At 46.7% G+C, this 72089-nt stretch overlaps 1 long non-coding RNA gene across 1 annotated transcript; it reads left to right on the top strand.

Moving 5' to 3' along the window:
* Positions 1 to 29144: 29144 nt before the first annotated feature.
* LOC141175996 (uncharacterized) lies at positions 29145 to 61893 on the top strand. The gene is made up of 3 exons (XR_012253085.1): positions 29145 to 29226; positions 31364 to 31459; positions 61799 to 61893. It is a non-coding gene; the product is annotated as an uncharacterized lncRNA (long non-coding RNA).
* Positions 61894 to 72089: the final 10196 nt, after the last annotated feature.

Genomic DNA, 72089 nt, shown 5'->3' with positions numbered 1-72089 from the left:
AGTTTGGCAGGTGTGTCCAATGAAAGGCAAGACTACTTAAGAAGGCTCTCTCACATTATTAAGCAGCCTACATTTTCTGCCAAAATGGGAAAGAAAAAGGATGTGTCGGCTGCTGAGAAGCAACAAATTGTGGAGTGTTTAGGTCAAGGCATGACTACAATCAACATTGTGCGATGATCAGGATGAAGTGTCTTGGCAATCAAGAAGTATGTAGCTGATTCACAGTACACACGTGTGCGTGCTGATAAGGGCAAATTGAGGACTCTTTCCTACAGGCAATTACGTCAGGTTGAAAGAGCAGCGGCAAAAAAGCCTTGTCATAGCAGCAGACAAGTTTTTGAAGCTGCTTGTGCCTCCAACGTCCCCCGAACAACAAGATGCAGGGTCCTTCAGAGGTTTGCAGCTGTGCATACGCCATCCTGTCGACCTCCTCTATCCACTTCACACAAGCAGAAACGGCTCCAGTGGGCCAAACATTACATGAAGACTGATTTCAAAACTGTTTTGTTCACGGATGAGTGCCGTGCAGCGCTCGATGGTCCAGATGAATGGAGTGGAGGATGGCTGGTTGATGGACACCCCACGCAAACACGGCTACAGCGCCAACAAGGAGGAGATGGAGTAATGTTTTGGGCTGGAATCATGGGGAGAGAGATTGTCGGCCCCTTTAGGATCCCTGAAGGCGCTAAAGATGAACTCCATAATGTATGTGGATTTTCTCAAACAGCACTTCCTGCCATGGTTCAAGAAGAAGAACCGTGTATTTCACAGCAAGATCATTTTTCTGCATGATAATGCACCATCTCATGCTGCACATAAAACATCTGCATCTCTGGCTGATATGGGCATAAAACGGGACAAACTTATGGTGTGACCCCCATGCTCCCCTGACCTCTACCCCATTCAGAACCTTTGGAGCATCATTAAAAGGAGTGTCTATGATGGCGGGAGGCAGTTCACATCTAAGCAACAGCTCTGGGAGGGTATTCTGTCCTCATGCAAAACAATTGAAGCAGAAACCATCCAAAACCTGACAAATTCAATGGACGAGAGAGTTCAGAAGCTCCTTTCGAACAAGGGGTCCTATGTGAAAATGTAACATCACCTAGAATAAAGTTTTGAGTTGAAAACTGTTTGATTTCAGTTTCTAACAACCTGCTAATGCTTATAATTTCAAAAATGACCATTTTTTTGGTCTTTATTAAAATGAAAAGGTTGATCGAAAAGTTTGGGGGATCTAAGAGTGTGGCAACCCAGTAGTCATGATTACTTCGAATTCTGACAATATGAGGGTCATGCTGCAGGTAGTGCAGCAAGAAGGCACTTATGTGTCTTGCGCATCTCGGAGCCCCAAAATTATTTTCCGGGCTAGATGCAGCTAAAAATTATTTTTAATTTTAAATCTGGTGGAGCTTATTATAGATGGCCTAATAGGATCAGTGCTGCACACTGCTACAAAGCCCAAATTATTTTCCAGTCAAGATACAGATAAACATGATTAGTAATTTGAAAGCTTAAAACGTTTGGTAGGGTGATTTTAACCAATCATCAAGCTTTTACTCTCCCCAGGATGACACAGGGGTAGAAAAGTCGTTTCGGATCCATGATTTGTTCATCTTTATGAACGTGAGTCTGTCTACATTATCAGTGGAGAGCCGCGTGCGCTTATCTGTCAGCACACCACCAGCAGCGCTGAACACACGTTCAGACAGAACGCTGGCTGCGGGGCATGACAAGATCTCCAAGGCGTAAGTGGCTAGCTCCGGCCATTTATCCAGATTGGAAGCCCAAAAAGAGCAAGGGTCCAGTGACACAGTCGTGGCTTCAATGTTTACTTGGAGATACTCCTGTACCATCGTCTCTAGGCGTTGACTATGTGTCAGACTTCTTGTCTCCTGTGGCCTTGCAAAGGATGGGCTAAAAAAGTGGTGAAATGATTCCGCAAAATTGATGTTACCAGCAGATACTGTGGTTCTGTTACGGTTTGAGTGCTGAACACTTGACGGTCCCACGGTTGGCAAGTTGGAACTGTGAGATTCACTACGTGCACCACTGGTATTTTGTGGAAAAGCACATGTAAGATTCTGCAACAGTCTCTGCTGATACTCCTGCATGCGTGCATCCCTTTCTATGGCAGGAATAATTTCTGCAAATTTACTTTTGTACCGGGGATCTAACAGTGTGGCAACCCAGTAGTCAGGATTATTTCTAATTCTCACAATTCGAGGGTCATGTTGCAGGTAGTGCAGCAAGAAGGCACTCATGTGTGTTGCGCATCCAGGAGCACCAAGTCCCTGTTGTGTTGGTGGCGAGGTAACAATCATGCTTCCTTCCTCTGTCCTCTCCCCCCAACCTCGCACAACAGAAATGTGATCAAGGTCTCCCTCATCTGATGAGTCTTCCATCAGTTCGTCCTCCACTTCTTCCTGGGCTCCTGCACCTTCCTCACTAGTTTGGCTGCTACCATGCGCACTGGTAAAATCATCTCCCCCACCCTCACATGCCTGCCGCCTTGGTGCTGCCGACCGTCTGGACCTTGCAGATGTTAGCCCTTCCGCATACAACTCCTCCTCCTCTACTTCCTCCACCTCCTCTTGTGCCACCACCTGACTCCGAATTCTGTTTAACATGTGCTCCAGCATGTAAATCACCGGAAGAGTCATGCTGATAATGGCATCGTCAGCACTAAACATCTTCGTCGCCATTTCAAAACTGTGCAGAAGGGTGCATAGGTCCCTGATCTGAGACCACTCCTCCAGCGTGATTTGCCCCACCTCTGAATCTCGTTGGCCCAGGCTATACGTCAGAACGTATTGCACCAGGGCTTGTCGGTGCTGCCACAGTCGCTGCAACATGTGCAGAGTTGAATTCCACCGGGTAGGCACATCGCATTTTAGCCGGTGAAGTGGCAGGCCCAACGACTTCTGTAGAGATGTAAGTCGCTGAGCTGCGGGATGCGAACGGCGGAAGTGAGCACACAGCGACCGTGCCCTCTGCAGAAGGCCATCTAGTCTGGGATAGTGGGCTAAAAATTGCTGGACAACCAGGTTCAACACGTGAGCCATACAAGGCACGTGTGTGACATTGCCCCGGCGAAGGGCCGCACCCAGGTTTGCAGCATTGTCGCACACGGCCTTCCCTGGTTTCAGGTCCAGTGGAGACAACCATTCATGAAATTGGTTCTCCAGAGCTGACCACAACTCCTCAGCTGTGTGACTCACATTTCCCAGACATTTCAATGTAAAAACCGCCTGATGACGTTGAGCCCTACTGCCAGCATAGTAAGGAGGTGTGCAGGATCCCTTCTGCGCAGTGAGAAAGCTTGTGGCATGACCAGACAGGCTTTGGGTGCAGGTGGAAGACCGAGAGGAGGTTGAGGAGGCAGAAGCAGTGGAGGAACTTTGACATAAAGAGGATTGACGCACAACTCGTGGGGACGGCAAGACTTGGACAGCAGCCCCTTGTCCTGCTGTCACCATAGTTACCCAGTGCCCAGTCAGCGACATGTAACGCCCCTGTCCATGCCTACTCGTCCAAGTGTCTGTGGTGAAATGCACCCTGTCACACACAGAGTTTCTCAAAGAAGCGGTGATGTTGTGTGCGACATGCTGGTGGAGCGCAGGCACACCTTTCTTTGAGAAGTAGTGCCGACTGGGCATCTGGTACTGGGGCACTGCGACGGACATAAGGTCTCGAAAATCCTCTGTGTCCACCAGGCGGAAAGGCAGCATTTCTGTAGCCAAGAGCTTGCAGATGGTGAAATTCAACCTCTTAGCTTTCTCATGGCTAGGAGGAAATGGTCTTTTACTTGTCCACATCTGAGGGACCGAGGGCTGGCTATTGTGCTTAGACGGGGTTGATAAGGGTGTCCCCGGCAAACTGCCGGTCTGTGAGGAAGATGCAGGTGGACATGTTAGGTTGCCTTGATCCAAAGGTGGTGCTATCGATGTCGGACAGCGCTCAAGACCAGCTGGTGTTACCACCTCCAAAGAAAATGATGACCTGCCAATCACGCTGGCTGTTGCGGGTAAAGAGGTGGCAGGTCTGCGCCCCAAAACAGGTGTGACTGCTGTCCCCCCAGTCACAGAGGATGAAGAGGCCGCGGATGCACAAGATATGGCAGACGGTGGTTGGCCCGGCCGGCTAGGCCGCATTGTAGCACACTGAGCTTCCCACTGCAACTTATGCTTCATGTCCATGTGCCGGTTCATGCATGAAGTACTCAAACTATGTATTTTTTGGCCTCTACTTAGCTTTTGCTGACAAATGTTACAGATAACACGAGTTGGGTCATCTTTATCGATCTGAAAAAATGCCCAGGCTATGCAAGGCTTAGCACCCATGCGACCTGAAGAGCCACCACGACTTGTGGTGAGAGGCAGAGTTGTGTTTGAGGATGCAGTTGTTGACGTGCTTCCAGTACTACGTCTCTGTCCAGGAAGGCGCAACCTGACCTCGTCGTCACTAGCATCTTCCTCCACCTCCTCTGCTGACCTCATCTCTTGGCTGACTGTGGGTTGACAGTAAGTGGGATCTCCGACCTCATCATCATCACCCTGTGCGTTATCACACCTGTCGTCCTCAGAGCCAACCTGTTCCTGCCCTGACAAAAAACTAAAGTTGTCGCTCCAATCAGGTATTTGAGTCTTATCATCGTCTTCCTCATTGTCTCCACCAACAGGAGTTACAGTTTGGGAATGAGGGTCTACATTATGGTCAGAACCTTCTGCGTCTGGTCCTGGATCCGACTCATAAAGATTCTGGGCATCAGTGCAGATCATTTCCTTGTCTGGATTCACAGAAGCGCTGGAGTCGACCTCTGATTCCCAGGCTATAGTATGAGTAAACAGCTCTGCAGACTCAACCATCTGTTCTACCTCATACTCAGACGGGCAGCTGGAGATTTGGGAGCTGTGAGGAAGCAAGTGCGATTTGGGTGACACCTTTGAGGACTGGAGTATTTGTGATGTTGAAGTTGATGTGGAGGAGAGCCCACTTAAAGGAGCACTTGATATCCGTTGAAGCACCTGCTGTTTTTGTGCCTCATCTGGAATTTGTAGCGATTGGCGTGGCCGTAAGAAAGGGATCTTATCACATTGTCCGCTAAAAGAAGTAGACATTTTAGTTTGGCTGGAAGATGGTCTTTCTTCTGCACCTACCCCACGGACACAACCTTTTTTCCCCTTCCCAACACGCCTATTCCCCTTTCCACCAGCAGCAGGCCTTTTTCCACTCATTTTGGTGGTTAACTAATTAACAACTCTGGAGTTGTTTGCACAAAAAAACAATGGATGGTAACCGAGCAGAGCTGAGTGGCCAAACTGTGGTATTAGGCCAAAACTATTGGCTGGGTTAGATGCAGAAAAAAATTATTTTTAATTTGCAACCTGATGGAGGTCAGTATAGATGGACTAATAGACCAAGTCCCACACACCGCTAGAAGCCCAAATATTTTTTCAGAGCTAGATGCAGAAAAAAATTATATTCAATTTGCAACCTGCTGGAGGTCAGTATAGAAGGACTAATAGAACAAGTCCCACACACTGCTAGAAGCCCAAATATTTTTTCAGAGCTAAATGAAGAAAAAAATTATTTTTAATTTGCAACCTGATGGAGGTCAGTATAGATGGACTAATAGACCAAGTCCCACACACTGCTAGAAGCCCAAATATTTTTTCAGAGCTAGATGCAGAAAAAAATTATTTTTAATTTGCAACCTGATGGAGGTCAGTATAGATGGACTAATAGACCAAGTCCCACACACCGCTAGAAGCCCAAATATTTTTTCAGAGCTAGATGCAGAAAAAAATTATATTCAATTTGCAACCTGCTGGAGGTCAGTATAGAAGGACTAATAGAACAAGTCCCACACACTGCTAGAAGCCCAAATATTTTTTCAGAGCTAAATGAAGAAAAAAAATATTTTTAATTTGCAACCTGATGGAGGTCAGTATAGATGGACTAATAGACCAAGTCCCACACACTGCTAGAAGCCCAAATATTTTTTCAGAGCTAGATGCAGAAATTTTTTTTATTCAATTTGCAACCTGATGGAGGTCAGTATAGATGGACTAATAGACCAAGTCCCACACACTGCTAGAAGCCCAAATATTTTTTCAGAGCTAGATGCAGAAAAAAATTATTTTTAATTTGCAACCTGATGGAGGTCAGTATAGATGGACTAATAGACCAAGTCCCACACACCGCTAGAAGCCCAAATATTTTTTCAGAGCTAGATGCAGAAAATTTTTTTATTCAATTTGCAACCTGATGGAGGTCAGTATAGATGGACTAATAGACCAAGTCCCACACACTGCTAGAAGCCCAAATATTTTTTCAGAGCTAGATGCAGAAAAAAATTATTTTTAATTTGCAACCTGATAGAGGTCAGTATAGATGGACTAATAGACCAAGTCCCACACACCGCTAGAAGCCCAAATATTTTTTCAGAGCTAGATGCAGAAAAAAATTATATTCAATTTGCAACCTGCTGGAGGTCAGTATAGAAGGACTAATAGAACAAGTCCCACACACTGCTAGAAGCCCAAATATTTTTTCAGAGCTAAATGAAGAAAAAAGTTATTTTTAATTTGCAACCTGATGGAGGTCAGTATAGATGGACTAATAGACCAAGTCCCACACACTGCTAGAAGCCCAAATATTTTTTCAGAGCTAGATGCAGAAAAAAATTATTTTTAATTTGCAACCTGATGGAGGTCAGTATAGATGGACTAATAGACCAAGTCCCACACACCGCTAGAAGCCCAAATATTTTTTCAGAGCTAGATGCAGAAAAAAATTATATTCAATTTGCAACCTGCTGGAGGTCAGTATAGAAGGACTAATAGAACAAGTCCCACACACTGCTAGAAGCCCAAATATTTTTTCAGAGCTAAATGAAGAAAAAAATTATTTTTAATTTGCAACCTGATGGAGGTCAGTATAGATGGACTAATAGAATGATGCTATGCCCAAAAGATTTTACTTCACTAGGTGCAGTAAAAAAATTGGTATTCTATACACAGGTGGTATATCTTGCAACACAGATAGGCTACTCCACTGACTAACACACTCTGCAATAGGCCAAAAAGGATTAGCTTTGCTAGATTCAGCCAAATGCTGTGAAAAAAACTTGCACAGCACTGGCACAGACCTGCCTGGCAAAAACTGATAGGAACTGATGTAACCTAGTCCTGAAAAGGACTCCAATTACAATTAGTCTTTACTCCCACAATCTATCTATTTAAGAGCACAGACCTGCTTGATAAAAGTCGTAGGAAATGCTGTAACCTAGTCCTTAAAAGGACTGCAATCACAACTATTCCCTACTCCCAAGCTATCTGTATATTTGTGCGAAAATTGGCTTGAAATTAACAAGGTATAGCGCACACAGCAACAGCGGTGCCGTCTAACACGCAGCTGCAGCAGTGAGAAAATGGTGGCGACGGGGAAAATGGCTTGGTCTTATAGGGCAAGGACATGTGACATACACTGCCAATCACACATGCCCTTGCTTGTGTGAAAAAAAGCACTTCGCTCCGTGTGTGCGCTGCTGATAGGCTGACAGATTGCACCTCCCCACTGCAAATGCGGGAAAGAGAAAAAAAAATGGAGATCTTCATTGTTCCTGCAGAAATCCATCCCCTGCCCCTCCCCCCGCCCCGCTGTACACTCAAACTGCGTATTAACATTAATTTTCATCATTACTGAGAAAAAATCCAGTTATGATTTTGGTGCACGAACAGTTATCGAACATAACCTCGAACAGCCGAATTTTTCTCAAATTGTTCGTGTTCGCCGACCGGCTCGAACACCGCCCAAAACAGCTCGAATTTGAGATTGGCGAACAGTTCGAGTAGAACAACGCTCATCTCTAGTGATCACGCTTCAAAAGTTTGGAAATTTCAAGACTGCTGCATCCCTCTGCAAGACATCAAACAATTTTGGACTTTTCAGAGCCCGTCAAATCTCTCTTCTGACCCATTTTGCCAAAGGAAAGGAAGTTGCCTAATAATTATGCACTCCTTATATAGGGTGTTGATGTCAATAGTCAACACACCTCCTCATTACAGAGATGCACATCACCAGATTTACTTAATTGGTAGTTGGCTCTCAAGCCTATGCAGCTTGGAGTAGGACAACATGTGTAAAAAGTATCATGTGATCAAAATACTCATTTGCCTAATAATTCTGCACGCGGTGTAGATTATAGGAGGCTGAGAGTGCGGTAAATGTTATATATGAGGTTAGAGTGCGGGAGGGCCTACATGATGTATATAACGCACTCGGCCTCCTATATAAAGTATAGACTATAGGAGGCTGAGAGTGCGGTATACGTCATATATGAGGCCTAGAGTGCGGGCGACGGGTCTACATGATGTATACAATGCACTCAGCCTCCTATATAAAGTACAGAATATAGGAGGCTGAGAGTGCGGTATACGTCATATATGAGGCCTAGAGTGCGGGCGGCGGGTCTACATGATGTATACAACACCCTCAGCCTCCTATATAAAGTATAGACTATAGGAGGCTGAGAGTGCGGTATACGTCATATATGAGGCTTAGAGTGCGGACGGGCCTACATGATGTATACAACGCACTCGGCCTCCTATATAAAGTATATACTATAGGAGGCTGAGAGTGAGGTAAATGTTATATATGAGGCTTAGAGTGAGGACGGGCCTACATGATGTATATAACTCACTCGGCCTCCTATATAAAGTATAGACTATAGGAGGCTGAGAGTGCAGTATACGTCATATATGAGACCTAGAGTGTGGGCGGCGGGTCTATATGATGTATACAACACACTCAGCCTCCCATATAAAGTATATACTATAGGAGGCTGAGAGTGCGGTATTCGTCATATATGAGGCCTAGAGTGCGGGCGGCGGGTCTATATGATCTATACAAACACTCAGCCTCCTATATAAAGTATAGACTATAGGAGGCTGAGAGTGTGGTATACGTCATATATGAGGCCTAGAGTGCGGGCGGCGGGTCTATATGATGTATACAACACACTCAGCCTTCTATATAAAGTATAGACTATAGGAAGCTGAGAGTGCAGTATATGGTCATATATGAGGCTTAGAGTGCGGACGGGTCTACATGATGTATACAATGCACTCGGCCTCCTATATAAAGTATATACTATAGGAGGCTGAGAGTGAGGTAAATGTTATATATGAGGCTTAGAGTGAGGACGGGCCTACATGATGTATATAACTCACTCGGCCTCCTATATAAAGTATAGACTATAGGAGGCTGAGAGTGCGGTAAATGTTATATATGAGGCTTAGAGTGCGGACGGGCCTACATGTTGTATATAACACGCTTGACGCGCCCCCAGGGCCGTGGGGTGCTCGGCAGCCGGGCCTATGGATGCCGGTTTGGGGAACATCACGGTGGCTGGCCCGGTCCGTGACCCAGTGCAGTCAGTGAAAAGGGGTGTTTTAATTTATAGGGGATTTGTAAAGTTCGTGACGCCACCTGTGGATTGCGGCTAAAGGGAGCCGCCGCTGTGGAGCAGTCCTCTGGAGATGGTGTTCGTCAGCAGGGATGGTGTGGCTCTCCACAGGTAGAGCTAGCTCCAGGGCAGTGTAGAAAGTGTAAGTTGCGCTGGGCGTTGTAGTGCCGGGACGGAGAGCTGGCGCAGATGAAAGAATTGACGGAGGCAGTACAGTGCAGTCATCCGAGTTTTTACTCACAGTTCTTATGACAGTTCCACTGGTGCACTGTACGGGTGCTAGCCTCCCACGTCGCGCTGTGTTCACCAGGAAGGGGTTCAGTTCTTCCTCAGCAGGTTAGGAGTACCTGACAGAACTCCACTTTCTCGTGTTTCTAGCTAGACCGTCTTCACGCTGGGTCTTTCTCCCTTCTGCCCTGTGCTTCCCCACTCCCAGACCTGCTTGACCCTCATGGGGATTAGAATGAGGCTTCGGCAACTGACTATACAAGCCAAAAGCCTCCGGTTTTCCTAGCCGAGACTTAGAGTAACACAGCTGGACCAGGGGCCGGTCCCCTTCTAGCGGCCTACGATCCCTCTGTCTTCTGACAGATTCGGGGCGTACGGGTGCCGTCCTGCACTCGCGATACCCCCTAGGATCCCTTCAACAGATTGGAGCCTACTCCCTGCTCCCCTCCTGGGCCTCTAGGACTAGGCCATACTTGTGGAGCAGAGCTCCTAAAGAGACTCTGCTCCCAGACTGTTCTTCTGAACTGTCCTCTCACTAACTGACCTGCCACCCTAAGATGGCTTCCCATTATATACCTACTTCTCCAAGTGCTCCCCCTAACTACTGTACTTACTCCACCCACACCCACTACTGGTTCCCCCTAACTTTGGGTTCCCCCCACTCCAGCCAGGGACAGAGCTCAGCAGAAAACACATTGCATCTTGCCCTTCCAGCCAGCCTGGAGCAGTGTAGTGTTGAATGTGGGTGCTGGGGTTCCGGGCAGCACTCCCTCCTTACCTGAGAGAAGGGAGACACCACACCTCTAGTTGAGGTGCAAGTACCTCTGTGGCGACTGAACCCTCAGGGGCGCCACACACTCATCCTCCTATATGAAGTATAGACTATAGGAGGCTGAGAGTGCGGTAAATGTTATATATGAGGCTTAGAGTGCGGACGGGCCTACATGATGTGTGTCACCCCAGGCCTGGATGCCACAATTATTAAAGGCTGTGTCTGAGAGCAGGAGGGAGGTTAACTGGTCAGGGAACATTAGCATGCAGCACCTCCTGTCCCAGGCCAGTAGGGGGAGCAGGCTGCCCCTATAAAAGCTGGAACTGAGGGCAGGGTTAGGGAGACCAGGACCCACTTCTGAAGCATCCAGAAGGGTTCCCAGAGAAAAGGGACAGGTCAGCAGCAGCTGAGGAGTCCGGGAGGCAGAGGAGGAACAGCAAGCCAGGGACAGAGGCGACGAGAGCCGGTCCTGGCTGAGAGAGAACTACACAACCGGACACTGGGGTCCGAGGCTGTCAGGGTTGCAAGCCCGGCAGCAGATAACCGACCTGAGAGGGATTTTAGGTCCCTTGGCCTGAGAAGCCTGGAGGCTCCGCCACACAGAGTTACCGGTACAGCACGGAGAAGCTACAGGTACCTAAGGCCCGAGTCGCAAGCCATACAGGTGAAGTACAAGGCCAGCTCAGGTACGTGGGCTATCACACCACGAAAAGGGGGATAGTCAGCAAGGGCAGACAGAGAACGGTAGGCCTACCCACTCACCATGATCAGTGGAGCTCCCCGAATGCTCTCAGACACCCAGGCCCATTCCTACCCTGTACTCCTGTTGGGTCATTAGTACTAACTACAATAAAGACCCTGGACTGAAGCGGACTCTGAACCCTTATTATTGCGGCCTGCACCATCACCCCCAGCATCCTATTACACTACCCTGAGGCTACACTCTTCCCGTGGGGAGTTATCCTATCCCTGTGCTGCATACCAACATCAGCCTCAGCGGTCTGCCATGCAGCGGCGGTCATCCCTGACCGCAATCCACGGGTGGCGTAGTCGGACATTCAAAACCCTACAAATAGACTGCCACAGCATTTGGTCTGACCACCCTGAGCCACAGGATCGGGTTGCCACTACTACCCCCAACATTGCACTGAAGCCCGGTTCCGGGTGCCCCACGGGCAGCTTTGGCGTAGTCTGCAGGATTGTGACCAACCCGCCACAAACGTGTATTGCGCGCCTGAAAAAGATTGTACACGTACCTCAAAAGGAAGTTTCCCGCCATTCGGAGCCGTTTCCCGCCATCTTCAGCCGTTTTCCCGCCATCGGACGCCATCTTCGGGACGCCGCGCGGGAAGGAGAGGGGCGTGGACGTCCAAACCGCGTGAGACCTGAAGCCCCGCCCTACTCACCGACGCTGCGCAAGGTCCTGGAAGGAGAGAGAGCGACGCTGACGTCACCAGGACGCGACGCAAGATCCTCGCCCGGAGCAGCACCAGCGGAGCCACGGCCTATGTAAGAGGATCAACGGAAGGTAGGCCACGGTTAACTAGGGGGGAGGAAGATGTCGGAAGCAGAGGCCCCCTCTACCACCAGCGTGGCTGCAGCCGTTCTCCATGCCCTACATCCCCGGAGCAGCCTGGCTGCCCCAATACTCAGGGGAATCCCATACATTAACTGACTTTAAGGAAAGACTGCACAGTTTATTTAAAGTTTATCCCCTGACAGAAGAACAGAAAGTGAGCATTCTGACGGGGCAGTTAACCGGTACAGCCCAGCGGGAAGTGAAATCATGGTCAGATGAAGAGAAAAGGACAGTAAAGGGCATTCTGACCCGGCTGTGGAGTACCTTTGATACCCGTACCTCAGCAGAAATCAAAATGCGGTTCTATGGTTGTAAGCAGCGAGCCCAAGATAGTATCAGAGACTATGACTTGAACCTGCAAGAAGCTCTGGGAGCAACTAAACAAGCTGACCCTGGCAGCGTGCAGGACACCGATAAACTGTTGACTGACCAGTTCATAGAAGGTCTGCTGTCCAGCGCCCACAGAACCCAGCTGCGCCTCATGGCTCTACCGAACCCCGATTTGACTTTTGCGCAGTTCAAAGATAGGGCCATCCGGGTGCTCCGAGAACCCGCACCAGGTGGCGCTGTAGTTTCTTGGCGCCCTGCCATCACTTACCACCAGGAGGCGGCGCCCTACCCCGCAGACCTTGTGGGGGCTGATGCGCAGGCCCTAAATCCATCCCAGCCAGCCAACCTGTACCATCAGGTCCAAGAATTAACCAAGAGTGTGGCTGCACATTGACCATGACCGTACAGTCGTTGCAGGTGGAATCATCAAGACCAATCAAGCTGGCTTCCAGTCCGGAGGATGTCCCGTGGCGTCGACAGAGGAGGATCCCGTCGTTCAGAGGGAGGCCCGCCGACCGTTACACTGAGGATGGACAGCCGTTTTGCCGCCGTTGCAGCCATCCAGGACACATAGCCAGGTACTGTACTTTAAATGGGTCCGACGTGGGGCAGAGGGCCAACCCCCAGGGATAAGGTCATCAGGCCCGTCAAATTGGCGCGATAAGTACGTGGGGGGACGCCCGGTCTTACCCGTAGTGCTGGACGGTATCCCCATGAGCGCCCTGCTGGACACCGGGTCTCAAGTGACTGCCATCCCCTACGTACTTTTCAAGCGGTACTGGAGTGACGCTGACATAACCCGCTATCCAGACAATGTCTTAAGCATCATCGCTAGCAATGGCCAACCCATGCCGCAGGTGGGGTTCAGAGAGATGACTATCAAGATTGGTAAGGTTGAACTGCCGGCACAGGGAGTGATCATTGTGGACATTGACCGTCGTGAAAGTCACCCTAAAATAACCTTGGGTACTAATGTGATTGAAAACTGTCTTTCAGAAGTAATTGTAATTTTGCAGCAGGTGGCGATGAATGCGAGCTCCAGCCAACAGAGGGTCCCCCAGAAAGAGATAAGAGCCCTGATGAGACGGCAACAGGTAGAACTGTCTGGTGGTGAGATTGGTAGCGTGAGGATGAGCGACCCGTTCCCCATTGCCATGCCTCCCAAAAGCGAAATGATGATCTGGTGTCGGACTGCAATCGGGTTAAGAGGGAGAGACTACCAAGGTAGAACCCCTGAATTCAGACAGCAGGCCCACCATTTTGACAGCCCGGGGGGTGGTTGATGTCCGCCATGGAAGGGTGCTCGTACGGATCTTAAACATCGGGGAAAGGGAAGTACACTTGCCCCGGTACGCTACACTAGCCAAATTGTTTGCCGTCGAGCACAATGCTATCAGGGTCGTGGAACCCTTGCCTCCATCCCCACCGGTGGAGAATAATGGCTCCCAGAAACACAAGGAGGACTGGTGCCAGAAACTCCACATGGGTGCTGACTCGACTCCCTCGCACCAAAAACAAGGAGTCTACCGGGTGGTTCAGGAGTACGAGAGAATCTTTGGTAAGCACCCGCTAGACTTCGGCAGAGTGAAAGGGGTAGAACACCACATCCACACGGGGAGCCACCCACCAGTAAAAGAGAGACACAGACCTGTACCCCCTTAACATTATCAGAACGCAAAGGGCATGCTGAGAGAAATGAAGGAAGCTGGGGTCATTAGAGATAGCTGTAGCCCCCGGGGCAGCTCCCTTAGTTTTGGTAAAAAAGAAAGACGGTACAATGAGAATGTGCGTGGACTATAGACAAATCAATCGTATCACCCATAAAGACCCATTACCTAGGATAGAGGAGTCTTTAGCCGCACTAAAATCAGCTAATTTCTTCTCTACTTTGGACCTTACTAGCGGGTACTGGCAGGTTCCTGTGGCAGAGGCTGACAAGGAGAAGACCACCTTCACCACCCCGATGGGATTGAGCGAATTCAACTGTATGCCATTCGGGCTCTGAAATGCACCCGGGACCTTCCAGAGGCTGATGGAATGCTGTCTAGGGCACCGAAACTTCGAGACTGTCCTACTTTACCTGGACGACGTGATCTATTCGAAGACCTCCGAGGACCATCTAAAACACCTGGCAGAGGTGTTCGAAGCCCTGGCAGGCTATGGCATGAAAGTGAAACCCTCCAAGTGCCATCTGTTAAAGCTGAAGGTACAGTACCTGGGGCACGTGGTGAGTGCAGAAGGAGTAGCCCCCGACCTCGACAAGGTCACAGTAATCAAGATCTGGCCAAGCCCCTCAAACATTAAAGAAGTGAGGCAGTTCCTCGGGTTGGTAGGCTACTACTGAAGGTTCATCCCCGGGTTCACAAAGATGGCAGCTCCAATGCAGGACCTCCTGATAGGTCAGTCTAAGACCAGAAGCCAAAAGCCACCCTTCAAGTGGGAAAAGCCGGAAGAGGAGTCCTTCTGCCAGTTGAAGTTGGCCCTCACGGGGGATGAGATCCTGGCCTACCCTGATTATGGCCAGCCTTTCATCCTCCACACAGACGCCAGCAATGTGGGGCTGGGAGCCGTACTGTCACAGAACCAACAGGGCCGAGAAAGGGTGATCACGTAAGCCAGCCGGAAGCTGAGGCCCACTGAAAGAAACCCAGAGAATTACAACTCCTTCAATTCTTGGCAGTGGTGTGGGCCGTCACAGAACGGTTTAAGCATTACCTGGCCTCCGCAAAGTTCACTGTGTACACGGACAACAACCCGCTGACACACCTGGACAATGCAAGGCTAGGTGCCCTAGAACAGTGGTGGATGGCCCGGCTATCCAATTATGACTTCACAATCAAATACCGGGCAGGCAGGACCAACGCCAACGCAGACGCCCTGTCAAGGGTGCCTCACCTACCCGAGGGAGAAGAAGACTCGGAGGAGCTGGAGGAAGTAGAGCTCCCTGAGTTCCACCGGTATGAGGCCACTCAGTATTCTCACCGGGTAAGAGACAAAGACCTAACCACCGTCATGTTGAACCCCTTACTCCTCCACGGCTGGGCTGAAACGCAAGATAGTGACCCTGCAGTTCGCCTGGTGAAAGACCTGTTAACCAAGGCAGACGCTAGCCCTGGCCCGGATGCTCCAGAGGAAGCCAAGCAGTTATGGAAGGAGAAAAGCAGGCTATTCCTCTACGAGGGCAAGCTGTGCAGAAGGCTTGTCAACCACCGGACGCACGAGCTGACCTGGCAGGTAGTGGTCCCAAGACGAGATGCAGCAATGGTCCTGGAGGCCTACCATGACAGAGCGGGACACTTTGGGTGGATGAAACTGGAGTTCCTACTGAGAGAGCGGTTCTACTGGGTCAGTATGAGAGGGGCCATAGAGAAGTGGAGCAGGGACTGCGGCCCATGTCACCTCAGAAGGAAGGACCGTAGCCAGAAGACACCCTTGAGGCCCATCGTCACCAGGCAGCCTCTTGAGCTGGTAGCTCTGGACCATGTGTAGTTGGCTCCAAGCCGGTCCTGCTACATCTATGCCCTCACGATTGTGGATCATTACTCCCGGTTCCTGGTGGTGGTTCCTGTTAAAGACCTGACAGCCCAAACAGCGGCCAGAGCCTTCCAGCAACACTTCTGTCATCCACACGGGTATCCGGAACAGGTCTTGACAGATCAAGGTCCAGCGTTTGAGGCTGAAGTCTTCCAGGAGTTCTGCAACCTCTACGGCTGTAGGAAGATTCGAACAACGCCTTACCACCCGCAAACCAACGGGCTGTGTGAGAAAATGAACAATATCGTCATTGATCTCCTCAAGACGTTGCCCCTGGAAGAACGCAGCCTGTGGCCGGAGAAAATGCCAGACCTGATTGACTTGTACAACCATATCCCGGTGAATGCTACAAATTGCACCCCGGCTTACCTGATGCGCGCAAGACCAGGTAAGCTGCCGATAGACCTGGAGATGGGAGTCCTGACACCCGAGGACACCACACCAGACGCGGACTGGGATACGGAACGGCGGCTACAATACAAGAAGGTACAGGAGAGTGTGGAGAGGAGTCAGGCTCAAGCGAGAGAAAAGCAAGAGAGGCTCTTCAACCAACACACCCCTGCTGGTCCCCTGGAACCTGGTGAGCAGGTCCTGAAGCGGAAGAGAAGGCTTCACAAGCTGGACGACCAGTGGGAGAGAGACCCGTACACAGTACTGCAGTCCAACCACAACAACCCGAAGGTATGTGTGATTACCAAGGATGGAGGAGAAACCACTAGCACCGTCTCCAGAGACCAACTAAAACGGTGCCCCGAGCAACTGCAGAGTCCAAGTGAAGATCAAGATGGCCTTGAACCCGCAGAGGACAAGGAAGAAATGGTCAGCACCGTTCTCGGAGAGTTCCCCCGGACCTGGACTCGGATAAATGATGCCATAGTGGTACCCGCCCTACACTTCCTTCAACCTACCCAGCAGGAGCCTGCAGAAGAACAAGAAGAACAAGCAGCCCCAGAGGCAGAGGAACCCATGCCAGCAGCCCAGGAGAGTCAACCCTCTGCTGACAGTGAGGCTGCCATGCCTGCGTTAAGCCAAATAATCCGCAGACAGCTGCCTGCCCTGCCTGTAAACCCAGCTAGCTTGTCAACCCGGAGCACTAGGGGTCAAATGCCAGCTTGCTGGAAGATCTAAATGTATAATGTATATATTTAATGTGTTATGTTTGTACCCTGGTTATTAATAATGTTTCTCCAGTTTTCTTAGATGCAATGGACTGACAAGTTATGGACAGTGAATAACCGGAACTACCATGTAGATAGTTGCACCTGGTGCCCTCTTTCCAAGTTGGCCACAGAAGAAAAACCTGTCCGGCGTGTCCTCCTTGTGGTCCAAAGTAGTTAGCTCAGCCTTGCCGCCACGCCCAAGGCCAGGAACTTGGGGTTTATAGGGACAGGTCCCCACATCGCTCAAAAACTTCGCCTTGTTGGGTGAAATGGACACCCGGACACGGATCATACTGTGACTCTCTTCTTTTGTTGGTGATATGGACACCCAGGCACAGACCACACTGTGACCTAAAGAACTCAATATGTGGTGTTGTTTGTTATTTCTTTCCGTGTTGTGTTTATGGTCATGCATTTATACCCTGTATTTGTGTTTATTGTTTAGTCCCGGAGTACTAAAATTTACTAGGGGGGAATGTGTCACCCCAGGCCTGGATGCCACAAATATTAAAGGCTGTGTCCATTAGCATGCAGCACCTCCTGTCCCAGGCCAGTAGGGGGAGCAGGCTGCCCCTATAAAAGCTGGAACTGAGGACAGAGTTAGGGACACCAGGACCCACTTCTGAAGCATCCAGAAGGGTTCCCAGAGGAAAGGGACAGGTCAGCAGCAGCTGAGGAGTCCGGGAGGCAGAGGAGGAACAGCAAGCCAGGGACAGAGGCGAAGAGAGCTGGTCCAGGCTGAGAGAGATCTACACAACAGGACACTGGGGTCCGAGGCTGTCAGGGTTGCAAGCCCGGCAGCAGATAACCGTCCTGCGAGGGATTTTAGGTCCCTTGGCCAGAGAAGCATGGAGGCTCCGCCACACAGATGGACCGGTACAGCACGGAGAAGCTACAGGTACCTAAAGCCCCAGTCGCAAGCCATACAGGCGAAGTACACGGCCAGCTCAGGGACGTGGGCTATCACACCACGAAAAGGGGGATAGTCAGCAAGGGAAGCGAGAGAACGGTAGGCCTACCCACTCACCCTGACCAGTGGGGCTCACCCGAATGCTCTCAGACACCCAGGCCCATTCCTACCCTGTACTCCTGTTGGGTCATTAGCACTAACTACAATAAAGACCCTGGACTGTTTGAAGCGGACTCTGAACCCTTATTATTGCGGCCTGCACCATCACCCCCAGCATCCTATTACACTGCCCTGAGGCTACACTCTTCCCGTAGGGAGTTATCCTATCCCTGTGCTGCATACCAACATCAGCCTCAGCGGTCTGCCCTGCAACGGCGGTCATCCCTGACCGCAATCCACGGGTGGCGTAGTCGGACATTCAAAACCCTACAAATAGACTGCCACAGCATTTGGTCTGACCACCCTGAGCCACAGGATCGGGTTGCCACTACTACCCCCAATATTGCACTGAAGCCCGGTTCCGGGTGCCCCACGGCCCAGGGGGCGAGTCAGATGTATATAACGCACTCGGCCTCCTATATAAAGTATAGACTATAGGAGGCTGAGAGTGCGGTATACGTCATATATGAGGCCTAGAGTGCGGGCGGCGGGTCTACATGATGTATACAACGCACTCGGCCTCCTATATAAAGAATAGACTATAGGAGGCTGCGAGTGCGGTATACGTCATATATGAGACCTAGAGTGCGGGCGGCGTGCCTATATGATATATACAACACACTGAGCCTCCTATATAAAGTATAGACTATAGGAGGCTGAGAGTGCGGTATATGTCATATATGAGGCCTAGAGTGCGGGCGGCGGGTCTACATGATGTATACAACACACTCAGCCTCCTATATAAAGTATAGACTATAGGAGGCTGAGAGTGCGGTATTCGTCATATATGAGGCATAGAGTGCGGGCAGCAGGTCTACCTGATGTATACAATATACTCAGCCTCCTATATAAAGTATAGACTATAGGAGGCTGAGAGTGCGGTATATGTCATATATGAGGCCTAGAGTGCGGGCGGCGGGTCTACATGATGTATACAACACACTCAGCCTCGTATATAAAGTATAGACAATAGGAGGCTGAGAGTGCAGTATACGTCATATATGAGGCCTAGAGTGCGGGCGGCGGGTCTACATGATGTATACAACACACTCAGCCTTCTATATAAAGTATAGACTATATTAAGCTGAGAGTGCAGTATACGTCATATATGAGGCTTAGAGTGCGGACGGGTCTACATGATGTATACAATGCACTATATACTATAGGAGGCTGAGAGTGCGGTAAATGTTATATATGAGGCTTAGAGTGTGGACGGGCCTACATGATGTACAGTATATAACGCACTTGGCCTCCTATATAAAGTATAGACTATAGGAGGCTGAGAGTGCGGTAAATGTTATATATGAGGCTTAGAGTGTGGACGGGCCTACATGTTGTATATAACACGCTTGACGCGCCCCCAGGGCCGTAGGGTGCTCGGCAGCCGGGCCTATGGATGCCGGTTTGGGGAATATCACGGTGGCTGGCCCGGTCCGTGACCCAGGGCAGTCAGTGAAAAGGGGGGTTTTAATTTATAGAGGATTTGTAAAGTTCGTGACGCCACCTGTGGATTGCGGCTAAAGGGAGCCGCCGCTGTCTAGCAGTCCTCTGGAGCTGGTGTTCGGCAGCAGGGATGGTGTGGCTCTCCACAAGTAGAGCTAGCTCCAGGGCAGTGTAGAAAGTGTAAGTTGCGCTGGGCGTTGTAGTCCCGGGAGGGAGAGCTGGCGCAGATGAAAGAATGGACGGAGGCAGTACAGTGCAGTCATCCGAGTTTTTACTCACAGTTCTTATGACAGTTCCACTGGTGCACTGTACGGGTGCTAGCCTCCCACATCGTGCTGCGTTCTCCAGGAAGGGGTTCAGTTCTTCCTCAGGCAGGTTAGGAGTACCTGACAGAACCCCACTTTCTTGTTTTCCTAGCTAGACCGTCTTCACGTTGGGTCTTTCTCCCTTCTGCCCTGCGCTTCCCCACTCCCGGACCTGCTTGACCCTCACAGGGATTAGAATGAGGCTTCAGCAACTGACTATACAAGCCAAAAGCCTCCGGTTTTCCCAGCCGAGACTTAGAGTAACACAGCTGGACCAGGGGCCGGTCCCCTTCTTGTGGCCTACGATCCCTCTGACTTCTGACAGATTCGGGGCGTACGGGTGCCATCCTGCACTCGCCGTATCCCCTAGGATCCCTTCAACAGATTGGAGCCTACTCCCTGCTCCCCTCCTGGGCCTCTAGGACTAGGCCATACTGGTGGAGCAGAGCTCCTAAAGAGACTCTGCTCCCAGACTGTTCTTCTGAACTGTGCTCTCACTAACTGACCTGCCACCCTAAGATGGCTTCCCTTTATATACCTACTTCTCCCAGTGCTCCCCCTAACTACTGTACTTCCTCCACCCACACCCACTACTGGTTCCCCCTACCTTTGGGTTCGCCCCACTCCAGCCAGGGACAGAGCTCAGCAGAAAACACATTGCATCTTGCCCTTCCAGCCAGCCTGGAGCAGTGTAGTGTTGAATGTGGGTGCTGGGGTTCCAGGCAGCAATCCCTCCTTACCTGAGAGAAGGGAGACACCACACCTCTAGTTGAGATGCAAGTACCTCTGTGGCGACTGAACCCTCAGGGGCGCCACACACTCGTCCTCCTATATGAAGTATAGACTATAGGAGGCTGAGAGTGTGGTATAAGTCATATATGAGGCTTAGATTGCGGACGGGCCTACATGATGTATACAACGCACTCGGCCTTCTATATAAAGTATAGACTATAGGAGGCTGAGAGTGCGGTAAATGTTATATATGAGGCTTAGAGTGCGGACGGGCCTACATGATGTGTGTCGCCCCAGGACTGGATGCCACAAATATTAAAGGCTGTGTCTGAGAGCAGGAGGGAGGTTCCCTGGTCAGGGACCATTAGCATGCAGCACCTCCTGTCCCAGGCCAGTAAGGGGAGCAGGCTTCCCCTATAAAAGCTGGAACTGAGGGCAGGGTTACGGAGACCAGGACCCACTTCTGAAGCATCCAGAAGGGTTCCCAGAGGAAAGGGGCAGGTCAGCAGCAGCTGAGGAGTCCGGGAGTCAGAGGAGGAACAGCAAGCCAGGGACAGAGGCGACGAGAGCCGGTCCTGGCTGATAGAGAACTACACAACCGGACACTGGGGTCTGAGGCTGTCAGGGTTGCAAGCCCGGCAGCAGATAACCGACCTGCGAGGGATTTTAGGTCCCTTGGCCTGAGAAGCCTGGAGGCTCCGCCACACAGAGGGACCGGTACGGCACGGAGAAGCTACAGGTACCTAAGGCCCGAGTCGCAAGCCATACAGGCGAAGTACACGGCCAGCTCAGGGACGTGGGCTATCACACCACGAAAAGGGGGATAGTCAGTAAGGGCAGACAGAGAGCGGTAGGCCTACCCACTCACCCTGACCAGTGGGGCTCACCTGAATGCTCTCAGACACCCAGGCCCATTCCTACCCTGTACTCCTGTTGGGTCATTAGTACTAACTACAATAAAGACCCTGGACTGTTTGAAGCGGACTCTGAACCCTTATTATTGTGGCCTGCACCATCACCCCCAGCATCCTAATACACTGCCCTGAGGCTACACTCTTCCCATGGGGAGTTATCCTATCCCTGTGCTGCATACCAACATCAGCCTCAGCGGTCTGCCCTGCAGCGGCGGTCATCCCTGACCGCAATCCACGGGTGGCGTAGTCAGACATTCAAAACCCTACAAATAGACTGCCACAGCATTTGGTCTGACCACCCTGAGCCACGGGATCGGGTTGCCACTACTACCCCCAACATTGCACTGAAGCCCGGTTCCGGGTGCCCCACGGCCGAGTCAGATGGCGAGTCAGATGTATATAACGTACTCGGCCTCCTATATAAAGTATAGACTATAGGAGGCTGAGAGTGCGGTATACGTCATATATGAGGCCTAGAGTGCGGGCGGCGGGTCTACATGATGTATACAACGCACTCGGCCTCCTATATAAAGTATAGACTATAGGAGGCTGAGAGTGCGGTATATGTCATATATGAGGCCTAGAGTGCGGGCGGCGGGTCTATATGATCTATACTTTATATAGGAGGCTGAGTGTGTTGTATAGATCATATAGACCCGCCGCCCGCACTCTAGGCCTCATATATGAAATATACCGCACTCTCAGCCTCCTATAGTCTATACTTTATATAGGAGGCTGAGTGTGTTGTATACATCATATAGACCTGCCGCCCGCACTCTAGGCCTCATATATGAAATATACCGCACTCTCAGCCTCCTATAGTCTATACTTTATATAGGAGGCTGAGTGTGTTGTATACATCATATAGGCCCGCCGCCCGCACTCTAGGCCTCATATATGACGTATACTGCACTCTCAGCCTCCTATAGTCTATACTTTATATAGGAGGCTGAGTGTGTTGTATAGACTATAGGAGGCTGAGAGTGCAGTATACGTCATATATGAGGCCTAGAGTGCGGGCGGCGGGCCTATATGATGTATACAACACACTCAGCCTGCTATATAAAGTATAGACTATAGGAGGCTGAGAGTGCGGTATATTTCATATATGAGGCCTAGAGTGCGGGCGGCGGGTCTATATGATGTATACAACACACTCAGCCTCTTATATAAAGTATAGACTATAGGAGGCTGAGAGTGTGGTATACGTCATATATGAGGCCTAGAGTGCGGGCGGTGGGTCTATATGATGTATACAACACACTCAGCCTCTTATATAAAGTATAGACTATAGGAGGCTGAGAGTGTGGTATACGTCATATATGAGGCCTAGAGTGCGGGCGGTGGGTCTATATGATGTATACAACACACTCAGCCTCTTATATAAAGTATAGACTATAGGAGGCTGAGAGTGCGGTATACGTCATATATGAGGCCTAGAGTGCGGGCAGCGGGTCTATATGATGTATACAACACACTCAGCCTCCTATATAAAGTATAGACTATAGGAGGCTGAGAGTGCAGTATACGTAATATATGAGGCCTAGAGTGCGGGCAGCGGGTCTATATGATGTATGCAACACAATCAGCCTCCTATATAAAGTATAGACTATAGGAGGCTGAGAGTGCAGTATACGTAATATATGAGGCCTAGAGTACGGGCGGTGGGTCTATATGATGTATACAACGCACTCAGCCTCTTATATAAAGTATAAACTATAGAAGGCTGAGAGTGCAGTATACATCATATATGAGCCCTAGAGTGCGGGCGGCGGGTCTATATGATGTATACAACGCACTCAGCCTCTTATATAAAGTGTAAACTATAGGAGGCTGAGAGTGCAGTATACATCATATATGAGGCCTAGAGTGCGGGCAGCGGGTCTATATGATGTATACAACACACTCAGCCTCCTATATAAAGTATAGACTATAGGAGGCTGAGAGTGCAGTATACGTAATATATGAGGCCTAGAGTACGGGCGGTGGGTCTATATGATGTATACAACGCACTCAGCCTCTTATATAAAGTATAAACTATAGAAGGCTGAGAGTGCAGTATACATCATATATGAGCCCTAGAGTGCGGGCAGCGGGTCTATATGATGTATGCAACACAATCAGCCTCCTATATAAAGTACAGAATATAGGAGGCTGAGAGTGCGGTATATGTCATATATGAGGCTTAGAGTAGGGACGGGCCTACATGATGTATACAACGCACTCAGCCTCCTATATAAAGTATACACTATAGGAGGCTGAGAGTGCGGTATACGTCATATATGGGGCCGCCGCCTATATGATATATAGATCGCACTCTCTACCTCCTATATGAAATATAGATCACACTCTTGGCCTCTTATACCACATATACAATCTATAAGGCCTCTTTCACACATCAGTGTTTCCAGTATGTATTGTGACAGTTTCCACACGTATCAGAGACACTGACACACGTAGACACATTCAGATGAATGGGTCTGTGCACATGTCAGTGCGTTTCCACAGACCGTGTGTCCGTGGGAAAAACACGCTGATATGTTTGTTTTTTTACACCATGCACGGGTCGAAAAACGCCTGCACACGTACGCACTGATGACACACTGATGACACACAGATGATTTCCGTGTGACACGTAGCGGCGCCTGGGAATCAGCAGTACAGTTCGTGCTGTTCCCAGGCGCCGGTACAAAGATGCCACACAGACACGGATATCTCCGGTACTGTTTTTTCCAGTATGGGAAATATCCGGACATGTGAAAGAGCCCCATGTCATATAGGAGGCCGAGAGTCTGTATGTCATATAGGAGACCGAGAGTGCGGTATATGTAATATATGGGGCCTACTGTGTATAATGTATAGATCGCACTCTACCTCCTTTATGAAATATAGATCACACTCTTGGCCTCTTATATGACATATACAGAGTATATGTCATATAGGATGCTGAGAGTGCGGGTCTATATTACATATACAACACACTCAGCCTCCTATGTAAAGTATATATTATAGGAGAAGGAAAGTGCGGTCTATATCTCATATAGGAGGCCGAGAGAGTGGTGTATGTCATGTGTGGGGCCTATATGATGTATAGATCGCACTTTCTGCCTCATATATGACAAACAGACCGCACTCGCGGCCTCCTATATAAAGCATATATTAGGGGAGACCGAGCATGCGGTCTGTATGTCATAGAGGAGGCAGAGAGTGCTGTACACGACCTATAAACTCGCACTCTCTGCCTCCTGTATGATGTATAGACCGCAGTCTCGTTGTTCCTTATGTAGTGTATACAGCATAATAAAGTGTATAGTATGGTGCTGTGTTTGTATAATATTATGTAGCGTTGTGTATATAATATATTTTTAGCGCCAACATATTCCGCAGCACTTTACATTACAGAGGGGACATGTACAGAAAATAAAGACAGTACAGGATAACACACAACTCAGATACCAAGAGGAGTGAGGGACCTGCTGCTCGCAAGCTACAATCTATGGAGAAATAGGGAGACACGAAAGGTAAATGATAAAATGTGCTGATATTGTGCGATACAACCATTATAAACTAAATAGGGTCTGCACCAGCCAGCATGTGTACAGTACCAATACAGGGGACTATTAAGTGCATGGAGGGTGTGTACACAGATGCTACAAGGGTTTATATATGAATATAACAGGAGAAACAGAGTTTATATAGGCATAAAACCAGTATAGCTTTATTAGATACAAGATAGTAAAAAAGCCACAACAGTGGCGACACAAAGTAAATAACAGATTACAAAATACAGTACATGGTAACATATGTAGAGAGTATATGTGGCAAACCACCCCCCCCCCAAAAAAAGGGCTATAGAAGGGCAAAGGGTACTCCCCGCAATCAATTGTTATATTCAACAGCTTCCGCAGGGAAGAAAGACATGGGAAGGATCCGCTACATCTCCACCTTTAATCATGAGTGGGGGGAGATGCGGCAGATCCTCTCCAAGCATTGGGGTGTTCTTGGTGCGGAGCCCTCCCTACGAGAATATGTGGGGGACTATCCACTCATGACACCCAGGAAAGCCAATAACCTGGGTGACATGTTGACACGGAGTCATTATGTTCCCCCACTTACCAACCCTTTTGGGTCCTGAGGACCAAGGATTGGCTTTTTTCCTTGCGGCCACTGTCTGGCATGCGCCAATGCCGTGCGCTCTGTCTCCTTTTCCTCATCCGACGGCTCTCGTGAATACCAAATTTGTAATTATATATCCTGTGGTTTAACCCATGTGATTTATTACGCAACTTGTGCCTGTGATTTAATTTACATCGGTTTGACCACGAGAGAGCTAAGAGTGAGGATACGGGAACACGTGCGCGACATTGGCGCGGCCAGAACGGTGGCCGACCAACGGGAGCCAAAAACTATCCCACGTCACTTTCAATGCAAACATAACTGCGATCCAAAATCTTTGAAGGTGAGTGGAATTGATATTTCACACCTTGGCTCCCGTGGAGGTGACTGGACAAAGGCTCTTGGTCAAAAGGAAGTAAAATGGATCGTATGTCTGAATACCATGTCTCCTCGGGGCCTTAATGAGGCACTTAGCTTTGCCCCCTTCCTGTGACATGGGCCTCGCCTGTTATATCATTCTCCGCCTTAGATGTTATATAACCAATTTTGGCCCTTTTGGCTATTTTTGTTTTTAATATTTATCTGGTATTTTCAATATTTGCTTTTTACCTTTTAATCCCTATTTTTCTTTATTTTTCCTCTTGGCTCCTTTTTTCTTTGGTCCATATATAGCATGAGAACGGAACCACATCCTATTTTATGCGCTGATCAACATCACTGGATTTAATGAGACCGGCCCTGCATACTGTATACATGGACATCTCTACACATTTGATGTTATACTGTCGTGACTTGTATTATCGGCCATTATATATATAATGCATTGCAGGACTAATGATTGCTTGACCCTTTGTTATTTTTTTGGATGCCAGCCTCTGCTATTGGCCATTATGTTGCTAGGTGACACACGATGCGGTGCGCATGCGCTCTGGGCACGCTGCTCTCGGCCCGGGCATGGCCGTCTTTCTCCTGGCCGCGCACTTCCGGTGCACATACCATGTGTTTCCGGCGTGCGCGTTACCAGGTGACGGATTCTGCCCGCACCGACAGTTTCCGGCGCCTAGCGCATGCGCCGACGAGCATCGGTCACTTATTCACTTCCGGTCACGTGACTAGTATCGCGGTCACGTGACCGTGTGAAAAGACTTTAAAAAGGTCCCTGTCCTTTACAAGCTTATGCCTCTTGAGAAAGCCCATAGCATCGGGGCGAAACACGCGTCGAGCCTCCCTTTTGGTCTCTTGGTGCCTTGAGTTTATCCTGTTCCTGGTCTACTTGTCACCTTTCTTCTGCTGGCCCTCCCTTATTAGTGACTGGTAAGCGGTATTTGAATTCTCCTCGACATTTGATGCATACCTGCACACTTGTGCGGATACTCTTTACTTATGGTATATTCTATATGTTCTCTGCTTATCACTCCCTCTTTTTTTGGGGGGGGTTTTGCCACATATACTCTCTACATATGTTACCTTGTACTGTATTTTGTAATCTGTTATTTACTTTGTGTCGCCACTGTTGTGGCTTTTTTACTATCTTGTATCTAATAAAGCTATACTGGTTTTATGCCTATATAAACTCTGTTTCTCCTGTTATATTCATATTTAATATTGAGTAGGCTTGTGGCCATTAGAAGCTATGTATTTTCTAGTTGTCTTCCCGCCACGACTCTAAAAGATGAAGGCCGTTCTGTGTATAAGGGTCTATATATGCTACTACAGTATACACAGTATATGGTGTACAGATGGTTAGATACTAAGGTGCTGCGTATATAGTGTGGAATCCACACTATATACACTGCCATAGCTATACATTATATAGTATATACACTGCTCCACTCTATATTCTTGAACACAGTGTATACAGTGCTGGCCAAAAGTATTGGCACGTCTGCAATTCTGTCAGATAATACTCAGTTTCTTCCTGAAAATGATTGCAATCACAAATTCTTTGGTATTATTCTCTTCATTTAATTTGTCTTCAATGAAAAAAACACAAAAAGAATTGTCCTAAAGCCAAATTGGATATAATTCCACACCAAACCTAAAAAAGGGGGTGGACAAAAGTATTGGCACCCTTTGAAAAATCATGTGATGCTTCTCTAATTCGTGTAATTAACAGCACCTGTAACTTACCTGTGGCACCTAACAGGTGTTGGCAATAACTAAATCACACCTGCAGCCAGTTAACATGGATTAAAGCTGACTCAACCTCTGTCCTGTGTCCTTGTGTGCACCACACTGAGCATGGAGAAAAGAAAGAAGACCAAAGAACTGTCTGAGGACTTGAGAAACCAAATTGTGAGGAAGCATGAGCAATCTCAAGGCTACAAGTCCATCTCCAAAGACCTGAATGTTCCTGTGTCTTCCGTGCGCAGTGTCATCAAGAAGTTTAAAGCCCATGGCACTGTGGCTAACCTCCCTAGATGTGGACGGAAAAGAAAAATTGACGAGAGATTTCAACGCAAGATTGTGCGGATGGTAGGATACCCAGGAAGACCCCACTTCTTACCCTGAGACATAAAAAAGCCAGGCTGGAGTTTGCCAAAAAACTTACCTGAGAAAGCCTAAAACGTTTTGGAAGAATTTTCTCTGGTCAGATGAGACAAAAGTAGAGCTTTTTGGGAAAAAGCATCAACATAGAGTGTACAGGAAAAAAAAAGAGGCATTCAAAGAAAAGAACACGGTCCCTACAGTCAAACATGGCGGAGGTTCCCTGAAGTTTTGGGGTTGCTTTGCTGCCTCTGGCACTGGACTGCTTGACCGTGTGCGTGGCATTATGAAGTCTGAAGACTACCAACAAATTTTGCAGCATAATGTAGGGCCCAGTGTGAGAAAGCTGGGTCTCCCTCAGAGGTCATGGGTCTTCCAGCAGGGCAATGACCCAAAACACACTTCCAAAAGCACTATAAAATGGTTTTAGAGAAAGCACTGGAGACTTCTAAGGTGGCCAGCAATGAGTCCAGACCTGAATCCCATAGAACACCTGTGGAGAGATCTCAAAATGGCAGTTTGGAGAAGGCATCCTTCAAATATCAAGGACCTGGAGCAGTTTGCCAAAGAAGAATGGTCTACAATTCCAGCAGAGCATTGTAAGAAACTCATTGATGGTTACCGGAAGCGTTTTTTTGCAGTTATTTTGGCTAAAGGTTGTGCAACCAAGTATTAGGCTGAGGGTGCCAATACTTTTGTCTGGCCCTTTTTTGGAGTTTTGTGTGAAATGATCAATGATTTGATTTTTTCTTCATTCTCTTTTGTGTTTTTTCCTTGCAAGCAAATTAAATGAAGATAATAATACCAAAGAATTTGTGATTGCAATCATTTTCAGGAAGAAACTGAGTATTATCTGACAGAATTGCAGGGGTGCCAATACTTTTGGCCAGCACTGTATGTATTGTGGTGCAGCGGCATTGCTATAATGATCTAGTATGTCTGTTTAGGCTATTTCCTCCCCCTCAGCTGACTGGTCACATGACTGTGACATCACACAGGTCCTTTTGCTCACAGAAGGTATGGACACGTGACTGTGAGATAAGCACAGGTCCTGTGGCTGTGTCTACAGGATATATAAAAACCTGGTGAGTTGAGCAGTGTGCAGTGTACCTGTGAGAGAGGCATGAGGCCTGTTCCCCGGGTGGGTGGGACACTGTTTGTCTGAAGCCTAGTGAGGCCGGGTGAAGCCTGGATCCCATGTGGATGTCAGTAAGCCTTGGAGGGCCAGAGGCTAGAGACCCCATCTGGGAAACAAATGGACCAAAGCAGCTAAAGCCCGACGTAGGTAATACTATTTGTGTTATGGACATTTTCATGGACATTGTTTTATTATTACCTTGCGGGAGGCTGTAACTAGAGCCAAGTGGGCCGGTCTGCCACTTGGGCTCGTGGACTTTATATCTGTGTCGGTGGGCCACGGAGTTGGACCCGGAAATCAGCAGTTTATGGAGTTAATAAACTGCTGACTTGAGAAATACCGGAAAATATGGCAGGTGTGTTTTAAATTGACGCAGCGAAGCGAGTATCCCCCAGGATAATGACAAGCACTGCCTTACAGTATATATAATGTGTGTGTATAAATATATATATATTTATATATATTGCAGAGTACCACTTCTGTCCTGTATACTGGGCATAATTCTCTATGTATTATCCTTTATATACACTGGATAGTACCAATTCTCCTGCACTGTATACTGGGTGTAATTCTCAGTATCTGTATATACACACTGCACTGCTAAAATAAAATGTATAATAATAATAATGTGAGTGGTTTCCCCTCTGAAACTTACCATTCCCAGCATGCCCTGTCAGATTTAATTCTTCAGGGTTTACTGGGAGTTGTAGGTTTGTTACTGCACTGATGATGCGGGGACGGGTATTGCATCCGAGCCCACAGCACCAAGTCATTCACACTGTAAGGCTATTTTCACACTTGCGTTGTGAAATCCGTCCAACTCTTCTGCCTGGAAAGAGTCGGATAGATTTCACAAAATTCCAGCACTTTCCTGATACAGCCTGATGCTCCCTTTGACTATAAAGGGAGGCTGGTCGTGAGCCAGCAAAATAGGCAAGCGCGCTGCTACATTGACTGTGCTCTATACATGCCAGGTGCAGGCAGTATAATACAGCAGGCACCGAACTGCAAAGATCAGGGCTGGCGATGCCACCATACCCAGTTATTTAAACCCTCAGATGCCACGTTCAATAGCAATTGTAGAATCTGTGACGTAAAGCAGAGGGAGGCGACTCATATTGGAGCAGTGAAATCGCCTCTGCCTGGCACATTCCCATGGTAAGCTGTAACAGGTACCTGTGTATAATTTAAGGAAAAAATGCTGGGATGATCTTCATGATTTTTTACCATATTTTTGCATCCTGCTTTTATAAACAGATGTTTCATACTTACTTGCTCCCTACCGCTGAGGTCCTCCATGCCTCTTGCATGTCAATGCTCTGGGTCTCGCTGTGCTTATATCTGCCACAGCAATGGCCACATGCTCCACTGCAGTCAATGACTGGCTTCACATGTCACCACTGAAACCAGTTATTGGCTCCTGTGCCGGCTGTGATAGATGGAAACACTATGTGGACTGTTCCATGGACATGGAGAAGGTGATGTAGAAGACCGTAGCGGTGCATAGCGGGTAAGGACCTATTCACATTTCAATTTTTCACTGACATGTGTTGTCCACATTTCTCATTTGCAGCACGCATACACATTGATTTTAATGTGTGTTCACACATCAGTGTTGTTTTACGGACCATGGGTCAATGAAAAAAATTCATGAACACATGCACTATTTTTGGTCCGTGATGCGGACCAAACACACACACACACTAAATTCTATGGGTCTGTGAAAATCACGGGAATGACATCCATGTTTGGTCCGTTTTTAACAGATAGATGCATTGGAAATTATTTTCTGAGCTGAGCAGTGTCCATGGAATACGGATGACCCATTGAGGGCACACAGACGTGAAACGGACCCTTCATGGATGAAACGTACACATTTTAGACACGGTGTGAACAGTGCCTAGGTACGAATCTTCTGTTTAGAGAGGCATGCTGAGGGCACTTGCTAGAAAATAATTTTTCCAGAACATCCCCTTTACAGGCCAAAGTACGCTGCAAACAGTACAATTGCAAAATAAGACAATATACAACAGTTTCCTCTTTACAATGAAAGAACTAATAGTATTACATGTTGTTTTATGTAGGACCAATGTGAATGCTGTGCATTGTGAACAAGCAAGAGCTGAGAATACTGCGTAGACCACCGGATCAGTTGGTAGCCAGTTATAAAGTGATACAGGGTAGGTGATACATGAAATCTAGTATTGATAGCTAGCTTTTTGTTTTACTGGTAGAACATTGACTCAGAAATACAATGAATACTAAATGGAATTTAGGCTAGTTTCACACAAGTGAATCTACTGTGTGAAACACGCTGCTGGTATATCCGCTCTGGAGGAAGATCGTGCCGGCATTACACTTACATATACTCATATACAATGCCCAGCGCTTCCTCCTGTTCTGTAATGTAGTGACAAGCTGCAAATTGCATCTCGTTAGATTACAGAGTTGTAGTGTGGGCGCCTAGAGTCAATTACCCTGGTGGGCCCTAGGCACCCCAGTCCGACCCTGGCAATATTATTATCCTTTTGTCATAATATCACATAATTGTGTTATCTTCATTGTGCTTTATACAGATAACACCATGCTGTTTTGCACCATCTTGTGGCCTTTTTTGAGTATTACGCTCCCACTATGCACAGTGTTGATTTCTCTCTATGAACTATGAATGCTACACTACTTTTGCAGATTGCCCCGGTGGCACGCATTCTCATCTGGTGCCCTGCCAGTTCTCTTCCTGTATCTTTTGTTCCCTTCGGCGTCACAATCCAGTTTGTGTCACGGTCGGTCATGTGATGTGGGTCGAGGCAAGCTCCCGGACTTCACCAGTTCACGCATGCGTCACTACACTCTGCGTCCCTCTCCTATTGGCTAGCGCAGCATTTTTATTCTCTCTCTTCCTGTGATGTGTCGGGGTGGGCACATTGTAAGGCAGCTCCTGCTGTGAACAAAGTATGCAGTAAACTCATTTTTTCCCATCCATCCTGAGTGTACGCTATTTGACCGTGCCATGTATGGGAATATATATATACCTTTTACCCCAATCTTGTATACTTGACCATTATTTAGTCCCCATACCCCCGTATATTCTCATAGCATCATCAATAGTATACATGTATTTTTACACATATTTGCTTATATATATTTCAGATGATGGTTATATACAGTATACTGTATTTGTGATTTTATACTAAGCAGTGAGTCTCCTTTACATTTTACTATTTATATGTGTGATCTGCACCATCTTCCTGTTTTTGTATGTCCACTGCACCTTTTTACTTCATCAATAAAGTTAATCTTTTATGACATTTATTTATGAATCGCTATATTGACTTAATTATTATTTTTTTGTCCCTTCTATCAGTTTTGCTAACGATTAGTCTGTTGGCGCTAATGTCTGAGATATATGTACACACACTTATTATCCTCTAACATCAGAAGCACAGCGCACTTTATCCAGGACCAACAGGAATATACCTCGAGTGTCCTTATTGTTATATATATGACTCGCCCCCAGGGCCATGGGGTACTCGACAGCCGAGCCTTATGGCTGCTTTTGGGGGAGATCACGGTGGCTGGCCCGGTCCGTAACCCAGGGCGGGTCAGTGTAAAAAGGGGGATATTTTGTAGGGGAATTTGCCGTGACGCCACCTGCGGTGTCTGGTGAGGATCACCAGCGCTGCAACAGTCCTCTGAGGCAAATTTTAGGACAGCTTGTGATGGATCGGCTCCCCACAGGTGGAGCAGGCCTCAGGGCAGTGTAGATAAATGGAGGAGGTGTGCTGGGCGTTATAGTGCAGGGAGGGAAATGGCACCGGCGAAATAAAGGAGCGGAGGCAGCTCAGTGCAGTCATCCAAGATTTACTCACAGTTCTTAGACAGTCCACAGGTGCACTGTACCGGCGCAAGCCTCCCGCGTCGCACTGCGTTCACCGGGCAAGGTTTCAGTCCTTCCTCAGGCAGCTCGGGTGTACCTGGCAGAACCCCACTTTCATATCTCACTCTCCTCCTCTGACTGAACACACTCTCTCTAAGATGGCTTCCCTATTTATACTCCTATCAAAGTGCTTTCTCTAACTACTTCCTCCACCCACACCCACTACTGGTTCCCCCCATCCAGCCAGGGACAAGGCTCAGCAGCTGCGCTCTGCATGTTGCCCCCCCAGCCGGCCTGGAGTAGGGTAGTGTTGGATGCAGGTGTTTGGGGTTCCGTGCAGCACTCCCACCTTACCTGAGAGAAGGGAGACACCACACCTCGGGGTGAGGTGCAGTACTTCTGTGGCGACTGAACCCTCAGGGGCGCCATATATATACCGTATATAATTAAAAATAAAAAAACAGAATATCCTCCCGCCATTTTTACTTTTTCAGTTCTTTTATTGTACTCTAATGAATTTACATTTTTTAACTACCTGATTCTTGTCATTCCCTTTCTCCTTTTACCCCAGCCCTGTTACAAGCGCAAGTCTGTATATATCAGATATATACCATTTTATCTACTTTACCCATTAGACGACTGTGGTAATCGTCCTTTCTTGCAGCAGGTTTCAAGGGCTCAACTGCAAGCACCACCATCCTTTTTATTACTTAATTTCTGAGTACAGATCACCATAAAAAACACGAATCTGTCAATGAGTTTATGGGAAAAAGCAAACAAGTTATGAACTGTGGAAGAGATATATGTGACCAAAATGAACACTCATTTCCAGCAGATGATACCTATGACCTATCCCTACACTAAATACAGCTAACAGCGGTATTAATAGGGAATAGAATAGATGTTACCTTGATATTTTTTTTAGGTTGCAGCAGCAAGGACTATAAGGCAATAATTCTTGACTAGATGCCTGTAATAGCTATCCCTACTGCGACAGCTCAAACTACATGAACTACAGATAAGAACGGTATTATTAGAGAATATAATCTATTTGAATTAGCCCTGAAAAAAGCTATTAGTTTAACGTAGCAGCACCAAGGACTGTTATTTCATCAACCCTGCTGGGGAATATAGTGGAGCATTTCGTATCTACTCAGCCTAATATGGAGGAGACCAGGATCTTCTATACTTACTGTACAAAGTCTCCTGTCCTGGCTGTGACATCCTGTATGCAGTGTGAGAACTCCCAATGTGACGACCACCTGACAGCCCACAACAAGGCACTGGATCATATACTAATAGAATCCGGCTCTTTTGGTTTCCAAAAATGCTCCCTCAACAAGAAGATGGAGCCTCAGAAAAGCATTTTTTACTATTAATAAGGAGTGGGTGTCCTAGACTGGTAATGCATGCGCTTTAAGGACTGCCAAAAATTAGAAGGAGGCACTCCAATACCTCTTTGAAGAGACGTAGTGGAGGGACTCAGAAAACCTTTTTTTCCCATTATTAATGAGTGGGTATCCTAGACTGATAATGCGCATGCACTAAGTGCATGGGCTGGAAAACATTTAGGCTATGTGCCCACGTTTCGGACCTGAAGCATATTTTTTACGCTTCTCCCTGGCGGGAAAATCGCATGCGGATATTACATGCGGTTTTCCTGCCAGGTAGAAGCGTTTGTGAGGCGTCTTTGCATGCATTTCCGCATGCGGGTTATCAAGCACTTCTCCAAGCATCACTTGGAAAAGTGCTTGACAACTTGTTCAGAATGGTAAAAAATAAGCTTTATACTCACCTTCTGATGCATTCTCTGCCCCGTCCGGAGGCTTGAGCGGCTCACGCTGTTGTGTGCAGGACCTGCGGTGACGTCATTGTGTCATGTGGTGGGTCACATGACTCAGTGACGTGGCAGGTCCTTCAGACAACAGCGCGACGGAGGGAAAACATCAGAAGATAAGTATAAACTTTATTTTATTCTTTTTTTTTACAGGTTCTTTGGTACCCAGGTCTGGATGAGAGTCTCCTCTCATCCAGACTTGGGTACCATCCGCACATTGATTCCGCTGCGCTTCCGCAAAATTAATGAACATGCTGCGGATTTTTGACCGCAGCATATACGCTGCGGAAAAATCCGCAGCATGGGCATTGACATTGCGGAATGCCATTGGGGACCATGGGGTGCGGATATACATGCGTTTTTCAAGCGTTTACGCTGCGGAAATTCCGCAGCATATACGCTTGAAAAACGCTACGTGGGCACACAGCCTTACCCCCGGAGGGGGTATACATTTATATCAGAAAATGTTAGCGATAGGCCTCTCAAAATTCTCAATGCGGGTATTATAAACACCCTTAAAAGATTTATAGTAAGGGTAGCATGATCACCCTGTTGATATGGTGGTGGAGGAGAAGGAGGAGGAGGACATAAAAAGGTCAACCTGTCAGCATTTTCAGTTGAGAGGCGGATGTGCCTATCAGTTATAATTTTCCCGGCGGCACTAAAAACCCGCTCTGACAAAACGCTAGCAGCAGGGCAGGTCAGGACATCCAAGGTGTAGAGAGACAGTACATGCCATGTGTCCAGCTTGGATACCCAATAGTTGTAAGGCACAGAGGAATCATGAAGGACGCTGGTACGGTCAGCAAGGTACTCAGCATCTTCCAAAACTTTTCCCTCCTTGTCAGAGTACACCAGACATCAGGGCCTGGGCGCTGGGAGGGTTTGAGAAAACTGTCCCAGACCTTTTTTAGTGTTCCCCTGCCTCTGCTCCATCTGGTGTGTGTCTCAATCGTCAGTACTCCTTTGTTGTCTAAGGAACTGTGACCTCTGCTGCCTGCGTTGTCAGATGGAATTTTTTTTTTAATAATTCCTCAACTAGGGCCTTCGAGTACTGCAACATTTTATTAGACCTCTCCGCCACGGGAAGGAGAGATGGAAAGTTCTCATTGTAGCGTAGGTCTAGAAGGGTGACCAACCAGTAATTAGTGTTGGCCAAAATGCATATAACGTGAGGGTCGCAGGAAATGCAGTGGAACATAAACTCAGCCATGTGTGTTAGACTGCCAACAGCCAAGACTTCTGTCCCCACCAAGAGGACACCTGTCCATCTTCTCCACCTCGTCCTTCCTCTACTCCTCCTCTTCAGGCCATCCTCACTGTACTGATTGGATGAAGGTGGTGTGGGTAGTACCGTCTGTAGCTCAGGCAACCAGTGTTATGATCAGCTACAGGGACTAAGGAAATACAGGATATCTGTCCCTACAATAAAACTAAACTATATCCCTACGATGTAACGGGGAACCTGATCCTGCGATCAGACCCGCTAAAGTCCTCGGCTAGTCTGTACGAAGACCTATAGATGTGAGGGAGGGATCCCTACAAGAAGTAGGGACTGGGATAAGTTGGACACCTCCTAGCAGAAATAGTAGCAGTCAAAGACAAACACACAACAAAAAGCATAGAGGTCAGAAGACCTAGCAAAACTAACAGAGAACGGCAACAGAGCACCAAGCTAGCTCAAGAGTAGTAAATACAATGAAGTCCAGCAAGGCCAGGAGGGCGGAGCCGGATAAAATAGGCAAAAATGGTCATGTGACCAGCAAACTAAAAAAAACCTAACAGGAGAGCTCTAACAACCAGCTCCTTAACTCCTCCTCCTCCTCATTATGTATATAGTTAGGTCCATATATATTTGGACAGAGACAACATTTTTCTAATTTTGGTTCTAGACATTACCACAATGAATTTTAAACAAAACAATTTAGATGCATTTGAAGTTCAGACTTTCAGCTTTCATTTGAGGGTATCCACATTAAAATTGGATGAAGGGTTTAGGAGTTTCAGCTCCTTAACATGTGCCACCCTGTTTTTAAAGGGACCAAAAGTAATTGGACAATTGACTCCAAGGTTATTTCATGGACAGGTGTGGGCAATCCTTTCGTTATGTCATTCTCAATTAAGCAGATAAAAGGCCTGGAGTTGATTTGAGGTGTGGTGCTTGCATTTGGAAGGTTTTTCTGTGAAGTAAACATGCGATCAAAGGAGCTCTCCATGCAGGTGAAACAAGCCATCCTTAAGCTGCAAAAAACAGAAAAACCCATCCGAGAAATTGCTACAATATTAGGAGTGGCAAAATCTACAGTTTGGTACATCCTGAGAAAGAAAGAAAGCTCTGGTGAACTCATCAATGCAAAAAGACCTGGGCGCCCACGGAAGACAACAGTGGTGGATGATCGCAGAATAATCTCCATGGTGAAGAGAAACCCCTTCACAACAGCCAACCAAGTGAACAACACTCTCCAGGAGGTAGGCGTATCAATATCCAAATCTACCATAAAGAGAAGACTGCATGAAAGTAAATACAGAGGTTCACTGCACGGTACAAGCCACTCATAAGCATCAAGAATAAAAAGGCTAGACTGGACTTTGCTAAAAAAAACATCTAAAAAAGCCAGCACCGTTCTGGAAGAACATTCTTTGGACAGATGAAACCAAGATCAACCTCTACCAGAATGATGGAAAGAGAAAAGTATGGCGAAGGCGTGGTACAGCTCATGATCCAAAGCATACCACATCATCTGTAAAACACGGCGGAGACAGTGTGATGGCTTGGGCATGCATGGCTGCTAGTGGCACTGGGTCACTAGTGTTTATTTATGATGCGACACAGGACAGAAGCAGCTGAATGAATTCTGATGTATTCAGAGCCATACTGTGTGCTCAGATCCAGCCAAATGCAGCCAAACTGATTGGTCGTCGTTTCATGCTACAGATGGACAATGACCCAAAGCAACCCAGGAGTTTATTAAAGCAAGGAAGTGGAATATTCTTGAATGGCCAAGTCAATCACCTGATCTCAACCCAATTGAGCATGCATTTCACTTGTTAAAGACTAAACTTCAGACTGAAAGGCCCACAAACAAACAGCAACTGAAAACCACCGCAGTGAAGGCCTGGCAGAGCATCAAAAAGGAGGAAACACAGCATCTGGTGATGTCCATGAGTTCAAGACTTCAGGCAGTCATTGCCAACAAAGGGTTTTCAACCAAGTACTAGAAATGAACATTTTATTTACAATTATTTCATCTGTCCAATTACTTTTGGTCCCTTTAAAAACAGGGTGGCACATGTTAAGGAGCTGAAATTCCTAAACCCTTCATCCAATTTTAATGTGGATACCCTCAAATGAAAGCTGACAGTCTGAACTTCAACTGCATCTGAATTGTTTTGTTTAAAATTCATTGTGGTAATGTCTAGAACCAAAATTAGAAAAATGTTGTCTCTGTCCAAATATATAACTGTATGTCCCTCAATTTTGTTATATGTCACCCATCCTGGTAAACAGTTGAAACCAGAAGTTTACATACACTAAGATTACTATGCCTTTAAACAATTCTGGACTGCCCATATGATGATGTCATGTGTTTGTAAGCTTCTATTTTTTTGGCAACATCTGAGTTAATTAGAGACACACCTGTGGATGTACTTTAATGCACACCTGAAACGCACTGCTTCTTTGTATAGCATCATGGAAATGTCTAAAGAAATTAGCCAAGATATCAGGAAGAGAATTGTGGACTTGCACAAGTCTGGCTCATCCTTGAGTACAATTTCAAGATACCTGAAGGTGCCTCATTCATCTGTGCAAACAATTATATGCAAGTACAAACAAAATGGGAATGTCCAGCCATCATACCACTCAGGAAGGAAACGGTTCTGTGTCCCAGAGATGAACATGCTTTAGTCCAACATGTGCATATCAACCCAAGGACAAAAACAAAAGACCTTATGAAGATGATGGTGGAAGCTGGTAAGATTGTGTCAATATCCACAGTGAAACGAGTACTGTATCAATATGGGCTGAAAGGCCACTCTGCCAGGAAGAAGCCATTACTCCAAAAGAAACATAAAAAGCCAGATTAATGTTTGCAACGCACAGGAGCAAAGACCTTAATTTTTGGATACATGTCCTGTGGTCATAATGACCATCATTACGTTTGAAGGAAAAAGGGAGAAGCTTGGAAGCCTAAAAATACCATCCCAAATGTGAAACACGTGGGTGGCAGCATCATGTTGTGGTTTTGTTTTGCTGCAGGAGGGACTGGTGCACTTCACAAAATAGATGGCATCATGAGAAAAGAAGATTATGTGGCAATACTGAAGCAACATCTTAAGACATCAGCCAGGAAGTTAAAGCTTTGGCATAAATTGGTCTTCCAATTGGACAATGACCCGAAGCATACTGACAAAATGGTAACAAAGTGGCTTAAGGATATCAAAGTCAATGTTTTGGAGTGACCATTACAAAGCCCTGATCTCAATCCTATAGAAAATTTATGAGCAAAGCTGAAAACGAAGGTGCGAGCAAGGCGACCTACAAACCTGGATCAGTTACACAAGTTTTGTCAGGAGGAATGGGCCCAAATTCCGACCAACTATTGTGAGAAGCTTGTGAGAAACGATTGACCCAAGTCATTCAGTTTAAGGGCAATGGTACCAAATACTAATGAAATGTACAGTATGTAAACTTTTGACTTTGCAGTAAGTAATAAAAATGCTTTAAAACATTCTCTCTCTCTCATTATTCTGGCATTTGGCAAATATTAAAAATGATGGTAATCCTAATTGATCTAAAACGTGAAAGGTTTATCCTGATGTCATGTTAGATATTGAGAAAAACATGTATATGTGTCTTTTTATATAGTGTATGTAAACTTCTGGTTTCAACTGTATATGCCCTCCCATCCTGGTATATATATCCCCCCCCATCCTGTTATATATGTGTCCCCCATCTTGGTATATATGTTCCCCCTATACTTGTATATATGGCCCTCCCATCCTAGTATATATGGTCATCCAATCCTGGTATATATAGCCCTCTCATCCTGGTATATATGGCTCTTTCATCCTGGTATTTATGGCCCTTCCATCCTGGTATATATGATCTAAAATACTGGTATATGTGGCCCTCCTTCCTGGTATATATGATCTAAAATCCTGGTATGTGTGGCGCTCCATCCTGGTATATATGCCCCCCCCCCCCATCCTGGTATATATGTCCTCCCCAACCTGGTATTTGGCCCTCCCATCCTGGTGTATATGGCACTCCCATTCTGGTATATATGATCTCCATCCTTGTATATGTGGCCCTCTATCTTGGTATATATGTCGCCATTTCTAGTATATATGATCCCCATCATGCCGCATACTTAAAAAAAATAAACCATTCTGCTCACCTTCCCTTTGCTCCTACACGGTGCGGCACCATCTTCTGAGGCTGGCAACTTACTTCAGTGTATAAACGGCGCAGCGGCCCTCACATGCCGACATCAGCTGCCAGAATATTCACTGCTCCCCACGCCTGGGATTATGGGGGGGGTCTCGCATAAATTGAAACTAGAATACATGGTGGAAGGTGTAAAAAGCAAACAGGACACAGTAAAGTAACATTGTGTAGATACACAGTAATACTCATCATACATGATTGTGTCAACAAAATGGAATTCTCTCACCCATTCTTTGTTTCTCCGGGATGAAAGTTGCTGTCTGGGGAGTTCCTTCTGGACCAAGTAGTTGTATAAGCTGGCCCTGTTAGTCCCTTTAGGCTCAAACTTAAACTATCCCCACAAAGCTCCCGCTCTGACAAGGGCAGACCACAGCCAGCCCTGTATGGAGGCCCTGCACTTTCCCTTTGACATTTTGTTGACACAATCATGTATGAATTATTATAAATATGTAGGATCTGCACTCAGACCTCATACTTGTGTTTTGAGAAATCTCTGTTTTTCATTTAAATGTCTGGATTCCTGGAGATAGAAATAAATGCTTAATCCATGGAATAAAGGGAAGAACAGAGATTTTCCCCTAGTTTAATTGATGTATATCTGGATCTGTTAAAAATTGGTGTTTCAGGGGAGGGCGACTTACTGTGTCCCCCGTATACACCCTCTTCCCTCTACAGATTCTATCCAGAGCCTGGTCTTCACACCTGAAGATAGAGTACAAGCTCTTTATGTATTTTTACACATATTTAATATAGAGATGGTCCCCTGACTGTGTTAATGGTAATAATCATTCCAGCATTGAGATCCATCTCTCTTTTTATGGGTGGCATTATCTGTTTATTGTTCTTAACTATTAAATATTAAAAGTTATGTTTTAGATTCTCACTTTAATTGCTGTCTAGTATCTAATCTATAGTGAGAACATATCTCAATATTGGTTGGTGTTACTCTCACTGTTTTGCTTGTTGCTGAAAAGGTGAAAAACCAATTAAAAACAATTTCTGCTTTTGCCCCAAATTAATGGAACGTGTGTATCCATATCATGGATGCCGATACAGTTGAAAACAACAATAGGAAAGGGAGCCATCAGCTGTTGCTCCCTCTCCCATCATTCCCCCTCTCCATCTGAACTCTGTGATGTCTCAGTGTAGAAGGCGCGATGACATCACTACAGCACGCCCTCTGTGCTGAGCAGTGCAGGGGCTGGAGCTGCGAGGGATAAGGGAGAGGTGAGTATTTGTTTATTTATTTTATATGTATAGAGGACTACATGGGGCCCATAATACTGTATGGAGCACTATATGGTGCCCTTAATACTGTATGGAGCACTAAATGGTGCCCATTATACTGTATGAACCACTATATGGGGCCCATTATACTGTTCCAAGGATTATGTGGTGCCAATAATACTGTATGGAGGACTATATGGGGTCCATAATACTGTATGGAGGACTATGTGTTGCCCGTAATACTGTATGGAGCACTATATGGGGAACATTATACTGTATGGAGGACTATGTGGTACCCATAATACTGAATTCCCCCCCCCCCCCAAATACTCAGGAGCTCATGAATACACAGTGTTTAGAAAATAAATGTCAGACTAAGGGACCAGAAACCACCACATTCCGATATGAGAACTGCCAGTCTTGATGAATCAGGGCTAAATCTTTACTTGAAAGTTTCAAATGTAATAGAAATGTTCTGGCTGCAGTGAGGAGGTCATGTGATTGGCAGTTACTGGTCATTCCTGGCACCTGCAATGAGAGAGCGAGCACAGCGACTTGTCTACAAGGAGCATCCGGAGAGTTTTTAGCCATAAAGGCACAATGTTTTGTCATTTTTTCCTTTTCCTCCCATTTGTACCCTCCCCCATTTCCCCTTTTTTCATTTTTGCAGGATTTACAGGATTCCATCATCCTTTTACTGGTCATCGTGTGGCAAGTATCATTCTCTGTAGCCCATATACAGTTCACAGAGCACAATACATTCACATTACACAATGTATACACAGAGGGAGGAATGGAGCTGTCCACATTATTTGATCGGGAAGGAGCTGTGTAACAGATTTATAGTTTTAGAGTCATAAAAGAAACATTAAAAGTGTGCATCATCCGTCAGAGGTATCGGTTTATCTTATATGTCCCAGCGTATACATTAAATGGATGCCTAAATGTGATATAAAAATAGTCTATCACTGGTCATAGAGAGAAAGGGGACAAGAGAGCAGGAGAACTATATATGTATATGACTCACCCCCTGGGCTGTGGGGCACCCGGAACCGGGCTTCTGTACGATGTTGGGGGTAGTAGTGGCAACCTGATCCCGTGGCTCAGGGTGGTCAGACCAAATGTTGTGGCAGTCTATTTATAGATTTGTGAATGTCCGACTACGCCACCCGTGGATTGTGGTCAGGGTAACCGCCGCTGCAAGGCAGACAGCTGAGGCTGGTGTTGATGTGCAGCACATGGGTAGGATAACTCCCCACGGGAAGAGTGTAGCCTCAGGGCAGTGTAGGTGAATGCTGGGGGTGATAGTGCAGGCCGCAATAGTAAGAGTTCAGAGTCCGCTTCAAACAGTCCAGGGTCTTTATTGTAGGTGTTATTAACGACCCAACAGTAGTACAGGTTAGGAATGGGCCTGGGTGTCTGAGAGCATTCGGGCGAGCCCCACTGGTCAGGGCGAGTGTGTAGGCCTACCGTTCTCTCTATGCTCTTTCTGACTATCCCCCTCTTCGTGGTGTAATAGCCCACGTCCCTGAGCTGGCCGTGTACTTCTCGCCTGTATGGCTTGCGACTCGGGCCTTGGGTACCTTTTGCTTTCTCCTCGCTGTACTGGTCCCTCTGTGTGGCGGAGCCTCCAGGCTTCTTAGGCCAAGGGACCTGCAATCCCTTGCGAGTTGGTTCTCTGCTGCTGGGCTTACAACCCTGACAGCCTCGGACCCCAATGTCCGGTTGTGTGATTCTCTCAGCCAGGACCGACTCTCGTCGCCTCTGTCCCTGGCTTGCAGTTTCTCCTCTGCCTCACGGACTCCTCAGCTACAGCTGAACTGTCCCTCCTTCTCTGGGACTAGTCTCAGTCCTGAGCTAGGTCGTCCAGTTCTCTCTAACCCTGCCCCCAGTTCCAGCTTTTATAGGGGCAGCCAGCTCACCCTACTGGCCTGGGACAGGAGGTGCTGTATGCTAATTGTCCCTAACCAGGGAACCTCCCTCCTGCTCTCAGACACAGCCTTTAATATTTGTGGCATCCAGACCTGGGGTGACACATTCCCCCCTAGTAAAATTTAGTACTCCGGACTAAACAGGAAACACAAATACAGGGTATAAATGACAACATAACATATTTACAAGTACATTTTGTCCTTAAGGCCACGGCGCTTCCGTGACCGGGTGTCCATATCACCCAACAAGGTGAAGTTTTCCACAGTGTGGGGACCTGTCTCCATAAACCCCAAGTTCCTGGCCTTGGGCATGGCGGCAAGGTAAAAGCTAACTACTTTGGACCACAAGGAGGCCACGCCGGACAGGTTTTTCTTCTGTGGCAATCTTCACAAGAGGGCACCAGGTGCAACTATCTACGTGGTAGTTCCGGTTATTCACCGTCCATAACCTGTCAGTCCATTGTATCTAGGAAAACTGGGAAAACAGTATTAGTAACCAGGTAACAAGTATAACACATTAACTACATACTTTACATTTAGATCTTCCAGCGAGCTGGTATTTGACCCCTAGTAATCCGGGTTGACCTGCGTAACCCACTGTCTGGTGGTGGTCTAACCTGGCTTTCCCCACTAGCATTTAGGGTACAGCTACTAGCTGGGTTTACAGGCAGGGCAGGCAGCTGTCTGCAGGTCCTTTGGCTTACCGCAGGCATGGCAGGATCACTGTCAGCAGAGGGTTGACTCTCCTGGGCTGCTGGCATGGGTTCTTCTGCCTCCGGGGCTGCTTGTTCCTCTTGTTCTTCCTGCTCTGCTGTAGGCTCCTGCTGGGTTGGCTGAAGGAAGTGTAGGACGGGTACCACTATTGCATCGTTTATCCGAGTCCAGGATACTCTCCAAGAACTGTGTTGATCATTTCTTCTTTGTCCTCTGCAAGTTCAAGGTCATCTTGATCTTCTCCTGCACTCTGTAGTTGCTCGGGGCTCCGTTTTAGGTGGTCTCTGGAGACAGTGCTAGTGGTTTCTCCTCCATCCTTGGTAATTACACATACCTTCGAGTTGTCGTGGTTGGACGGCAGTACTGTTTACGGGTCTCTCTCCCACTGGTCATCCAGCTTGTGAAGCTTTCTCTTCCGCTTCAGGACCTGCTCGCCAGGTTTCAGGGGACCAGCAAGGGCTCTCTTGCTTTTCTCTCGCTTGAGCCAGATTCCTCTCCACACTCTCCTGTACCTTCTTGTACTGCAGCTGCCATTCCGTATCCCAGTCCGCGTCTGGGGGAGGTGTCCTCGGGTGTCAGGACTCCCATCTCCAGGTCTATCGGCAGCTTACCTGGTCTTGTTCGCATCAGGTAAGCCGGGGTGCAATTGGTAGCATTCATCGGGATATGGTTGTATAAGTCTATCAGGTCCGGCAGTTTTTCCGGCCACAGGCTGCGTTCCTCTAGGGGCAACGTTTTGAGGAGATCAATGACCATATTATTAATTTTCTCACACAGCCCGTTTGTTTGCGGGTTACATAGTTAGTAAAGCCGAATAAAGACTTGCGCCCATCAAGTTCGACCTGTAAGTTCTGTAATTGCTAAAGTTGATCCAGAGGAGGGCAAAAACCCCAAATGATTTAGCCAATCTTCACGTGAGGAAAAATTCCCTCCTGACTCTGAAACCAGGCGTTGTCCGAATCTTCTTACAGCCGTAGAGGTTGCAGAACTCCTGGAAGATTTCCGCCTCGAACGCTGGACCTTGATCTGTCAAGACCTGTTCCGGATACCCGTGTGGACGGCAGAAGTGTTGTTGGAAGGCTCTGGCCGCTGTTTGGGCTGTCAAGTCTTTAACGGGAACCACCACCAGGAACCGGGAATAGTGGTCCACTATTGTCAGGGCATAGACGTAGCCCGACCGGCTTGGAGCCAATTTCACATGGTCCAGAGCTACCAGCTCAAGAGGCTGCCTGGTGACAATGGGCCTCAAGGGTGTCTTCTGGCTGGTAAGTCCTTCCTTCTGAGGTTACATGGGCCGCAGTCCCTGCACCACTTCTCTATGGCCCCTCTCATACCGACCCAGTAGAACCGCTCTCTCAGTAGGAACTCCAGTTTCTTCCAACCCGAAGTGTCCTGCTCTGTTATGGTAGGCCTCCAGGACCATTGCTGCATCTAGTCTCGGGACCACTACCTGCCAGGTCAGCTCGTGCGTCCGGTGGTTGACAAGCCTTCTGCACAGTTTACCTTTGTAGAGGAATAGCCTGCTTTTTTTCTTCCATAACTGCTTGGCTTCCTCTAGAGCGTCCGGGCCAGGGCTAGCGCCTGCCTGGGTCAACAGGTCTTTCACCAGGCGAATTGCAGGGTCACTATCTTGCGTTTCAGCCCAGCCGTGGTGGGGTAAGGAGTTGAACATGACGGTGGTTAGGTCTTTGTCTCTTACCCGGTGAGAATACTGAGTGGCCCCATACCGGTGGAACGCAGGGAGCTCTACTTCCTCCAGCTCCTCCGAGTCTTCTTCCCCTTCGGGTAGGTGGGGCATTCTCGATAGGGCATCTGCGTTGGCGTTGGTCCTGCCTGCCCGGTATTTGATTGTGAAGTCATAGTTCGATAGCCGGGCCATCCACTGCTGTTCCAGGGCACCAAGTCTTGCATTGTCCAGGTGTGTCAACGGGTTGTTGTCCGTGTACACGGTGAACTTTGCAGAGGCCAGGTAATGTTTAAACCGTTCTGTGACGGCCCACACCACTGCCAAGAATTCTAGCTTGAAGGAGCTGTAATTCTCCGGGTTTCTTTCAGTGGGCCTCAGCTTCCGACTGGCGTACGCGATCACCCTTTCTCTGCCCTGTTGGTTCTGTGACAGTACGGCTCCCAGCCCCACATTACTGGCGTCTGTGTGGAGGATAAAAGGCTGGTCATAATCTGGGTAGGCCAGGATCTCATCCCCCGTGAGGGCCATCTTCAACTGGCGGAAGGACTCCTCTTCCGGCTTTTCCCACTTGAAGGGTGGCTTTTGGCTTCTGGTCTTAGACTGACCTATCAGGAGGTCCTGCATTGGAGCTGCCATCTTTGTGAACCCGGGGATGAACCTTCGGTAGTAGCCTACCAACCCGAGGAATTGCCTCACTTCTTTGATGTTAGAGGGGCTTGGCCAGCTCTGGATTACTGTAACCTTGTCAGGGTCGGCGGCTACTCCCTCTGCACTCACCACGTGTCCTAGGTACTGTACCTTCGGCTTTAACAGATGGCACTTGGAGGGTTTCACTTTCATGCCAAAGCCTGCCATGGCCTCGAACACCTCAGCCAGGTGCTTTAGATGGTCCTCGTAAGTCTTCGAATAGACAATCACGTCATCCAGGTAGAGTAGGACCGTCTCAAAGTTTTGGTGCCCTAGACAGCATTCCATCAGCCTCTGGAAGGTCCCGGGTGCATTGCAGAGCCTGAATGGCATACAGTTGAATTCACTTAATCCCATCGGGGTGGTGAAGGCGGCATTCTCCTTGTCAGCCTCTGCCACAGGAACCTGCCAGTACCCGCTAGTAAGGTCCTACGTAGAGAAGAAATTAGCTGATTATAGTGCGGCCAAAGACTCCTCTATTCTAGGCCTCGGGTATGCGTCTTTATGGGTGATACGATTGACTTGTCTATAGTCCACGCACATTCTCATGGTACCGTCTTTCTCTTTTTTACCAGAACCAAGGGGGCTGCCCAGGGGTTACAGCTGTCTCTAATGACCCCGGATTCTTTAATTTCTCTCAGCATGCCCTTTGCGTTCTGATAGTGTGCGGGGGGTACAGGTCTGTATCTCTCTTTTATTGGTGGGTGGCTCCCCGTAGGGATGTGGTGTTCTACCCCTTTCACTCTGCCGAAGTCTAGCGGGTGCTTACTAAAGATTCTCTTGTACTCCTGAACCACCCGGTAGACTCCTTGTTTTTGGTGCAAGGGCTGTGGAGTCAGCACCCCCTTGGAGTTTCTGGCACCAGTCCTCCTTGTGTTTCTGGGAGCCATTACCTTCCGCCTGGGGAGATGGAGGCAAGGGTTCCACGGCCCTGACAGCATTGTGTTCAACAGTATACAATTTGGCAAGTGTAGCGTACCGGGGCAAGTGTACTTCCCTTTCCCCGATGTTTAAGATCCGGACGGGCACCCTTCCATGGCGGACATCAACCACCCCCCAGGCTGTCAAAATGGTGGGCCTGCTGTCTGAGTACACTGGTTCTACCATGGCTTGGTAGTCTTTCCCTCTTAACCCGATTGCAGTCCGACACCAGATCATCATTTCACTTTTGGGAGGCATGGCAATGGGGAACGGGTCGCTCATCCTCACACTACCGATCTCACCACCAGACAGTTCTACCTGTTGCTGTCTCATCAGGGCTCTTATCTCCTTCTGGAGGACCCTCTGTTGGCTGGAGCTCACATTCATCGCCACCTGCTGCAAAATTACAATTACTTCTGAAAGACAATTTTCAATCACGTTAGTACCCAAGGTTATTTTAGGGTGACTTTCTCGACGATCAATGTCCACAATGATCACTCCCTGTGCCGGCAGTTCAACTTTACCAATCTTAACGGTCATCTCTCTGAACCCCACCTGCGGCACGGGCTGGCCATTGCTGGCGATGATGCTCAAGTCATTGTCTGGGTAGTGGGTTATGTCAGTGTCACTCCAATACTGCTTAAAAAGTACATAGGGGATGGTAGTTACTTGTGACCCGGTATCCAGCGGTACACTCATGGGGATACCGTCCAGCACTATGGGTAAAACTGTGCGTCCCCCCATGTATTCATCACGCCAATTAGACGGGCCTAATGACCTTATGCCTGGGGGTTGGCCCTCTGCCCCAGGTCAGACCCATTTAAAGTACAGTACCTGGCTACGTGTCCCGGCTGGCTGCAACGGCGGCAAATCGGCTGTCCATCCTCAGTGTAACAGTCGGTGGGCCTCCCTCTGAACGACAGAATCCTCCTCTGTCGACGCCACTGGACATCCTCCGGACTTGAAGCCAGCTTGATTGGTCCTGACGAGTCCATCTGTAATGACTGTACGGTCCTGGTCAATGCAGCAACACTCTTTGTTAGTTCTTGGACCTGGTGGTGCAGGTTTGCTGGCGGGGATGGGTTTAGAGCCTGCACATCAGCCCCCACAAGGTCTGCGGGGTAGGGCGCCGCCCCCTGGTGGTAAGTGATGGCAGGGCGCCGGGAAACTACAGCGCCACCTGGTGCGGGTTCTCGGAGCACCCGGATGGCCCTATCTTTGAACTGTGCAAAAGTCAAATCGGGGTTCTGTAGGGCCATGAGGCGCAGCTGGGTTCTGTGGGCGCTGGACAGCAGACCTTCTATGAACTGCTCAGTCAATAATTTATCTGTATCCTGCACGCTGCCAGGGTCAGCTTGCTTGATTGCTCCCAAGGCTTCCTGTAAATTTAGGCCATAATCTCTGATGCTGTCTTGAGCTCGCTGCTTACATCCATAGAACCACATTTTGATTTCTGCTGAGGTACGGGTATCAAAGGTGTCCCGTAGATGGGTCAGAACCCCCCCTTACAGTCCTTTTCTCCTCAGCTGTGCAAGACTTTACCTCCCGCTGGGCCGCACCAGTTAACTGCCCTATCAGTATGCTTACTTTCTGTTCTTCTGTCAGGGGATAAACTTTGAACAGGCTATACAGCCTTTCTTTAAAGTCGCCCAAGGTATGCGACTCGCCGGCATACTGTGGCAGCCAGGCCGCTCCGGGGATATAGGGCATGGAAAACGGCATCACAAGCTGCAGCGGCTACGCTGGTGGTAGAGGGTCCCTCCGCGTCCGACATCTTCCTCCCCCCTAGTTAACCGTGGCCTACCTTCCGGCGATCCTCTTCTGTAGGCCGTGGCTCCGCTCGCTGACTCACCCCCTGGGCTGTGGGATACCCGGAACCGGGCTTCTGTACGACGCTGGGGGTAGTAGTGGCAACCCGATTCCGTGGCTCAGGATGGTCAGACCAAATGTTGTGGCAGTCTATTTATAGATTTGTGAATGTCCGACTACACCACCCGTGGATTGCGGTCAGGGATAACCGCCGCTGCAAGGCAGACCGCTGAGGCTGGTGTTGGTGTGCAGCACAGGGGTAGGATAACTCCCCACGGGAAGAGTGTAGCCTCAGGGCAGTGTAGGTGAATGCTGGGGGTGATAGTGCAGGCCACAATAGTAAGAGTTCAGAGTCCGCTTCAAACAGTCCAGGGTCTTTATTGTAGGTGTTATTAATGACCCAACAGTAGTACAGGTTAGGAATGGGCCTGGGTGTCTGAGAGCATTCGGGCGAGCCCCACTGGTCAGGGTGAGTGTGTAGGTCTACCGTTCTCTCTATGCTCTTTCTGACTATCCCCCTCTTTGTGGTGTAATAGCCCACGTCCCTGAGCTGGCCGTGTACTTCTCGCCTGTATGGCTTGCGACTCGGGCCTTGGGTACCTTTTGCTTTCTCCTCGCTGTACTGGTCCCTCTGTGTGGTGGAGCCTCCAGGCTTCTTAGGCCAAGGGACCTGCAATCCCTTGCGAGTTGGTTCTCTGCTGCTGGGCTTACAACCCTGACAGCTTCGGACTCCAATGTCCGGTTGTGTGATTCTCTCAGCCAGGAGCGGCTCTCATCGCCTCTGTCCCTGGCTTGCAGTTTCTCCTCTGCCTCACGGACTCCTCAGCTACAGCTGAACTGTCCCTTCTTCTCTGGGACTAGTCTCAGTCCTGAGCTAGGTCGTCCAGTTCTCTCTAACCCTACCCCCAGTTCCAGCTTTTATAGGGGCAGCCAGCTCCCCCTACTGGCCTAGGACAGGAGGTGCTGTATGCTAATTGTCCCTAACCAGGGAACCTCCCTCCTGCTCTCAGACACAGCCTTTAATATTTGTGGCATCCAGACCTGGGGTGACACATATACACACAACAAGCTTTATAGGAAAGTAATGTATATAACTGAAATTACGTGTATAAGTGGGATTCCACTGATTCTGATCAGAAGGATGAGTGCTTTAATGCGGAAAGAGAGGTTAATTCCCCCACTGACTCAGTAAAAGCACATCCCATACATCGCAGGCGGATCATAGATACCCCTGTAGGTGCACAACAGAGAGATGTGTTGGAGGATTATAGTCAGCAAGAACTTAATAATCTTCATGATTGTTTTTCTCAAAAAGCCAATGAATCATTGATTACTTGGGAGGTAAGACTGTGGGAGATAGGGGCCCATGGAGTACAAGTGGATACAGTAGATGGTCCCAAGTTTGTGCAACTAAGTCATGATCCTGTAGTGAAGGAAGCGTTCTGTACACTGCGGATTCGGTTGCAACATTCGACTTGCAGTATACTGGATGTTGTGGCTATGGCATTACAGCCTAAAAATCCATCTGAAGCAGATTGGCCCCCTAATAAGAAGCCATGGTTTACATTAAAAGATTGTTCCCATAGGTTGAAGGAAGAGGTCATGAAAAAATGCTATTTCTGTAAGGACCTATGATGACTACATGGCAGTGCTAGTTAGTGTGTCTGTCAGAAATCGCATAATCAGGGCTGCTCCCCAGCTTATAAACATATAATGATGACCCTAATGGTAAACCAGACTGGGAAGACCATCTCCAACACCCTAGAGGCAATTCGGCAATTGGGTAATTTGGGAGATTGGGGCCCCAGGACTAGTGGTAATTTTGTTTCCGGAGAGCAGCGTAGAGAATCTAAAAACAATAACAATGGCTCCCGCATATCGCGCAAGGATATGTTTATTGCCTTGTTGAAAGATGAGGTTCCCAAAGAGGAAATTGATGGGATTGGTACTGACTAGTGATGAGCGAGCGTGCATGCTCGCTACTGCTCGGTGCTCCCCCGAGCATTTCACTGCTCGAGATGTGTGGCGCCCCTGAGGGTTCAGTCGCCACAGGGGTACTGCACCTCAGCTCGAAGTGTGGTATCTCCTCTTCCAGGTAAGGATGGAGCATTTCTCAGGACCCCACTTTACCACTCAACACTAAACCACTCCTGTCCAGTAGGGGGTCTAAATGCACCAGGGTGCTGCCCCAGCCCGGGATAGAGGAGATGGGGGGGAACCAAAGATGGGGGGAACCATGTAGTGGGTGAGGGTGGAGAACATACTTTTAGGAAACACTTATTCTTTCATATTTAATCTCCGGCCATCTTAAGTTCAAGGTCTTTGATTGTGATATTCGTCTGTGATTGTGGTATTCGTCTGTGATTGTGGTCTTCTGCCAGAGTCCAGCAAAAGTCTGCAGCTGACTGAAGATACACGGTCCTCGTTCTCTGGCCTTGAGACGAGGAGCGGGTCTGAGTTAACCACTGTCTCTACCCGGTCAAGGTCCTGACCTAAGAAGGCCTGGAGGGGAGCAGGCAAAAGGATCCCAGGGGGGATACGGACGGAGCGGAGTGGCCACCTGTACTCTTTATTCTGGCCTAGTCAGAGGGATTCCTGCTGCAAGAGGGGTGACTGGCCCCCGATATCTGACTTTGTTACTTCACGTCTCAGTCAGAAAAGCCCGGAGGCTTAGTGGATCCCAGGGGGGATACGGACGGAGTGGCTTACGCCACCTGTATCTCTTACACTGCGTTTATCCAGTGGGACCCGGCCTTACACCTCGTTCTAACGACACACAGTCAGGAGAAGATTTAGTGGGAGAACTTACCAAGGAGAGGAACACACACCAGAGGGGTCTCGACAGGTGCTCCTGATCTACCTGGAAAGTGCTGGACCCACCATCCCGGTGGTCGCAGTACGCCGTGAGTAGCAGAGGGAAGCTTTTGCGGCTGAAGTTCATCTGAAAGTGAGTAAAAGCCCTGGATGACTTCACACACCGCCTCAGCCTGTTATTTCCTGCGCGGCACTGCACCCACCATTCCTTCTCACACTGCCCTGAGGCCTGCTCCGCCTGTGGGGAGCTGTCCCATCTTAGCAGCCCGTAACACCAGCCTCAGTGGACTGTAGCAGCGCTGGTGTCCATCACCGGAAACCGCAGGTGGCGTAGTCGAAATATCACTCTTACTTGAAAGGCCAATATTTTTATGTGACGGCCCTGGGCACGGAACGGTCCAGGCCACGACTGCCTCCCCCGCTACCCCTACACTGACCCGGCTCCGAGTAAACCCATATCCCAGGGAGGGCTGGAGCGTCGCAGATGCTCGGCGCTCGCCGAGTATTTCCGGGGGTTGCTTGGCGGGAACTCGGGTCTCCTCCCTGCATGTTTGGTGCTCTTTAGAGCGCCAAGCAACATGCAGGGATGGTCTGCCACACACTGTAATGCCGCAGCCATGTTGGTTGTGGCATTACAGTGATTGGCTGGCCGCACAGCGTCATCAGGTCTATATCAGACCTGGCGCCGCCATGCTCGTCACAGTCACTCCGGAATCAGACAGTGTAGGGAGAGCTGCTGCTAAGCTAGGGAGAGATTTGCTTGTTTCTAGTTAGTGTAGGTATGCCAGACTATATTAGAGACACATATTCATCTCAACTAACAGTCCTTCTGAGGACTAATCCAGCTGCAGAGATATCAGTGCTAGGCAGGCAGGCAGAGTATATAGCAGACTGCAGTGCACATAGCAAGAGGGTCCATTCCAGTTCTGTCTGCTGCTTTTCCAGATATTTCCAGAAAATAGCCCTAGGTATCGGGTCAGGAATATATATATTTTTATTTTAATCCTGATTATATACTTAAAAAGCAATCCAGAGAACACAATTTTTTATCGTCATTTGCTTGTTGGCACTGCAGAGTACAGCCAGGTCCTTTTCATATTACAGCGCTAAAAATGCAGCTATTTAAAACTGCTTTGTCCATCACACGGATCACATATAATTGCGCTCCAATTTGAGCCATTTGTAGTGAGCGTGGAAGATATTGTCGTCCATTTTAAATGGACAAGGCACGTGGCAAGAGACGGGGAACTGGACGTGATGGTGATGGTGCATGCAGAGGCCGTGGGCAAGCTGAAATTGTGCCACAACAAACACCCACTGCTTCTCGCTCGACCTTCCTGTCCCAATTAATAGGGGACCATAGAACACCACTATTGAACACAGAGCAGTGTGAAAAGGTTAGTGGTTGGATAGCAGATAATGCTTCCAGTCACTTAGCCACCACCACCACCCTGTCTTCCACACAGGTCAAGTCTCAGTAGCCGTGAGTCTGGACTGCATATTCCTCACCCTGATCCTCCCCTTCCTCCCACCATGCCGAGTGCCCAGAGACAACTGATCCCACACTTGGACACTCCGAAGAGCTGTTCACTTTTCCATTTATAGATTCGGGCCTCTTGCCTGGTCCACTTGAAGCGGGGCAAGAGAAGATCGCATTTAGCAATGCCCAAATATTTGAGCAGCCACGGTGATACGAAGGCGATGGTGGGAAAGTGTCACGAGAGGTGGACTGAGAGACACAATTGCCAGAAAGTCAGGAGGAGGACCATTGTGCGGAGGTGGAAGACGAGGTGGTGGATGATATAGTAACTAACCCAACCTGGCAGGAGGACATGCAGAATGAGGACAGCAGCACACAGGGGGAGGAAGGAAGAGCACCCCAACAGGCATGAAGATGCACTGTGGTGGTCGCAAACAGAAGGCGAGAAAGAGTTCCCAGTAACACCAACTCGACGGACGTTGCCAGTGCAACTGTTAGGTCTTCTCGAGTCTAATTGATTTTTAAAGACTCTGCCGATAACCCCAAAAAGGCCATTTACACCACCTGCCAGGCCAGCATTAGGCCAGAATGATTAGGCACATGGCAGCAAAGCACCCGACTTTGTGGGCCGAACCCCAGGGTCCAGGAACAGTGTCTGCAGGTGACACCACTGCTTCTTCCGCTGTTTTGTGTGCAAGCCAATCCCCTGTCCATAGTGCATGCGAAGATGCCTCCTGCCCTGCACCTGTCGTTGCACAATCTCAAATAGCATCATCAGCAAGCACGTCCTTGTCCCAGCGCAGCATTCAGTTGTCCATACCCCAGTCCTTGGAACGCAAGCGCAAATACGCAGACAACGCCCCATAGGCCACACTACTAAATTTCCACATTTTGCGACTGCTTGCGCTCGAAATGTTGCCTTCTAGGCTCGTGGAGACGGAAGCTTTCCGCGACCTGATGGCAGCGACCATCCCTCGGTACTCGGTCCCCAGCCGCCACTATTTCTCCTGATGTGCCGTCCCTGCATTACACAACCACGTGTCCCACAACATTAGCCATGCCCTCAACAATGCAGTTACAGGGAAAGTCCACCTAACCAGGGACACGTGTACAAGTGTTTGTGGTTAGGGACGGTACATCTCGCTGACGGCACACTGGGTTAACATAGTGGAAGCCCAGTCGGACCTTGGGACGGAACACATCCTCCCGATGCCGAGGATTGCAGGCCCTAGGTCAATCAGGGTTGCCCCCCACAGTCTACAGCTCCTGCACCTCATCCTTCTCCTCCTTTTCAGCCTCAATCTCCGAAATGACCATGTAGCACCCTGAGGATTCGGCTGCTACAGGGGTATTGCACCTCAACCCAGAGGTGTGATATTCCACTCCCGGGTAAGGATGGAGTGTGGAGCTGAGCTCGGTTAGCTGCATGCACTACACACATCCCATTTCCGGAGGGCAGACCAACGGTACTCCCACTTAGAAATGTGCAGGTACGATCGAGTCTGTCCTTGGCTGGAGTGGGAGGGGGGTGGAATATCCCAGTAGTGTAGGGGCAGATAGGGGGAGCAGTCTGGGTAGTGCTAGGAGCTCATTGGGTGCTGGTCACCTGAGCTCACACATAGAGGGAGTATATAAGGTGGGAACCATCTTAGAACAGGGTCTTTGTAGAGGGTCTGACAGGCAGACAGTCACCAGCCAGCCTGTTGTGGAGGAAAGAAGCAGAAGAGCAGAGCAGCCCCAGGCCCAGAGAGAGAGAGAGGAGAACGAAGGACCCAGAGGGGGAGAAAGAAAGAACTCTGAGAACCCAAATCAGACCAGAGGGTGAAGAGTTGGCAACAGGGTACCGGATCCCAAGCTGGTGGAGGCTACAGCACACCTCAGCCAGAGACCGGAGGTCGTGGGCAGCATCTGCCACGACCACCCACTAAATCCACCCGGAAGGCAGACCACGAGTAGGGTCAGGGAACCCAGTGACAAGGGTTCACCAACAAGAGGCCCGAGGGAGCCGGACATAGGTGGATCCCTGGTGGGGACGGCCAGAGACGAGGACAGGACAGAAAGGGAGCTCAGAACCACGCTCCAGAACTACTTGGGGGTTGGCCGAGTCCAGGACCTGGTGGACGCAGCACGGCTCGGGTGGTCACTCAAGGCCGGAGTGACCGGAACAACAGCAGTAAGTAAAAACCCTGAACTGCAGAACCCGACTCTGTCTCTCATTACCATCCTCTCTGCACCTCTACAACCACCATCCTCTGCACCTGACCCCCTGAGGCTATACCCCTCCCGTTGGGGGTTATACTACCTAAGCTGCGCACACACCATCAGCCTCAGTGGACCCTGCTGCAGCGGCGGCCGTAGTGACCGCAATACAACGGGTGGCGTAGTCGACATAAAGAACTTTAGTAACATCAGTAAGGACTGCCACACACTGAGCTTGACGCCCTGGGCACGGACCGGGTCACCGCCACTCGGAGACTACAACCCCCATCTGATCCGGCTCCGGGTATTCCCCTAAAGAATATGGCCCAGGGGGCGCGTCAACTTCATCAGTCACAAGCTGGAAGCACTGCCTCAGCCAAGCGGGCTGTGCTGAAGCTAATATGCTTAGGTGGCAAACTGCACAATGCTGAAAAGTTGTGGACAGCTCTGAAAAAGCAAGCAGATCTGTGTCTGACACTACTGAACCTACAGTCAGGCATGGTCATGTGTGACAATGGCCGGAACCTGGTGGCGGCTCTGAGGTGAGGCGAGCTCACACATGTACCATGCCTGGCCCATGTGTTTAACCTCGTGGTTCATCGGTTTCTCAAAACCTACCCAGAGCTGCTGGATCCGCTCATCAAAGTACGCCGCCTGTGTGCCCATTTTAGAAAGTAAGGTACAGCTTCCGCTGCCCTTGCCGTGCTTCAGCAGCGTTTGCAGCTTCCGGCTCATCGACTGGTGTGTGATGTCTCCACGCGTTGGAACTCTACACTGCAGATGTTGGAAAGAATTTGTTAGCAGAAGAGGGCAGTTGTTCACTACCAGCATCAACAAGGCTGTATTCAGTTCAGACTCCACACAAGACCTCAGGGGTGGACATGGATAGCAGACATCTGTACCATCCTCCAAAATTTTGAGGATTCCACCAAGATGGTGAGCGGTGATGACGCCATAATTAGCGTCACCATCCCGCTTCTCTGTCTGCTGAAACGCTCTCTGCTCAGAAGCAAAGAGGATGCATTGCAGGCGGAGCACAATGAGATGGAGCAAGGAACCATACAGGATGATTACACACAGTCCAGCCTCATCTCATCCCAACGGGGATTGGGTGACAATGAGCAAGAGAAGGAGGAGGAAGAACAGGAGCTAGTTTCTTGCGCTATAGACGGTACTACCTGCACAACTGTCATACCGTCAGTTCAGCGTGGATGTCCTGAGGACAGGGAAGAGGAGGAGGAGAGCATGATCAGTCATCCTCTTGGTGAGGACACGGAAGTCTTGCCTGTTAGCAGTCTGGCACGCATGGCTGAGTTTGTGTTACGCTGCCTTTCCCGTGACCCTTGCGTTCTCCAAATTTTGGGTGACAGTCATTACTGGTTGATGACACTTCTAGACCCACGCTACAAGGAAAACATTATATCTCTTATTCCTGAGGCGGACAGGTCTACAAAAATGGGGCAGTACCAGAAGGCCCTTGTTGTGGAACTATTAAAAAAATTCCCTTTTGAAAACGCTGGCAGCAGAGGTCACAGTTCATTGGACAACCAAGGAGTACAGCCGAGAGAGACACAACTCCAATCCAGCAGAGGCAGGGGAACACTGTCAAAGTTCTGGGAGAGTTTTCTCAGCCCCTCCCATTGCACAGGCCCTGAGGTGCGGGTTACTCTCACAAGGAGTGCAAAGTTTGGGAAGATGCTGAGGGAGTACCTTGCCGACTGTACCAATGTCCTCCATGATTCCTCTGTGCCTTATAATTATTGGATATCCAAGCTGGACACGTGGAATGAACTGACTCTCTACGCCTTGGAGGTCCTGGCCTGCCTGGCCGCTAGCATTTTATCAGAGAGGGTTTTTAGTGCCGCTGGTGAAATTACAACTGATAAGAGCATCCACCTGTCAACTGTAAAAGCTGACAGGCTGACTCTTATAAAAATGAACAAGGGCTGGATTGGGCCAGACTTCTTAACACCACCATGATAGCAGCGTAACAAACTTAAATCCAGTGTCTTTTTTTGGGAGGTGTATTCCCATGCATCTTTTCACAGCCACACATGGGTATACGCTTCCTGATTTTGGATATTTGCTTCTGGTCTTCAATATGTTCATTTATACCCCCCAGGGGTAAATGTTTGTCAGCCCATACGCTTAGTGCATGGGCATTACAAGTATAGGAGACCCGCTCCTTTCTAATGGGAACATTTTTTTATGAGGCCCTCCTCCACATCTTTTCCAAGGTGCATTGGAGTGCCTCCAAATTTTTGGCGCCCTTGCATTCACTGCATAGGCCAACACAATGGGAGACCCACTTCCTATTAATAGGAACATTGTTTTCAGGAGGCCCTCTAACCTCCACGTCTCTTCCAAGGGACATTGGAGTGCCTCCCAATGTTTGGCAGCCCTTGCATTCACTGCATAGGCAAACAGCATGGGAGACCCACTTTCTAATAATGGGAACATTGTTTTCAGGAGGTCCTCCTCTAAGTCTCTTCAAAGGGGTACTGGGGTGCGTCCAAATTTTCAAAGGGGTATTGGGGTGCGTCCAAATTTTGTGCAGCCCTGCCACTCACTGCATACGCAATAATAGTATAGGAGACCCACTCTTTAGTAATGGGAACAACAAAGCACAGCCGGCTGATGGCTCTCTAAGAATGGTAAGGGCCGACTGCTGGCCCTTTAAGAATAGAAAAGGCCGCCTGATAACCCTATAAAAATAGGCTTTGTGACTTTCAGAGTGCCTCCTTCATAAATGAAACAGGATGTGTCTGATGATGTGTCACACACCACATGGCCAGATAAGGTTGTAAAATATTAAAATTACATCTCCCGGTGAATGCATTTGTCACGGTTGAATGCAAAAAGGCATCAAAAACGCTGGTGTGGAGTATTTTTGGTTTTGGTTATTTATTTTGCCTTATATACAAGTCATTACCCTGTAAAGGATGTTCCTTAACATATTTCCCAGGAAAATCCATTTTGGTTTCGTTTTTGTATGTTTTATTGTGAGTTCGTAAAAGTGGCGTAATACCTCTGACAACGTTGTTCACAGCAGTGACCTGGGAGTCAGAAATGCTTTCAGGGGTCTTCCCCATGCTGTTCCCATGTCATTTGAGCACTGTTCCCATCGATTTGGGCAATTTTTAGGCCTCTGCAGACCTCCGGGGGGAGCCGCCTGAAAAATGTTCGAATTTTTCATAGACTTACATTGGGCTCATTGCTCGGGTCGAGCATTCCAATTTGCTCGACTCGAGCATTTTAGTGCTCGCCCATCACTAGTACTGATGAAATGTGGAAATTATACCAAAAGCGAGGGCTTCATAAGAAATCAGGAAGTTCACAAAATAAAAAGGTGACAGTGGAAGATTCTGGATCCCCACAGCGTGGGCGTAGTTTGACACGGAGAGAGCGGGAGGGCCCACTCCCACTTCGTCCCCAGTGAAACCCACAGCGCCGGGGTTTGAGGATCTTTACGCTGAAGTAAAATTGCTGTTGCAGGAGGTCAAAACACAGCGACAGGAGTTGACTTTTTCTCCCAGAGAGGTTTCCCAGTCAGAGGGAGACACAAGTGATTGACTTCTTGGCCGAGCCCTCCACATAGATAGACGCCCTCATGTAAATTTGGTCATTAATTGGCAAAATAAGAATAGGGGCTCACAACAATAAATGTTATTAATCTTAACCAATCACAGTATATAAACTAAAGGGAAGACATTTTAAAATTATATATTTATTAAGGTATAAAGTTAAAAACATACCAAACAATTGTGCAAAAAAACAAAACAACCCTGACTCACAGGCTAACAGACTAAACATTGTATACTAATTACCAATCAAACAGAAAAAAACCCCAACCAATAACCTAGATTATAATCATGGTTCAGCTTCCCATCTACTGTTAGTAGTTATATTGTCCGAGGTCAGCCTATACTCTCCTAGGTATACCTAAACAAGTAGTATATTGGTTAGATGATTTCAGTATGACATATCTATAACCATCCACTCAAAGGAAGATGCCTAGTACCCAATTTCAACTATAACCATCCTTTCAGATGAAAAATGCTTAATGCCCGAAAAATGCTTAATGCCCGACGCGTTTCACCACAAACTGTCGTAGCGGCTCTTCAGGGGCAACACAAGTTAACAAGCCAATATATGGTTATGTATAACACATTACAGATAACAGTTTCTGTTTACTCCACTGAGAAATCAACAAATAAATCTTCTTCTAGTGTCTCTCTTGCTGTAGCTTTTATTTAGAGATTCATCTAGTATTCCCCATGACCTATAGAGGTTGCTATTCCATCATCATTTATAAACACTCATCAGATCAGAGCCAAATACTCCTTTTGATGATATAGACCTAAGTCTGTCCCACTCCATATGCTGGAAAATATACAGCAAAGATGTGTGGGGGAAAGAACTGTGGCAAGATGTTTGGGCAATTGTGCAAAGAATTAAAGTGACTGTATTTCACGTTGACGTCCATTGTGCTTCAGATAACCTAGAAAGACTCTTCAATTCAATAGCGGATGAACATTCCAAAATATCAGTTGCTGATGCCAGTGAGGAGCCTGACTCAGCTGAAAAGCAACTTGGATTGGCTCAATGGGCACATCAGAAATGTGGGCATCTTGTAGAAAAAGCTACTTATGAATGGGCACAAACCAGAGGAGTGCCCCTCAGGTTACATGTAATTAAGGAAACAATTATGAAATGGCCAGTGTGTCAACATTCACAACAGAGACCTATTCCCCATGTGGTTAGGGGCCATATAGCCCGAGGCAAATTGCCTGGACAAATTTGGCAGGTGGATTATATTGGTCCCCTTCCACAAGATGGAGGATGTGTGTATGTATGCACGGCTGTGGATACATACTCAGGGTACATGATGGCTTGTCCGTGTAAAGCGGCCAATGCCAACAGTACGATCAAAACAATGGAAACCATAGTATTATACTACGGAATTCCGTAACAAATTCAGAGTGACAATGGTAGTCACTTCAGGAACAAGAAGGTTGCAGAATTTTGCTCAGAACATAACATTGAGTGAATCTTTCATATCCCATATTATCCCCAAGCCGCAGGATTGGTAGAGCAGATGAATGGGTTATTCAAAGAACAATTAAAGAAATTGGGAGATGGAACTTACAAAGGGTGGAGAAAACATTTAAATGAAGCCCTTAACATTCTTAACAGGCCAATTGGAGAACAGGAAACACCATCAATGAGGATGATTACCCCCAATTTACAGATAATGCCCTTAAAAGCTTCTACCACAGAACAGACGGTTCTCTATTGGGAATTGGAGACGGGAGCACTAGGACCCTATAGGGCTACTCCACAAGCTGCAGGATTAGATCTACAATCCCATGAGGAAATCAGATTGGAACAGGAGTTATAAAGGCAATCAGAACTGCTATAGGATTACAAATGCCTCCTGAACATTTTGGTCTTATAGCTCCAAGGTCAGATTTAGCCTTAAAGGGAATTCAGGTGATGGGAGGAGTGATAGATCAGGACTATCAAAGTGAAATTAAGGTACTCCTGCTGAATAGTGGGGATAGTGACTGGTTGATTCAAAAAGGAGACAGGGTAGCTCAATTGTTGATTTTATCCATCCAGAAAATGAAGGTGATCAAGGGAACAGCCCCCACAGTAATAACTGTCAGAGGAGATAAAGATTTTGGTTCCAGTCATTCTTTAAATGATGGTGCAAAAACATGGGTAAAACAAGCTGGGGATAAAGGTCCCCCAGAGCCTGCAGAGGTGATTGCTAGAGGGGCAGGTAATGTGTTAATAGTGATGAAGCCAGGACAGGAAAAATGGGAACATATTCCAGCAGACAGGTGTTATCTCAGAGAATAATAAATCTGCTCTTTCTTTTTAGTGTCCAATTCAAATATGGAGATGGTGGCTGATCGGTGTTACAGGCATGGTCCTTTCGGTCTCTGTCTCTACCCAACCGTAGTATCAACAAAGAGAAGAAGTGCCAGTCAAAGAAAATGTGGCATTGTGTAAAATTAAACAGAACCTATGGAGTTATTTGGCACAATTGATGAACATGAGCCATTTTTGTATGACAAAAACTGCTACCGCTACCAATATACTAGAGAATTGTATGGTAGCTATACCAACTCCCTTACAACTGTGGACAAACTCAATAGGGGGGTTTGTCCAAGATGAGGAGATTGAAGGAGATGTGATCCAAAATGATACATATAACCTGTATTACGCTTGCATAAACTGTACTGGAGAGGACTTCCTTACTGAAGACATGATAACTATAAAGACTCAAAATAATGCATCTGCTGAGTTATGTTATCAAATGACTTGTAATCAAAATAAAATAGGTAAAAATAGAAGGTAACAAAAGGCACAATGAACATATCATGTGCGGTTCACGTTCAGATAAAAATTTCAAGAGAATGAGGTAGCGAAAAACATGAAGTGCAACAAAACAGTAATCTCTCTCTCACATATACAACATGTAAAATTGCCCAAGGGGTGGATGTTTTCTTGTGGGAATACAACTTTTAATTATATTTCAGCTAACATAATAGGTGGGCCATGTGTTATTTCTAGATTAGCCCTAATGATGTATCCTTTGTTTCCATCCCATAAAGCTAAACGTCCAAAGAGGGGATTTTCCTGTTTAGCTGAAGATTGTAAGTATAATGTAAAAATATTTAGATTTGAGAGTCCTCAATGGTTGATACCTTTTAATGGCTAACTGAAAAGATGGTAACAAATTGCAAGCTTTCGAGACTACTCAGGCCTCTTCATCAGGCATAGTATACCACAAAATCTGAAGAGTCACATATTTATACACAATAAGACATACAAAAAATGCAATAGGTAAGACAGGTGATGAAAAGCAGAGTTATTATGGAAGAGATAAACAGATCTGGCTATAAATATTTTAGCAGTTAATAGATAAAGAGTGTGAAGGTTTTATTGTCCTGTGATTAGGTCCAGTGTTATGATGGCCTCACAAGTCTGAGGAGCAAATTCCTTAGTTGATGTAGAATGAGATAAATCCATGCGACACATTCATTCCTGTTCTGAAAGTGTTAAAGGTCACCATCAGTTTATATTCATGAAGGAAGCAAACAGACAACTGATGGACACGCGCTACTACAAAAAACTGGAGTCTGACCCTACACAGGACTATTACAAGGAACTAAACAAGTTGGTATCTTGTCTGCCTCACGAATCCATAAGAGCCGATGACCTGATACCAGAGAGTCCAAGAATAGGGACATTCTATATGCTCCCCAAAATCCACAAATCTGGAAATCCAGGAAGACCAGTTATTTCATGTGTGTGCACCCTTACTGAGCAAGTTTCTGGATGGGTAGAGTGTGTTCTTAAACCACTGGTAAAGAGTACACCCAGATACATTCAGGACATGACAGACCTACTGAATAAACTAGCAGCAATAGGTCCTCTACCAGAAGGAACCATCCTGACCACCATGGATGTGGAATCTTTGTATTCTAATATCCCACACAAGGATGGATTAAATGCCTGCAAAATCTTCATAGAAAATACAGGAATTGTTGCTGATTCTGTGGTCAAACTTACAGAATTCATCCTCACACACAATTACATTGAATTTGATAACAACATATATCTACAGGAAATGAAAGGCTAAAGAACCAAATCAATAAACAGGGTTGAAGTACATAAAATCCATATGGACCCATGTTATTGCATGCTGGACTTTAAGTCAGAACGGACCATCATATAAATATACTAGGAGGTCTCTGCTGAGCAGAGAAAAAAAGATGGCCACTAGAGTTCGTACAAATTCATAAAAATATCTTTATTGAAAATATAAATACCACATCAAAACAATTCGTATCTATGCACAAACAGACCACATCATGTGGACACAATGCTGGAGACCAAAACTATTGGATTACAAAGTTACACCATAAAAACCATGTGACACAGCGGCCACAATTGGTGAGCCTACGTATAGTAGATGATTAAGGGGAGGTAATGAAAAAAATATATACATTCTATCTCCAATATATAAATGTTGCATGTAAATTTGTCAATAAAATATAGAGTATTTCATCCTCCCAATTTGTTTAAATCTAATTATGACATCCAGAATACTTATAAATTATGGTTATTAAAGAACATACCCCATATTCAAATGAATGGCATTGCTCAAACATATACCTGGATAGTCACTTGGCCACCAAACGAACCGCTGTTGGCGTCACCCCGACGCACGTTTCGGTAAGAACCTTTTTCAAGGGGTATTCATGCATACTGATCACCCACCCTAATATACCCTGTGACAATTAGTGAAGTGTGCGCATGCTATACCGCCATACCGGAAGTATCCAGCGGCGCGCACAGGCCAATCACCTGACTTCCTACAGACGCATCCCAGTCACCATGGAGAGGCGGCACATGATCCACAGTCACGCGATCGGAAGTACCGCCCCCGTCGTCGGGGACGCCATCCCCGCTACATGCCTGGCCATGGAGTGACGCGGCCCCACCGCCGCAACCGTGGCGCACAGTAACCTTTCCTTGCAACCAGAAATTTTTTTAAACCTGTCCGTTTATAACGACCACAGACAAGATAAAGATTCCCAATTCACATCAGGACTATAAGATCCCAGGTACGTTCAGCTGCATCACATCTAATGTAGTGTACTTAATTATATGTACCAAATGTCCAGCTGGGGGTCTGAAGAATTTCAGAATATAAACTGATGGTGACCTTTAACACTTTCAGAGCAGGAATGAATGTGTCGCATGGATTTATGTCATTCTACATCAACTAAGGAATTTGCTCCTCAGACTTGTGAGGCCATCATAACACTGGACCTAATCGCAGGACAATAAAACCTTCACACTCTTTATCTATTAACTGCTAAAATATTTATAGCCAGATCTGTTTATCTCTTCCATAATAACTCTGCTTTTCATCACCTGTCTTACCTATTGCATTTTTTTGTATGTCTTATTGTGTATAAATATGTGACTCTTCAGATTTTATGGTATACTATGCCTGATGAAGAGACCTGAGTAGTCTCGAAAGCTTGCAATTTGTTACCATCTTTTCAGTTAGCCATTAAAAGGTATCAACCACTGAAGACTCTCAAATCTAAATATTTTTTTATCTACTGGCTAACAGGGTACAAGAATATATATTTTCCCTATAAGTATAATGTAAACCTTTTAACTAAATCAGAAATTCTAGGGTTATCCCTTACGATTGTAGGATCTCCTGCCATAGTCCCATATGCTGCTATGACTGTAGGGAGATTTTCTTGTCTTGTAGCTAGATCAATAAATGCTACCAGTAGAACCTTAGAAGATATATTATTAGATTTACAAATTTACCGGAAAAGCTGTCTTACAGAATAGAGCGACTATAGATTATTTGTTATTAATTCACCACCTTGGATGTGAAGAGTTTGAAGGTATGTGTTGTTTTAACTTGTCAGATCATAGTCAGGATTTGCAATTTCAGATTGATCAGTTACATGATGACATTGATCACATCACACAGAGTAATGGTAAATGGTGGGATTGGTTATTTTATTGGTTGCCTGATTTTGGTTATTTACGCTATATTTTAGGAATAATTTTTGCTATAATCTGTGCTTGTATCGCCTTATGCTGTTGTATACAATGTATTCCTTCTTTTATAGCAACGTGTCGTTCATCTGCTGAAGATATTCTCTTGAGATATGGTATTGTATGTAAATGATATATGGCTTCCAGATGATCAAGGGTGGTTTATAGTACTAAGGTTTTTAATGTCCATCAGGAATCCATATTGGTAGCCTGTCTTTAACCGCTTCCCGACCGCCCACTGTAGATAAACGTCCGCGCTGCCTGGGCTCTGTACAGCGCGGACGTTTAAAAACGGTGGGTGGTCTCGCAGTGCTCAGGACCCCCTGGGTCCTGCAAGCGCTGTGAGAGCGGTGCAGAGCGTTAGCTCTGACAGGGAACATCATCGGGACCTGATTAGATCAGGTCCCAGTGATGTTAACCCTTTGCTGTCTTCTATATGCTGCGATCTATGAAGTGAAGATCTCATATAATGTAATACATGTCTATTACATTACATGAGATCAGGGATCAGAAAAATAAAAATTAATGTCCCATACAGGGACTAAGTAAAAATGTTAAAAAAAATGTTTTGAAACTGTTAAAAAAAAAATACAAAATATATAAATAAAATATTAAACCGATAAATCCATATAGTTATGCAAAAATAAAAAAAGTACACATATTTGGTATTGCCGCGTCCGAAACAACCCGAGCTATAAAACTGTCACACTAATTAACTTCTTATGTGTACACCGTAATAAAAATAAATAAAAGGAGCAAAAAACTATGCTTTTTCCTCATATCGCCAAACAAAAAGTGGAAAAAAATGCGATGAAAAAGCAAAATGGAAATAGAAATGGTACCGCTGAAAACGTCATCTTGTTCCGCAAAAATCAAGCCGCTATACAGCTCCATCAGCCAAAAAATAAAGTTATACCTCTCAGAATAAAGCAATTCAAAAAAAATATTTTTTCTATAAAATTGTTTTATTGTGTAAAAGCGCCAAAACATAAAAAAATATACAGTAAGTGTAGTATCGCTGTAAACGTACTGACCCGAAGAATAACGCTGCCTGATCACTTTTACCACACGCAGAACGGCATAAAAAAAAACCTCAAAACAATTCCTGAATTGTTGTTTTTTGTTAATTTTACATCCCAAAAACACGGAATAGAAAGCGATCAAAAAATGTCACGTACCCACAAATGGTACCAATAAAAAATGTCAACTCGTCCCGCAAAAAACAAGCCATCACATGACTCTGTCGGCTGAAATATGGAAAAATTATAGCTCTCAAAATATGGCGATGCAAAAACTAGATTTTGCAAAAAAAAAAGCGTCTCTTAGTGTGTGACAGCTGTCAGTCATAAAAACCCAATATAAATCTGGTATCTCTGTAATCGCACCGACCCGAAGAATAAAGTAATCTAATCAGTTATATCACACTAGGAACGGCGTAAAAAATAAATAAAACCAATTCTTCACCTGCTGATTTGTTTATGTCTCCCAAAGATCGCAGTATGGCTCGGCACACATTTATCCTGCGCTCTGCGCTGAGCACTTACGCCAGAGTTTCCGTGTAAATCTCTGAAATATGTGATTCAGCCGGAACCCATGACGGAAGATTCCCTGTAATGAGGCAGATATAGGCCACTGTGGATGCCCTCTGGCCTGTGATCCCACGGTGTCATTTGTTTTAGGCGTGCATAAAAGTGCGGTTGGCCACAGTTTTGTGCACTTCTGAAAAAAAGGACACCGCTAAACAGAGGCCAGATGGAGTCCAGAGTAACTCTGCTGCCTCATTACAGTGAATGGATCCCGCAGGGGTTTCATCTGAATTACATCACTTGGAAATTTAGATGGAAACCCCGATGTAAGTGCTCAGCCTAGAGCGCCGGATAAATGTTACGTAAAATGTTCCCAATAAAAGCTTCAACTCAGTCCTCAAAAAAAGCTAGTCCCCACTCAGGTCCGTCATCTGTTAAAAATATAAGGGACTTCCAAGTTACTGGTAGCAGAAAGGCTCTGGAAAAGCGAAATGGCCCTTGCCCCCCAAAAGAAATTCAAAAAATTTTGTGCTCCCAAATCCAAATGCCTATTCTACAATATTTTGTTCTCCAATTGTCAAATAGCACTCCGTCCCCCCCAGATCTCGCCATATGGCTGAGCGGTACGATACAGCCACATATGGGGTATTGCCACTTTTAGAAGAAATTGTGTGACACATTTCGGCACCATTTTTACCCATTGCCCTGTGTGAAAATGTAAAATCTGAGGGTAAAACATTTTTTTGTGGTAAAAATATAATTATGCTTTTTTCACTGCCCAATGGTATAAATTTAAAAATTAAAAAATACTCACTACTTCCCTAGATGAATTCCTTGAGAGGTGTAGTTTACAAAATGGGGTCACTTGTGGGGGTTTCTGCTGTTTTGACATGTCAGCGACTCTTCAAATGTGACATGGTGTCTGCTGCCTATCCCAGCCAACATAGCGCTCCTTTCTCTTCCGAACCCTGCCGTACACCAAAGCAGTGGTTTTCCCCCACATATGGGGTATCGGCGTGTTCAGGAGAAATTGAACAACAAATTTCATGGTGCAATTTATCCTGTTACCCTTATGATAGTACAAAATTAGGGAAAGGAAAACATTTTTTGTGGGAAAAATGTGAAAATTTTATTTTTATGGCTCAATATTATAAACTTCTGTGAAGCAGCTGGGGGTGCAAGGTGCTCACCACACATCTAGATAAGTTCCCTAAGGGGTCTAGTTTCCAAAATGGTGTCACTTGTGGGGGGTTTCCACTGTTTAGGCACATCAGGGACTCCCCAAATGCAACATGGCGTCCGCTAATTATTCAAACAAATTTTACATTCAAAAAGTCAAATGGCGCTCCTTCCCTTCCGAGCCCTGCCGTGCGCCCAAACAGTGGTTTTCCCTCACATATGGGGTATCAGCACGCTCAAGAGAAATTGCCCAAAAAAATTTTGGGTCCATTGTTTCCTGTTACCCCTGTGAAAATAAAAAAAATGGGGTCTAAAGTAACATTTTTGTGAAAAAAGTTAAATGTTCATTTTTTTCTTCCACATTCCAAAAATTCCTGTGAAGCACCTGAAGGGTTAATAAAGTTCTTCAATGTGGTTTTGAGCACCTTGAGGGTGCAGTTTTTAGAACGGTGTCACTTTTGGGTATTTTCTGTCATAAAGACCCCTCAAAGTGACTTCAAATATGATGTGGTCCCTAAAAAAAATGTTTTTGTAAATTTTGTTGGAAAAATGAGAAATTGCTGGTCAACTTTTAACCCTTATAGCTCCCTAACAAAAAAAAATTTTGGTTCCAAAATTGTGCTGATGTAAAGTAGACATGTGGGAAATGTTATTTATTAAGTATTTTGTGTGACATATCTCTCTGATTTAAGGGCATGAAAATTCAAAGTTTGAAAATTGCAAAATTTTCAAAATTTTCACCAAATTTCCGATTTTTTTCACAAATAAACGCATGTGATATCAAAGAAATTTTACCACTATCATGAAGTACAATATGTCACGAAAAAACAATCTCAGAATCAGGGGGATCCGTTGAAGCGTTCCAGAGTAATTGCTTCATAAAGTGACAGTGGTCAGAATTGAAAAAATTGGCCCGGTCACGAAGGCAAAAACGGGCTCTGGTGCGAAGTGGTTAAAGAACCCTTTAACAGTTCAGCTTATGTTAGCCTTGTCATTTTCCAAACGCCTGGACCTCATAGCTCTATTATCAATGTTTAGTTTATAGTATCAAGCAGTACCACATAGCTCTTTTATTAATGTTTAGTGAGAACGATGCATGTTTATATTCGTTAACAATATTTGGTAAGAATATGCTGTGTTTATAGAATGGTAAAACATCTGGTACCAGGAGCCTTTGCCATGTTTCATCTCCGGTGATATACAGTTATATGAAAAAGTTTGGGCACCCCTATTAATCTTAAGCTTATTGTTTTATAAAAATTGGTGTTTTTGCAACAGCTATTTCAGTTTGATATATGTAATAACTGTTGGACACAATAATGTTTCTGCCTATAAATGAGGTTTATTGTACTAACAGAAAATGTACAATCTGCATTCAAACAAAATTTGACAGGTGCATAAGTATGGGCACCCTTATCATTTTCTTGTTTTAAATACTCCTACTTTTTACTGACTTACTAAAGCACTTTTTTTGGTTTTGCAACCTCATTGAGCTTTGAACTTCATAGCCAGGTGCATGCAATCATGAGAAAAGCTACTTAAACTGGCCACTTGCAAGTTGTTCTCCTGTTTGAATCTCCTCTGAAGAGTGGCATCATGGGCTCCTCAAAACAACTGTCAAATGATCTGAAAACAAAGATTATTCAACATAGTTGTTCAGGGGAAGGATACAAAAAGCTGTCTCAGAGATTTAACCTGTCAGTTTCCACTGTGAGGAACATAGTAAGGAAATGGAAGAACACAGGGACAGTTCTTGTTAAGGCCAGAAGTGGCAGGCCAAGAAAAACATCAGAAAGGCAGAGAAGAAGAATGGTGAGATCAGTCAAGGACAATCCTCAGACCACCTCCAGAGAGCTGCAGCATCAACTTGCTGCAGATGGTGTCACTGTGCATCGGTCAACTATACAACGCACTTTGCACAAGGAGAAGCTGTATGGGAGAGTGATGCGAAATAAGCCGTTTCTGCAAGCATGCCACAAACAGTCGGCTGAGGTATGCAAAAGCACATTTGGGGAAGCCAATTTCTTTTTGGAAGAAGGTCCTGTGGACTGATGAAACCAAGATTGAGTTGTTTGGTCATACAAAAAGGCGTTATGCATGGCGGCAAAAAAACACAGCATTCCAAGAAAAACACTTGCTACCCACAGTAAAATCTGGTGGAGGTTCCAACATGCTTTGGGGCTGTGTGGCCAATGTCGGCACCGGGAATCTTGTTAAAGTTGAGGGACGCATGGATTCCACTCAGTATCAGCAGATTCTTGACAATAATGTTCAAGAATCAGTGATAAAGTTGAAGTTACGCAGGGGATGGATCTTTCAGCAAGACAATGATCCAAAACACCGCTCCAAATCTACTCAGGCATTCATGCAGAGGAACAATTACAATGTTCTGGAATGGCCATCCCAGTCCCCAGACCTGAATATCATTGAACATCTGTGGGATCATTTGAAGAGGGCTGTCCATGCTCGGCGACCATCAAACTTAACTGAACTGGAATTGTTTTGTAAAGAGGAATGGTCAAAAATACCTTCATCCAGGATCCAGGAACTCATTAAAAGCTACAGGAAGCGACTAGAGGCTGTTATTTTTGCAAAAGGAGGATCTACTAAATATTAATGTCACTTTTCTGGTGAGGTGCCCATACTTATGCACCTGTCAAATTTTGTTTGAATGCAGATTGTACATTTTCTGTTAGTACAATAAACCTCATTCAAGGCAGAAACATTACTGTGTCCAACAGTTATTACATATATCAAACTGAAATAGCTGTTGCAAAAACACCAATTTTTATAAAACATTAAGCTTAAGATTAATAGGGGTGCCCAAACTTATTCATATAACTATATTTGATCGGTGTTAAGTGACATCGGAAGAGCTGGTCACTCAGAAGAAAGATACTATATTGAACAAATAGACTCTGTCAGAACTTGTGTAACATTTGGTTACGCAAACATTTTGTTTTTAAACAAGATATAAGCTAGTGAAGTTTTCAGCTAAGACAGAAGCCTGTTGACCTGTGGACTAAAAGGGGATGCCCCGACGACGCAGTGTGGATTCATCCCAGGACTTTTCTTGGTCTTCGCTATTTTGCTCCTCACGGCTGATGTCTCCCAGACAGATGATGTATGTTGCTCCTGGTGAAGTTTTTCCTGTATAGTGTGCGCTGTAAGTACTTTACCTTTGTGATTTATATTATGCAAAGGTGTACGCAATATCACACTATTTCCTATTTTCTGTAATCATTTAATTATAATAAAAATTAATTGCCTTCTTTAAAGCCGCATCCGAGCCCTTTAAATACTTGGCAAAACATAACCCTAGCAAAAACCTAACCCTAGCACAACCTTAATCCCAGCACAATCTTAACCCTAGAGATTATTTTTTACAGCTTTCCTCATGCGGTATAAGTGATTAGATGACTTTATTCTCCAGGTCGGTGCGATTCCAGCGATACCAGATTCATATCGGGTTTTTATGATTGACAGCTGTCACACACTAAAAAATCCCTTTTTTTTTGCATCGCCATATTTAGAGAGCTATAATTTTTCCATTGGTACCATTTTCGGGCACGTGACATTTTTTGATCGCTTTCTATGCCGATTTTTAGGAGGCAGAATAAACAGAAACCAACAATTCAGGAAATTTTTTTTATGCCGTTCTGCGTGTGGTAAAATTGATAAGGTAGCTTTATTCTTCGGGTCAGTACGTTTACAGCGGTACCACATTGATATCTTCTTTTTATGTTTTGGTGCTTTTACACAATAGAAAAAATATTTTTTTTTGCATTGCTTTATTCTGAGAGATATAACTTATTTAAATTTCAGCTGATGGAGCTGTATGGCGGCTTTTTTTTTTGGGGGGGGAGG

This window comes from Phyllobates terribilis, unplaced genomic scaffold (genome assembly GCF_046119375.1).
Source record: "Phyllobates terribilis strain yellow unplaced genomic scaffold, ASM4611937v1 Scaffold_15__1_contigs__length_34870131, whole genome shotgun sequence".
Classification (NCBI taxonomy): Eukaryota; Metazoa; Chordata; class Amphibia; order Anura; family Dendrobatidae; genus Phyllobates; species Phyllobates terribilis.
This window is presented reverse-complemented; position numbering and strand designations above follow the sequence as displayed.